At 48.6% G+C, this 71595-nt stretch overlaps 2 protein-coding genes across 3 annotated transcripts; both read right to left on the reverse strand.

Annotated features, from left to right (window-relative positions):
- Positions 1–3080: 3080 nt before the first annotated feature.
- UBE2G2 (ubiquitin conjugating enzyme E2 G2) lies at positions 3081–36520 on the reverse strand. 2 transcript variants are annotated; one of them, XM_009202124.4, is made up of 7 exons: positions 36208–36305; positions 35505–35668; positions 19796–19831; positions 19656–19701; positions 11290–11408; positions 7256–7396; positions 3081–5219 (listed from the first exon to the last, which is right to left on the reverse strand). In XM_009202124.4, the coding sequence occupies exons 4-7, from the start codon at positions 19694–19696 to the stop codon at positions 5107–5109; spliced, it is 414 nt and encodes a 137-aa protein (XP_009200388.1). In that variant the 5' UTR covers positions 19697–19701; positions 19796–19831; positions 35505–35668; positions 36208–36305; the 3' UTR covers positions 3081–5106. The 2 variants fall into 2 exon arrangements, with proteins under 2 accessions (XP_009200388.1, XP_003895431.1); XM_003895382.5 differs by lacking the exon at positions 35505–35668 and having other exon boundaries at positions 36208–36520.
- A 4056-nt stretch (positions 36521–40576) lies between these two features.
- On the reverse strand, positions 40577–52986 carry SUMO3 (small ubiquitin like modifier 3). Its single transcript, XM_031665881.1, is given in 7 exon segments — positions 40577–40698; positions 40792–40867; positions 41537–41560; positions 41563–41592; positions 43603–43674; positions 48442–48570; positions 52803–52986. Coding segments are annotated over 7 exon segments (474 nt in total). The 5' UTR covers positions 52824–52986.
- Between the last annotated feature and the right edge of the window lie 18609 nt (positions 52987–71595).

The following is a 71595-nucleotide window of genomic DNA, read 5'->3' on the forward strand; positions in this document are numbered from 1 at the left end:
AGGGTGCAAGAAGGGGCGTGAGGTGGCTGTGTTGCAAAGGCCAGCAGCTGAAGTGGGGGCAGGTGGAGCAGTGGAGGCTGCCCAGCAGGCCTCTGGGTCTAGGTGGACACTGCATAGGAGGGTGCAGTGGGCCTCATGCCAGCAAAGCAGACAGGGCTGCTGGCAGCCAGTGCAGAGCCCACCGCACCCCATGGAGGCAGAGGGGCCGCAGTCCTGGAGGGTGGGGGACTTTGCAGATGCAGTGCTGCATCAGGGCATGGCGAGGACCATTTCTTGGCTAGGGCTTTGGCAAGTGACCTCGCCTCTCCCACCTCAACTCCTCAGAACATGTCCTCGGACATCTCATGGCCGGGTTCACAGGGAAGCCTTCAGAGGGGAAGACGCCTGGACGTGTGAGGACTAGGCAACTTCTGGTGTCAGAGCTCGGGTCCTGGAGATCAGGTGTCAGGTTCCACCATAGCCAGCAGTGCTCACAGTCCAGGCATGGGAACAGGGGCACAGGAGGGGCACAAAGGTGGAGAGCCCCGTCTCTCTGATGCTCCTACAGAATCCCCAAACCAGTGCACCCACCCAGTGGAGGGCAGGGCCAGGACACTCACCAGGGTGAGGCCAAGGGCAGGGGTTATGGCTGTTCACCAGGGGATGACGAAGGGCATGGGCCAGCTGCCTCGGGGGCACCAGACAGTTGGCACTGCACAGTGGGTGGGTTCGTTGGGTGTTGAGGCCTGGAAGGTGTGTCCGGGATGGGGAGGGGGTGCAGGCTATGGCTGGCTGAGTGGAGCCAGGGTTTGGGGGAGGAAGCTAGTGTCTCCTGTCTCTGCAGGGGGGTTCACATTGCTTTGTCCCCTCAACAAAGTCAGGCTCTGGTGACAACGGGGCACAACCTGGACAGATCTGATGAGCTGAACACCTCCAGCTTCCACAGGGCTCAGCCAAGACCTGGGCGCAACAGCATTCCCTCCCAGATGGGGCCACCATCCCCCATCAGCACGACAAGACCTCCTCCCAGGATGCCCCCCACAGCCCAGGGGGCTGGCCTTGTCCACAGCCCTCTCCAACCCCTCCCCACACCCCAACCGGCCCCACGGTCCCCTTCAGGGCAGGGTTTCCAGAATCCACCTGTCTTTGGTGTGTTCACTGCCCCTTGGCAGCCCCAAATCTTTGGACCTGTTCCCTGTTCCCTCCTTGTGTCCAGGTGGCATCCCCAGGGCCCTCGCCTCCAGCACAAACTCCAACCTGCAGAAACCTTGTCAGCTCAGGAGACCACGGTGCAGGGCACGCCCAGGGGAGGGAAGCTAGGCTGCCCTGGGATGCCTTTCTGTGCAGCTGGAGCAGTTCCATATCCAGTGAAGAAACTGATACTGCACTCCTCTCTGAAAAATTAGCAACCTCATCTACACAGAGACCGGACTGGAGAAGCCCCAGCAGGTGCAGCAATCCCAGAAGTAAGTCAGAGCTATGGACGCCACCTTTGCTGTGGCCCAAGCAGTGAAATGGGGCCGCTAACCCCCAGGACGGGTGAGAAGCCCAACACCCAGAAAATGAGACCCTAGAGCTTCCCCGGCCACTGCAGCAGCCCCCCCTACCCCGGCAGCCCCCCACCCCAGCAGCCCCCCCACCCCAGCAGCCCCCCACCCACCCCAGCAGCCCCCCTACCCCGGCAGCCCCCCCACCCCGGCAGCCCCCCCGCCACAGCAGCCCCCCACCCACCCCAGCAGCCCTCCCCACCCCAGCAGCTCCCCCCATCCCAGGAGGCAGATGGGCGCACGGGAAAATCAAGGACAGCACTCAGCCAGACAGGCAAACCAGAGCCAGCAGACGAAACCCAGACACACAGAGCAAATGAAATGGTAAAAATCACCATCAACGCCCAAGGCTATCCGTGCAGAAAGGGTCCACAGAGTGGGCGGGGACAGCCGTCCTGAGGCCCGCTGGCCGGGCTGGCCCTTGGCTGGCGTGCGGGAACTGGGATTTCCGAGGGGCTCCCCCCGCCCCACCTCGCTGGGCCTGTGCTGTTTGTACAAGGTGGTTTAGGCAGAACACCCACATCCCCGCTGAGAGCCTGGAATTCTGGCACAGCCCAGGCAGAAGCTGCTCACGTGACCCGTCCCGGGTACATCACCAGGCAGGGCGTCCCAGCTGCTTGCAGAGGGGGTGAGGCGCATCCTGCGTGACCCCTGCCCCAGGAGAGGCCTCCAAAGCTGACTGAGCCTGGTGCCCCTGGGCTTGGCCCCAGGAACCTTTCCCTTGGCTGATTTTGCTCGTTGTCCTCTCTGTGGAAGATCACAGCCGTGAGTACCACGACCTGCGTGGCCTGTGTCCTCCTAGAGAATCACTGCCCTGGGTGGTCTTAGGGACCCCAACTCAGTATCACATTAGAGTTCTTAGTCATTAAAAAGTATGGTTAGTGAGAACACCAGACAGAGGGCAGAACAGACATGCCTGGGGGCCTGTGCTGAGGCACTCACCCAGTGCTCCCCACCAGGAGCAGCCTGGGAACCGGCCCTGGGAACCAGCCCAGGGAATGAGGCGCCAGCACCTGGGGGAGCCTGGGGACCCTGCCTCACAGGGTTACAAAGAAAAGCTGACTGCAAACTACCAGAACAGAAACAGCAAATCACTGACACAGGAATCTGCCTCTTTATTGACATGCTAAGTAACAAGATGCAGAGGCAGGTCTGATCGCGACCGACAGAGGACCACAGAGGAGTGATGACAGGGAGCTGTGCTTCGACGCAACTGCAGCAGGGAAGGGCGGTGGGAACAGCCTGCTGGCTTCTAGTGGTCAAATGTGCCACTAACATGATGGCATCTGCTGAAAAAGCTACAAAATGTCATTTACAGGTTAGTGAACACATCCGTCTCACAGACCCCAACTAACCTGAGAACTCCAGAGAAAGACCACAGAATGACGGAAGGGAGATCAGAAACAGAGAAGAAAACGTGCCAGAGCTAACCCAAATCTGCAGAAAAGGCCCCACCGTGAGGTATCCCAGCTGGGATGATCTGGTGTGCTCCCTGGGGGCAGTGGCCACAGGCTCCTCTGTGGCCAGGTGACAACACGACAAAGGGACACACACTGCAGGGCGGGGAAAACACAGAACTTTATTTCAACAGAGTGATTAGGTTCCACCACACAACAGGGACACCATGGGATTTTTTCATTTAATAAATACAAATGAATAAAAATACTTTGTCAAGAGACTGCCTCTCCTCCCTCTCCCCATTTCACAGAAGCCTCCAGGCCAATTGTGTGCCCCTCAGGGGCCCGCACCCACAGCCCCCGTCTACTTACACAAACAACTCTCCTTTACAGAGAGGGCTCCCTCTCATTTGCCTGCAAATACTACTTAGGTACAATACCGCTCCTTTCCCCCATCTCCTTGCAAATACAAGTTCTTGCCCTGCGTTCCAAATTTTAAATGAGTCCCTTAAGAAAAGGAAAGAATCTGCTGTCCACAAAAGCCCAACGTGAAGCTACTTCAACCAGAAACTCACCCATGACACTCTGTATGGGTTCAGTCACACAAACCACGATCCATTATGGAAGGGAGGGAGAAAGTGATCACATCAAATCCACTGTACGCCTCATAGACCATCCCTTATTTCAAAAATAGAAATTCCTATTTAAATGCCGCCTGTGTGCAACAGGCCTGATATTTGCTTCTGCATGTGGCAGATCTGTTATTGCTTACACTGTGGCCTCCTGGCCTGTGCTGCTCAGCGGGCCCTGTGAGAGAACATGGGAACCACATCAAAATCCTAAGTCACAAAACAAGGGCTCTGTCCCCAACCTGGACCCGGGGGCCCACATGCCCACCTCCACAGCCCAGTCAAGTGTGGGGATAAGGCACTCCTCTGTGCTCTGGGCTAAAATATGGTACAGTCCCTTCTGACTTTTGAGTTGCAAAGAATGATTTTGTGCTAATAAATTCCCAGTGCATCCAAAATGTACAAAAACCCTAGAATTTCCAGTTTATAGATGGGAAAAAAAAAAAATTTCTGTAGATCCAGAAAAAAACTTCCATTGAAACTTTAAAGACCTCACTTGCACCTGCTCTAGTAATGCACTAGTTACTAATACACAACTGTAAATCTTTGATGAGTATGATCGGGAAAAAACTGTCTGACCTTGTGATCAGCAATAAATTTCTTTTTTTTTTTTTTTTTTTTGAGACTGAGTCTCACTCTTTTGGCCAGACTGGAGTGCAGTGGCGTGACCTCGGCTCACTGCTACCTCTGCCTCCCGGGTTAAGCAATTCTCCTGCCTCAGCCTCCTGAGTAGCTGAGACTACAGCGCACGCCACTACGCCCAGCTAATTTTTTGTAATTTTAGTAGACATGGGGTTTCACCGTGTCAGCCAGGATGGTCTCAATCTCCTGACCTCATGATCCACCTGCCTTGGCCTCCCAAAGTGCTGGGATTACAGGCACGAACCACCGCGCCCAGCCAATCAACGATAAATTTCTTTTCTATCTACCCCATTTCTTATTAATTCACACTTAACGCATTTCCTAGAAGTATTTCTAAGTGTGATGGTTTGTAATACATAACAAATGAAAAAGATGTAATTAGATTATAAGAAAAGCATCTGCCTGTAGAATGTGAAGGAAGAAAGGAAGTAATGGACTCTTCATGGAGCCCACAGGGAACCAGAAGGGACCCAGAAAGGGTGCCAGGCCCTTCCCCTGTGCTGTAGCTCCAGGGCCCCATTTCTTCAGAAGGAGCGTTCTGGGTATTCCATCGTCCCCTGGAAGTCTGGCAGGTGCGACCCCCTCAACACTCCAGGGAGGGAGGGAATCCACAGGGAGCCATGAACTGCTGGTTTCAGCGGGGAGAGGTAGTGCTGACAGCTCTGATAATCTACCTGAAGCCCTTTGTGAGGAATACTGTAAAACTGCAGTAAGCTGTCAATATTCGACATTGAGTCATCACTTCAGAAGAGAAGCCTGTTTGAAGTTGGAAAAGTTTAAAAAAAAAAAAAAAAGATACTGTGGTTCTTGCAAGTCTGCTTGTTTGGTGCCAGCACAGAGTAGCACTGTTATTAAGTGCTCCGGAGAATGCTGAGCTGCTTGGCGGTGTGTGCGCCTGTGCGAGGCGAGGCCTCAGAGTCCCAGAGACTTCTGGACGATCTGCTTGGCAATCTTATAGAACTGCTCCCGGTCATCGCGCCACATTTTGGACGCATCCACGTTGGCTCCACTTTCGTCATTGGGCTCTGAAAGAAAAGGGAACGCCCTCCATGTAAAAGGGAGTCCTACATGTAAGCAGCCTGGCAAGGCCTCCCATTTACTTAAAACACTGGAGGCGGCTTTCAAGAGCTGTGTCTCAGAAACAAACAAGAACCCGAGAACTGCATGGGGTCGGCCCCACCTCTAGAGGGCTGGCCACGCGGGTCTCAAAGAGCCACTCATGACTCCTGTGTTCTGAGTGTCTGAAGACGCCAGGACAAGCTGCCATCTGTCTTGCTGTGAACACGTGACACCCACCTAAGTACAGGCCCACACGGCCTCCCACAGCAGCCTCCTGGGCCACTGCACTTCCGGCACCCGGGCAAGCTACATGGGACCCACCTGCTGCTTATTTCACCTTTCTCAAGACACCCTGCAGTGTGGTTTCTCTCTCACAGAGCACCCTCTCAGCAAAACTGCCCCTCACAGCTCCCACCAAGACAATCCCAAGCAAATGTGCAGCCTAAGGTAGACACCTGACCCCAGGACACTTGACCCACCCACTAGCCAGGGGCTCTGGCAGTCACTCCAGAACTGCAGTCAGGAGGCACGGAGGGCACAGCCAGGGCCTGCCGGAAGGCAGAAAGGAGAGAGACCACCAGAAACGGATGACATGTGCTGAAGCAGCAGCTGTGCAGTGTGGCGGCAGTACTGCTCAGAATGCACACGGGGACCGGTTCAGAGCAGAGCTGATGAGGATAAAACCCACAGCTGACATGTGAAGACAGCCTGAGCCACTGCCTCCTTCCCCACCTCCAATCTCCTGGCCTGGCTCCCTCCACTCAGCACATGAAGGGAGTTCCGCCTCAGCCCTCTCAGGATACACACTCGCATCACAGGCCCTGACCTCACATCCCTCTGGACCCCACTCCACGGCACCCAAGCGCTCTGCAGAGAACAGCTGAGTGGTCTCACTCTGGCATCCACCAACCCCCTGGCCCTCTGCTGGGTCTGCTCTTTCCTTTCGGATTCCCACCTTCCTTTCCCACACCCTTCCTCCTGCCTGCCCTGCTGTAACCCTCCGTCCTACTCCATCACCTACTGCCTCATCCAGAAATGACCCCACATCTTCACTCCCATGTCTGACCCCCTTTTGTGGATGGAGGCCCCTTGTCCTACACACCTCAAACAGTTCCCCAAATCCTGCTGTCTCCTGAACCCAGAGCAGCACCTCTGGCACACAAAGAACCAGGAGTCCCAGAGCTCGTACCTTTAAGGTCTCCCAAAACCACCCCTTCCTCTTAGCCCTGGGACCACTCAGCCCTTCTCTTTTCTCTCCAGGCTACTGCAACACCACGAAGTCTCTGTTTATCTTCCATCACACTATTAGTAACTGCTGCAAGGATGGTCCTTCGAACGCACAGCTCACAGGACGTCACACCCCCACTCCAAACCCCAGGGTCTGCTGGGGCTCCTCTCCCTGCAGCCTTGGCTCCAGCCAAAATGAGCTGGCAGTGCCCCCATCAAGTCAGCCGCCTCCTGCCTCTGGGCCTCAGCCCAGGCTGCTTCCTTTGCCCCAAATGTGGTTCCCTCCCTCCTACCTCATCAACACCTACACGTCCTAAACATACTCCAGACAGCCCCACCAGGAAGTGGCCCGAGAATCCCTGCATGTATCTGATCTCAGGGTGTATCCCGCTGGCCTCTAACTGCTAGTAGGCTTGGACAGTTCCCTAGAACCATGGGAACACAGAGGTGGGGTCTTTGTCACACAAAGCTTTATACCCCCAGTCCAGTGGGTGGCATGTAGTCAGTCCTCAATAAACACCTACTGAGGGAAAAAGAGGTTCAAGGACCAGAGACCAGTTAATTATGGCCGACAACACAATGTACAACACCAGGCTGCGCTAGAAGGCATGCTTACAACTGGACAAGTATATGGAGATAACATTAAACGGCAATAGCATGTGTAAACTAACTGCAAATGAGTAAAAGTTCATTATAAAGACAAGATGACCCAAGGCAGGAGAACACCTGCAGCCTGGGTCCCACAGCAGCTCCTGCCAGGCGGCTCGGGCCTTACCTGCCAGCATGCTCACCACCGACAGCAGGATCTTCTCCACGCTCTGCACCGGACTCCACCGCTCCGCACTGCTCTCGTAGCCCATGGGGTCGTCGCCTGGCGCGTGGAGGATGGAAATGCAGACTCTCCCATCAGGGTAGACTGCAAGGGTCAGAGGCAGTCAGGTGAGCCCAGGAATGGTGCCCAAGGCGTCACCGCGCTGGGGCAGGCTCCACAGATAATGAGAACAAGGATTACAGACACAGCAACCAAGCTGTTTGCACAGCTGGGGCATAGCCTGGGGCCCTGAGTGTCACGCTTCATGTCTGCAGGAATCCCGGTGGGGCCAGCTCACTCACTGACAGGCTCCAGGCTGACCCGGCCAGTTCTAATCAGCTGTAATAATCTAATCCACTTTCATATAAACTTTTTTCAAGCACTATACACAAAAAGAGTAAATGAAAGGTTATCTGGCAAATATTTTATCAAAATATCTAATGTGATTAGGATTATTTACAATACTTTTCAGAGCTAGTTTCTCGGGTATTTCTAATTCTACCATTAAATCCCTGACCTGGTCTGTGTAAAATATATGTTCACATGGCTACGATAAAGGCAACTGGAATTATTTAAATAGCTACAAAAAGAAAGACTCCAGGATTTCTCTTGGTAGCTTACTCTAATAATAAGGAAATTACCATCAGTACTACCTGGAATGGAGATCAATGTGTCTAAATCAAATCCCTTTCCACCAAATATCATCATTAAAAAGATACGCAAGGTCTGATGAAGACAAATACATTTTTAATTCACAGCATGTAATCAGTCTCTTTTACATATAATTGGGAGGAATTCTCACATGGCTCCGTATATACTCAGACATCCAGCAATCCATCTAGATAGACTCAACTGTAAAATTATAAAGCCATTAAAGTTATAGTAATAGAAATAGCAATTTTTAAATACTTTTATTTAACTCACCTAAATTCATGAGTTCTGAATTTCACGAAAATTTGCGAATGTTAATGGTGATCATTTACCTTCAAACGGTCTTGTCTTTCATACCTGGTCCTATGTGTTTCCTTCCACTCATCCATTGTTTCAGTGGTAAATCCTCTCTACTATCCAGGAACCGAACCACAACTTCTCATTCAAGGACAGTGGAAGAAACTAGATGCACACTTGCCCTGCACATCAGGCTGTCCACCTAAGATCCACATCCACAAAATTTGGAAGTTTCCCACTTCTGCGTCGCCTTCTCCAGGTGGGGGTCCCATAGGTGACACTGTGCACCCCCAGAAGCACCAAAAGCACCTGTGTCCCTGCCACAGCCCTTCCCCTTCACCAAGTCCCAGCAGTGCCACATCCTAAAACTCTCGTGGATGCACCCACATCTCTTCATCTTTAGTGCCCACATTTGGTTCCCAAGCTGCCGGTGTCTCTACCCTAGACCGCTACAGCTGAGGGCCTGCCTGGCTTCCTCCTATCTGTCCTTCGCACTGTACCCAGAGCGAGCCGTCAGATATCACTCTGGTCATGCTACTCCCTTGGAACCTTTCAATGGAGTTCTGCCACTCCCAGGAGAAAACATCAAAACCTTCAGTAATGACCAAAAGGCCTGAGGTAGTTCGGCCCCTTCCTTCCTCTTCCCTCACTTCCTGCTCTGGGCCTTTGCACATGTGAAGGACCCCTCCTCCCCGAATCACTCAGGTAACTCCTGCTTCACTCCCTACAGATGGTCCATCCAACCACCACCTCTGCAAGGTGCTGCCTGGACCTTCCTGATGTGACTTTGCATTTGTTTGTGATTCTCCCATCAATGTCCACCCCTGTCCTTGCACTATATGCTGCTGAAGGTCTGTTATTTGCTCACGACTGTATCCCAGCAACTTGTAGTAAATGTGTTGGATTTTTTTAAAGTACTTATTGACTGTCTAATTTTTATGATATTGATAGACCTACAGTTCTCAAAGATAATTTTTACAAAATCAAAATAATCCAATTACAGTAAGGCAAAAATTTAAAACTGTATTATCTGAGCATTAAAAATAATTACTAGAACACTAAAAATAATAATCAGACCACCTGCAGTACATAGTCACATAATGTAATCAGTTTATTGGTCATATTTGTCACTAATGCCACATCACAGGTATTGTTCTGAATAATATATTTATCCTCAATACAATTTTAGTATCTTAATTACCTACAGTCCTCTTCACAGTTGCATTTTACAGCTAACCAACTTGAAACTGACTACTTCAATTACTCTTACCTATCAATTTTATTTTTTAACTTTTTACTATGGAGAATTCCAAAAACACACTTGAGTAGACAGCGTATGATGAACCTCCATGTTACCATTTAACTCAGGCTCATGGCCAGTCTCCCTGAAAGAAAGGCAGGCTTCTGAGCATCTCCTGTGCACACAAGACTGAAGTAGCTCTGAGACAAGAAAAGAAGTACCAGATGGTCTTTCTCAGACGGCCACCCACTACCTATGCGTACCAATATCTGCAGTAAATGAGAAGTCCTTAATGAGGGTTAGGACAGCAAGTCTAACAGCAGAGGGCATTTCCACGAGGGAAGTGGCGGGGGCGTCGGGGGGCAGTCCTGAAAACCCCTATGGCAAAGAGGAGTTCGAGGGGGGCTCTGCCTAGACAGGTGTAGACAAGGGGAAAGTATACCAAATGGATTCCATTTTAACCCCAGAGAGAAGTCAGAGGCTCAGAAAATTCTATAAATTCTCTCATGCTCTTTGATATGTATACAATAAGAAATTCGTTTCAAATAAATATTTCATTTTTGCAAAATAGGATACTTTATTTGCTTTTCTTCTCTATAGCTATTAAGATCGTGATTATCAGCGGCAATAATAATCATTTATAAGAAACATTATTCTAAATAACATCATTGAAGATATAACATATTTCCTTATTAATTCTCTTATGTATAATCCCCAAATGTAAAAGGAAGAAATAAAAACTACAGTTGTTCAGGAATTCCAATTCCTACTACTGGACACATTTTTAAATAAGCTACAGTACAATTCACTTAAATGACCTTATTTTTTTCCTCCTTGTAAAAGTAATGTATATTAATTTTAGGGCAAAAAAAGATTTATAAAAAGGAAAAAATAATTTCAATCTGAAAAAAGAATCACTTAACATTTTTGTGCTTACTTTTCCAATTATATATACATTTACATGTAAATTTATTTTTCAAGAGGAAATTACAATCCCAGTCAATATAACACAAATATTATTTTGTTTCATTGATTCTTATTTTAGATCATTTTAAAAATCTACATCACATTCTAACATATACGATATGGTTTGGCTGTGTCCCCACCCAAATCTCATCTTGAATTGTAGCTCCCATAATTCCCACATGTCATGGGAGCGACCCAGAGGGAGGTACTAAATCATGGAGGCACACCTTTCCCATGCTGTTCTCGTGATAGTGCATAAGTCTCACGAGATCTGATGGTTTTATAAAAAGCAGTTTCCCTGCACACACTCTCTTGCCTGCCACCACTAAGATGTGCCTTTGCTTCTCCTTTGCCTTCTGCCATGATTGTGAGGTCTCCCCAGCCATGTGTAATTCTGAGTCCATTAAATCTCTTTCCTTTATAAATTACCCAGTCTTGAATATGTCTTTATTAACAGCGTGAGAACAGACTAATACAACATATAACTTAATTTATTCTTGTGTTAAAAACCCAGGTTAAGTCAAAATTTTCACCATTAAAAATAACACTATGACAAAGATTAGCATAACCCCTTCTGAGCACACACGTAAAACTTCCTCCCCAGTGAAGTAGGGTGGCTGGTCAAATGGCATCCAGTTTTCTTTTATCTACATTAAACTGACCTTCAAAATTGAAATCATGTGTTTAATACCACCATGCTTACCTGGCTGAATTTCAAAACCTAAGAAGTATTTTCTAAAGATCTACATCATAGACACATAGAATATACCACATTTCAAGTGGTTGATAAGATTATCTCTGCACCTATCCTGGTACCACAAAAACTACTTCCAAAAGCACTTACTGTTGGGATGAAACATCTCACAGGTAAATCTCATCTTTGGGGGACTTAACGGGTAATCAAGTGGGAAACTCAGGATGGCAGGAAAAACGCCAAACTCAAAGCAGGTGTCTTCTGGGCCCCTAGAAGATATCAAATATGTAGACTGAACTTCAAAGTACATTTTTCAACATCGACCACAACTGAGAAATGGGTTAAGAACATTTTTACCACTTTAAAAATGCACATGAGGCCGGGCGCGGTGGCTCACGCCTGTAATTCCAGCACTTTGGGAGGCTGAGGCGGGCAGATCATCTGAGGTCAGGAGTTCAAGACCAGCCTGGCCAACATGGTGAAACCCGTCTCTACTAAAAATACAAAAATTAGCTGGGTGTGGTGGCGAATGCCTGTAATCCCAGCTACTAGGGAGGCTGAGGCAGGAGAATCATCTGAGCCTGGGAGGTGGTGAGCCAAGACTGCACCACTGCACTGAAGCCTGGGTGACAGAGCGAGACTCTGTCTCAAAAAATAAACAAAAATAAAAATAAATAATAATAATAAAAATGCACATGAAAAGATTATCTAAATGACAATGAATTGGTACTTTTTTCCTCAACTGAAAGCAATGTCTCATTCTCCTATTTCAATCTGGTCTAAATCTTAAGTACAAGTACAAAGACTGAGTTACAGGCAATTTTCACATTTATAAAGGTTAAGAGTTGAGCAGCAAAACCGCTTGATAATTAGGGGATCAGAGAAAATAACTCATGTCAATGCTCTAAGATCTGGGAGCTTTTTCTGCAGATGTGGTACAATCACATTTTAGGATAAGGGTATGAATTACGGCAAAGGATATAGCAAAATTCCATTGTATTTCAACAGATGAGGGGCTAAGAGTTGTATTTTAAAGGTGATTTTTAATTTTTAAACGTGCCCAAGAAGGCATCTTTGCAACCTTCAAGAAGCAGATGAAGAGCACATGGGATCACTGCTGCATGCTAGGTGAAAGGCTAGGCACACAGGTACCACCACTCCAGGCCGCACCTGCAGGACCACGTGTCATGCTTCATCCCACTGATGCAACACTAGAACAACTCCCCGTCATAGGCACAGACACAGGCATGTGAGTCTCCCTGGACCTATACTTTCCTCACAAGTAAATGGAAGAAATAGATGAAACCATTTCAGAAATCCTGCTTAACCTTTAAAACCCAACAAGTATAAATTAACACTATCTTAACCAACAGTTCAAGGCATGATGGCCACAGGAGAGGAAAGTGATAGCCACCATGCCGGTACCTTTACGCCAGGGATGAACTCCTCCTCTCCGGCAAACCACATTAATAAAACACACATTCAAGGAGTTCTAAAAGATCCTGCACCATCTTTCTGTGATAAAAAAGCAGGACTGCTGAATGACAGTGACAGACACTGAAACAGTGGAAACTGCATTGTGTGTGACTCATCAGATCAATAAACAAGTCAGTAAATCCGTTTTACTTCTATGAACTGAAAGAACAAGTCCCTTCATAAACAGCTCTGCTCCTCTAACAATAACGGCTAAGGCAGAAAGAACAGCTGCGCGGGGGCCAAGGCCTGGATGAGCAGAGGACAGTCCACACAAGACCTACTGCCTTCAGAAACAATCCAGGATATGGCACAGGAAAAAAATAATTTTTAAAAAATACATTTTAAATCTTTAGTTAAAAAATAGATTTATTAAAAGTAAAAATTTGTTTTAAAAATCTTAAAATTATCTTGGTTCAGTGAAATTAATAACAACAGATTTGGAAATATTTATCTCTACAATTAAAAGAAAAAGACAAAAATCAAAAAGAAACTGAACAAAGAGCTTTAGCTTTCACCTGGAAGCGGCACTCAGGGCTGTCGGCAGCAACAGCAGATGCCGAACGGCTCATGGCCCTGACGGGGCTGATCGAACGGCTCATGGCCCTGACGGGGCTGATCTGCGGGCAACAGTCAGAAGAGAACAAGGCAGTGATTGCTTCGTGGAGACAAGATTTTTCAATCTAAAAGACAAATTTTGATTCTGAAAACTGTCTTTGCTACCTTTTGGGAAGAAAGTGAATATGGCCACTTTGTTTTGGGGAGCAGGTTACTGAGTGACAGTCCCCAGAGCCTCAGCATGACCAGCACAGGGAACACCACCGAGGGAGGCATGCGCACAAGGTCCTGCTACTGGTACAACAGCTACGCTGGAGAGGGCAGTGCCCGGATGAGCACCCCCGGCCCTGCTCTGGCCCCCAGCACCCAGTAGCTTGGGGATGCCTCAAGCCTGGGTTACTCTGCTCCCCCTGCAATGGCCTGAACAAACACATTCCTGAAGCCCCACCTTCTCAACACAGGGTGGGCACACACCATGTATCAGAGTGACGCGTGGCCACCCCGAGCCTCCTGTCCAGTACAAGAGCTCAGCGCAAACGATAACCGCCACCCATTCACTCTCCACATGCACTCTGATGAAAGAGCACCAAGGATTGTGGTTTTCATTTTACTGTCAAGCAAGGCTGGAAAATTCAAGGATGAAATGACTTAGTCAAGGTCCTAGATCAATTTAGTATTAGAGTTAAGAGAACACAGTTCAAACTGTGAAATCAGAAATCAGGTACATAAAGATACTATCTTTAAAAGTAACACTGTTCATATGTCAGGAACGCTTGCCAGCACTCAATATTTCTGGCACCTCTGAGTCTAGAATAAGAAAAAATGTCTGGGTAGTGTTTTTGGAATGAGCCAAATGGTATTTGCTCAATACTTTGATAACAGATCTTTGTTTCTCACAATAGGGCTTTCTTTCAAAAAAAAATTTTTTAATCTACCAGGTCGTTCCTAGCCTCAGAAGCATGACCAAACATTTCCTGAAGTGCGCCCACATCTTAAATATCAAAGTTATTTGCAAATGCTCCGGTTTACTGCTGGTTTGAAACTGGGGTTTCTTTCTCTTTTCTAGAATGCCTGGCGCCCAGACAGGAGGGCAGGTGGGCAGCGGTGTGCAGCAGCATGCCTGACCCTATGGAACATGCCTTCTAGGCAACTCCTGAGCCAGGAGTGGGAGACGCCACAGTGCTGTTTTTGGACAACTTTTATTGCCATACTCCCAGACAACCTCACTTCTCTTTCACCAAAGATGGCCTCACCTGGGAATCTTCAAAAGAAACAACAAGAACAAGGAGGATGCAAATATATTAATCAATGGGGAAAGAACTGTCTTTTCAAAAATGGTGCTGAGACAACTGGATAACCACATACAAAAGAATGAAACAGACTCCCACCTAACTCACATGAAACTAACTCAAAATAGATCAAAGGCCTAAATGTAAAAGTGATAAAACACAAAACTTCTACAAGAAAACATAAGAGAAAATCTTTGTAACCTTGGGTTATATACAACACCAAAAGCATGCTCCATGTAAGAAAAAAATGCAAAATCGCACTTCATCAAAATTAACAACTTTTTAGTTTCAAAAGACTCATATTAAGAAAACAAAATGGAGAGTTGCAGATTGGAAGAAAATATTTTAAAATCCTATGTCTAATGAAGGACTTGTATCAAAATATATTTTAAAAACTCTTATGTCCCACCAACAAGAAAACAACCCAATATAAAAATGGGGAAAAGTTCTGAAGTTCACCAAAGAAGATACATGAATGGCCAATAAGCCCATTAAGAGATGCTCAACATCATTAGTCGTCAAGGAAATCCAAGTCAAATCTGTATGGAGACCGCACTTTACACCCACCAGAACAGCTATTATCAGACAACAGTGTTGGTGTGGAAGTGGAGAAACTAGAACACTCATACACTGCTAGTGGGAATGCAAAATGGTGAGCTACTCTAGAAGATAGTCTGATAGCTTCTTAAAACATTAAATGCAAATTTACTCCATACCCCAGCAATTCCAGACCTCTATATCTAGTCTAGAGAAATGAACCCCATGTCCACACAGACAGTGTGACATGACAAGTATTTATAGCAGCATTTGCTCAAAAGAGCCAAGAAGTAGGAAGCCCAAATGTCCATCAACTGGGGAATGGAAAAGGAAGGAGCTGCTGATATGCAGTATAACGTGGATGAATCGCAAACATGTTCTGCCAAGTAAAAGAAGCCAGGCACAGATGATTAGACAGTGAATTCCACGTATGGGAAAAGTCAGAAAAGGCAAATCTATACTCAGAGGAAAGAGTAGGGATTGCCTGTGGGTTGGAATGGGAACTGACTGCAAATCGGCTTAAGGATCTTTTTGGAAATATTCTAAAACTGGATTGTGGTGATGACTGCAAAACTCTAGAAATTTACTAAAACCACTGACTTCTATACTTAATGCAGGTAAAACATAAAGTATGTAAATATCTCAATAAAGCTGTTCAGGCTGGGTGCCTTGGCTCCTGCCTGTAATCCCAGCACTTTGGGAGGCTAAGGCAGAAGGATCGCTTGAAGACAGGAGTTCGAGACCAGCCTGGAAAAGAGAGCAAGACCAAAGCATTTTAAAAACCAGTTGGGCGCAGTGGTGTGCGCCTGTGGTCCCAGCTACTTGGGAGGCTGAGGTGGGAGGATTGTTTGAGCCTGGGAATTGGAGGCTGCAGTGAGTTGTGATTAGGCCACTGCACTTCAGCGTGGGTGACAGAGCTAGACCATGTCTCCATAAGAAAGGGAGAGGTGGGGAGGGAAAAAGGAGGGGAGAAAGGAAGAGAGAAAGGAAGGGAGAGAGGAGACGAGAGGAAGGAAGGATGGACAGACGGTTCCAGACCTATTATTCTAGAATCTGCCTTTATCATCTATATTGTGTACATCTTTCCATGCCAGGATGAAAATTCCACCTGAACTGTTTTAGAGCTACATGGCATTACTCTCTATAGATGCTCCATAAATTATGTGGAAGAGTGATGTTTCCTTTTTTATCAATGCAATGAATGTGGCAATAACTTCTTCATATAGGGAACTTTGTAACACTTTTGTTGAAGAAACTGCTATGGTGAGATTACATACAATACAAATTATAAACACCTATTTTATTATTTCGGGTCTATTTTAGCAAGGCATAATACTGCCAAGAGATGCTCTGTGACAGTCTTCAGTCAACAAGAAATCTGGACATAAAGGGAGGCTGCTGTGCCCCCGACACTTGCCCCCAGTGTGAGAAGGGCTCCGGGTAGAAGTGGCAGCCTGGGAACCCTCAAGCTGGCTGCCGTGAACCAGTTGGAGAACCTGGGAGCATCCATCCACCAGCTGGGCCCCAAACACACCATTCAGTAAAGGAAGGTCCTTATTTCACCACAGCCTCTAGAACCACTGGTCTGGGGAGGTGACAGCAGTCAGGCACGAACCATCAGGAAGGTCACTATGCCAGCTGATCTGGGAATGCTGGGGCAGGACACAGCAGACAGCAACGGCCAAGGGACTCCACGGCTTGTCCGGCCACTGGGGTTGAACAGCTGTCTAGGGCTCCTTCCATCCTACAGAAGTGCATCAGTGAAAGAGGGCACCCACCCTCTCTGCAGCTGCACCCCCGTCACCATGGCTTAGTGGCAATGGGGTCACAGGCCACGGACCCTAGAGCTGGGCAAGACCTGTAACCATCTATCTAGAAGATGCTGATGAACCTCTCTGTTTTGATCCAAATAAGTGAAAGAGAGGCAAAGTGACTGGGCCAAGAGCAGCAGGCCATGCTAGCAACCACAGCCATGGTGGCCACATCCCCTTGGTGTGTCGCCGTCCCAGCCACACTTGATTTGACTGCAGGCTCAGACCCCACCATGAGCTCAGCAGGGTCAGCAGAGTTATTTCCAGTGTTTGAAGACGCAGCCTGAGGACTCTCATTATTTAGTCCTCTCATTCACTAATCTGTTCTATTCTCTATCCTAATCCCTCAACCCTGATCTTCCAAGGTAAAGATTTCAGTGCATCTTTGACATGTCTGTATCCTCAGACAAGGGCCCTAATATATAAAAGGCACTTGGTATTTGTTGCTTAGATACCTAAAATGACATTTTCTTCACTGGCCCTTAAGGCAAGCACAACAGCAAAAACCAACAGCCACGAGACTTCCGTGAGGCAACCCCGGGTTTTGGAAATACTAGGGTAGAAAGGCAGCCCTGGAAGCCATCAAAGAATAAAGAGAAAAAGAAGAAACCTATCACCAAGGAGTAAAGACTCCGCCAGATGTCTGCCAAAACAGCAGGGTGAGACAAACCGATGGGAGGACAGTTAATTCCCTAATAGGCGTTTTAAGTGCACTTGTAAACGGCCTCTTGTTTGTGAAGGGTCTGGAACAGGACCAAAACCCACAAGCTCACCAGGATCTTCAAGCAGGGGAATTCCACACTAATGCAAAAAGCCTTGTTCAAACACAAAAGTGCTCTACCTAAAAATAGTTCTAATTACTTTTTAAGACAGGTTTTCAAAATATTGGTTTAATTTTATACTGTTTATTTAAAATTGGTAATAGTTACCCTAATAGATTTTTAACAATGAACATTTTTTTAAAACCACACTGGAAGGCTCAACTGTTCCTTTAATGAGCTTCCAAATAGGCGTACTGAGGAGCCAACATCCCCCAAATACTGCAGACCCGACAGGCGTCTTCAGCCTCTACACAAAGACAGGCCTCCCTCTACTCTGTGCCCCTGCAGCAGGCACGCTGCCCCGCTGGCGTGAGTGCAGGTGCGCCTGCGTTAACACATGAAACAAGCAGGTTACACATCAGTTCACGTATATGACCTCCTGCTTCTACAGAAATAAAAAGAGCTGCCCCGATACAAGTACACAGCCCCACAGTTCACTAATGAGGACAGTGCAGACTGGGGGACTCGCCATTCACCTCATAACTGCCTTGGGGGCCACATTACATACAAACACAGATTCCAGAAACCTTCAGACACAGAAAAAACACATGCCCATAGGCCCAAGCAATTAGGATGTTACAAATGATCAGGAAATGGCAGGCCTGCCGTACCATCTGAATAATGTTTGATGATTTTTTAAAAACATTTTGTTTATCCAAAAAACTAATTTTCATATCAATTTAACCTCCACAGACAATACTTAGCTGTGATTTGTTTCTCAGACTAACCTATAGAGCATTAAGAATTAATGTGATCCAAGCAACTGGCAAATTCCAAAAGCATAAGGAAGTTTAAGGTCACATCAAGCCAGAGCTCACACTTGTTTCACAGCCCTCACTTTCTGGAGCACTTCTCAATGCAACAAAATCTAACCCGAGGCCTTTCTGCAAATTAAAAGACCTCACTAATGAAAAAACAAAGACTGGGCTTGGCGCTGTGGCTCAAACCTGTTATCCCAGCACTGTGGGAGGCCAAGGCAGGGGGATCACCTGAGGTCAGGAGTTCGAGACCAGCTTGGCCAACATGGGGAATCCCTGTCTCTACTAAAAATACAAAAATTAGCCAGCCATGGTGGTGGGTATCTGTAATCCCAGCTACTAGGGAGGCTGAGGCAGGATAATCGTTTTAACCCAGGGGGCAGAGGTTGCAGTGAGCTGAGGTCACGTCACTGCACTCCAGCCTGGGCACCAAGAGTGAAATTCCATCTCAAAAAAAAAAAAAAAAAAGAAAAAGAAAAGAAAGAAAACAGAGACTGATTACAAATTTCAGCTTCCTAAATTTTACTTAACCTCACTTTGCTGAAAATATACTAAGAATGGCCAAAAATTGCACATCTAAGGTAGAAAGAAGAAAAAGCAAAGTGAGTCAGGGCCATAGAACACTCTAAAATCAGGGGTTCATGTGTTTCTCTTTCCAAGCAACGTCACCCTAAGTTAAATGCCATGAATCCCAGAACCATGCTGCTCACTTACTTGGGTCAGACAGAATACAAAGCCAACAAACCCAGACGAGGCAACAGAAAAAAGGAAAAGCAGCACAGGAAGATACAAACTGGGAGGAAAGGAGAAGAAAAAGAAGTCCTGGCCCAAAGGCAGGGCAGGCAAGGCTGCACTAACATGCCTGTTGTGATCAGACACACCTTCGAGGGCCCTTTTCTCGTCAAAATTTTCAGACCTGTAGGGACCACTTCTGGAAGCCAAAGCCACCTACACCACTTGAGGTTAATTTAACCACGATCATACAACATTCCAAAATTACCACCTTAAAATTCTCAAATATATAATACATATATTACATGCTTATAACTAAACCTTTGATTGGCTCTAAGGAAACACTCATTTCTTTTGGATCAACGCTCAGGTTCTTCTCTGCTTTCAGACCAGCAGCCTAGAGAAGAGCTGGGCATTACTGGAGAACTCAGTCTTTTTTCCAGGTGACGCTTTTGGGCACAGTCACACTGCTGATGTGATTCTTACATCTGACTTCCAGCAAAGACCTAAAAACTAGTACACATAAGATTAACTTACATGATCAATGCCTCCCATTCAAAAAAATTCTCTTCATTCATGGGGCCTGTAGGGTGAGAAAAAATTTCACAACATTTTAACTTTGAAGGAACTTTGGCAATTAAAAGTAAATTATAAGGAAGTTAACTTTGGTACCTTACCTGCTACAATTCCTTCTGGAGGATTCAGTGTTAATTCTATAAAATTAATAAGTAAAACCATTACCAAACAGAATAAATGTTACATTGTCATTTTAACAAAACACCTTTACAAAATATATAAGCCTATAAACCACAGAATATGCATATTAACAAGTGAAAATTCTGTTTGCCCAAAGTGAATACCTAGTACAATAACGGTTCTGATAAAGACCAAACAGTTTTTTTTTTTGAGACAAAGTCTCACTTACTCTGTCGCCCAGGCTGAAGTGCAGTGGCGTGATCTCAGCTCACTGCAAGCTCCGCCTCCTGGGTTCACACCATTCTCCTGCCTCAGCCTCCTGAGTACCTGGGACTACAGGCACCCGCCACCACGCCCAGTTAATTTTTTGTATTTTTAGTAGAGACGGGATTTCACCATGTTAGCCAGGATGGTCTAGATCTCCTGACTCAGTCTCCCAAAGTGCTGGGATTACAGGCGTTAGCCAGCGCACCGGCCCAAACAGTTCTTTATACCAACAAAATACAGACTTTCATTTTTCTTTTTATTTTTACTAATGCAAAAGCAAACATAAGAGGTACAGTGTCTTTCCAAACTGTTTCCGCTGGTTACTTTGTTGTTTAGTTTTGAGACAGGGTCTCACTCTGGTTGCCCAGGCAGGAGTGCAGTGGGCAGAGTACCGGGGAAATTAATAAAACAGTAAGCAAACATACAGAAAAAAAAAAAAATCAATGAAACCAAAAAGTGGTTCTCTGAAGAGATAGAAAATTAATAAATCCTTGCCAAATAAATATTAGGTATAAGGACTGAAAAAGAAATAAAACTCATTATTCACAGATGCTATGTCCATATACACAGGAAAGCCCCAAAAAGTCTAAAGACAATTAGTAAAAGTGAGTTTGGCACAGTTGCTGAATATGAGGTATATACGTGTGTGTGTGTGTGTATATGTATGTCTAAAAGCTATATAAAAATGCAAACAAGAATAGCCAAGACACTATCTTTAAAAAGAAGAAACAGAAAGCTTCGTCTATGAGTTACCAAGCCTTCCTTACAGAGCTATGGAAATTCAGGCAATGTAGCACTGGCTCGAAGTTAAATTGAACCATGGGGCAGAAGAGAGAGCCCAGAAGCATACCTGTGCCAACACAGACCCTGACTCGAGGGAACACAGAGCTACGGCCCAGAGGCAAAGGGCCGTCTTTTCCATGAATGATGTTCATCTCTAAGACAAAAAAAATCAAACTTTCTCCATCTCACACCACATATAAAAATCAAAATAGGTAAGAAGAAAAAAGGAGGCAGAGTTGAACACAGCCACTGCCAGAGTCAACATGGATAGTGCTATGGTCCAAACGCTTTTGTCCCCCCAAAATTCCTATGCTGAATCCTAATGTATGTGGTATTGGGAGGTGGGGCCTTTGGGAGGAGATTAGGTCAGGAGGGCAGAACTCTCATGAATGGAGTTAGTGCCTTTATAAGAAGAAATAAGAGAGATTTGCCTCTTGGCCATGTAAGGGCACAAGGATAAGACAGTCATCTGCAAACCAGGAAGACAGCCCTTACCAGACTTGCCAGCCTCCAGAATTGGGAGCAATAAATGTTTGTCATTTAAGCTCCCTGGTCTTTGGTATTTTTTTACAGCAGCCTGAACTGACTAAAACAGATGACAAATAAGCATATGAGAAAATGCTCAACATTGTGAATCATAAGAGTAATGCAAATTAAAACCACAATAAGATACAGCTCAATAGCTTCAGCATTATCCATACCTTTATCCACAACAGAATGACCAAAATTAAAGACTTTAACTGCTGGCAAGTTTAGCAAGTAGATCTCTCGTGCATCACTGATGGGAATGCAAAATGGTCTGGTTACCCTTTGGGAAAGAAGTTTGACCATTTCTACTAAAATTAACTATATATTGACCCTAAGACCCAGCAATTCTACTGGGTCTTATATTGCCATAGACTTGTGTGTGAATGTTCGTAATAGCCCCAAACTGGAAACAACCCAAAAGTCCATTGATATGGTTTGGCTTTGTGTCCCCACCCAAATCTCATCTTGAATTGTAATCTCAAGGTGCTGAGGGAGGAACCTGGTGGCAGTTGACTGGATCATGGGGGCAATTTCCTCCATGCTGTTCTCATGATATCTAGTGGTTTTATAAGTGTTCGAAAGTACCTCCTTCACTCTTCTCTCTCTCTTGCCACCTTGTGAAGAAGGTGCTTGCTTCTCCTTCAGCCTCTGTCATGACTCTAAGTTTCCTGAGGACTCCTTAGCCATGTGGAACTGTGAGTCAATTAAACCTCTTTCCTTTATAAATGACCCAGTCTCAGGGAAGTTCTTACAGCAGTGTGAAAACAGACGAATACAGTAAACTGGTACCAGGGTGCTGCTATAAAGACAACCTGAAAATGTGGAAGCAACTTCGGAACTGGGTAGCAGGCAGAGGCTGGAACAGTTTGGAGGGCTTAGAAGAAGGAAGATGTGGGAAAGTCTGGAACTTCCTAGAGACTTGCTGAATGCTTTTGACCAAAATGCTAATAGTGATATGGACAACAAAGCCCAGGCTGAGGTGGTCTGAAAAAGAGATGAGGAACTTCTTGGGAACTGGAGCAAAAGTCACTCTTCCTATGTTTTAACAAAGAGAATGGTGAGATTTTGCCCCTACCCTAGAGATCTGTGGAACTCTGAACTTGAGATGATCTGAAATTGGAACTTGTGTTTAAAGGGGAAAGCAGGGTCGGGTGTGGTGGCTCAAGCTCAAATCCCGGGCATAGAGGCGGAGGGTGGATCATGAGGTCAGGAGATCGAGACATCCTGGCTAACACAGGAAACCCCGCCTCTACTAAACAGAAAACTGGAAATAGGCGCAGGCCGGCAGTCCTTGCCTGGGAGGTTGAGGTGGAGAACAAGGAACCTGGAGGCGGAGCTTGCAGTGAGCTTAGATCCGCCACTGCACTCCAGCTCGGCGACAGGCAAGACCTCGGCTCCTCAAAAAAATAAATAAGAAAACAAAACAAAAGGAAAGCAGGAGGTGCCGAAACTCGCATGACCACAACAAAAGAAACACCCAAATTTCGGAGAGAAACGGCAGCCACAGAAATGCATAGTGAGCCAAATGGCCGTGGGCGTGATGTGGTTCAAGCCTGTAATCCCAGCATCTTTGAGGCCGACCGGCTGACCGGCGGGTCAGGAGATCGAGACTATCCTGGCACGCGAAACCCCGTCTCTACTAAAAATACAAAACTGAATGGCTGGGTGGCGGGCTTTGTAGTCCCAGCTACTTGGGAGGTTTATATGACATACCATGACCGGAGGCTGGTTTCAGTGAGCTGAGATCCGCCACTGCATCTCCAGCCTGGCGACAGAGCGATCTGGCCTGAAAAAAAAAAAAAGGCCGGGCTGTGGCTCGGGCGCCTGTGGTCCCAGCACTTGGGAGGCCGAGATCCATGGATCACGGTCAGGAGATCGAGACCATCCTAAGCACGCGAAACCCCGCCCCACTAAAATACAAAAATAGCCATGTAGGAAATGCCTGTAGTCCCAGCTACTCTGTGGAGGCTGGGAGGCAGGAGGAATGAGCGAACCCAGGAGGGAGCCTGCAGGAGCTGCGATGGTGCCACCGCAACGTGCCTGGGCTACGGCCAGGACCTGCCCTAAAAAAAGAAGGAGCTGGGCTGATAATCGCTAAGACAATTGGGAAAATGTCTCCCCAGAGCTACGCCTGAGACCTGGCAGGTCCCTAACGCTGGCAGGGAGCCCAGAGTGGTGCTGGCCTTGGCCAGCCCAGCCCCACCTGGGCTTACTCAGTAGCCTCGTGACTTTGTGCCTCTGTGTCCAGCCTTGAGGTTCCGGCATGGCAACAAGAAAGCCCAGGCTGGAAGTGGTGGCAAACCCCAAGCCTTGGCAGCTTCCACGTGGTGTTGGGCCTGTGGGTGCAAAGAATTAAATAACTGACATTTGAGAACCTTCACCTACATTTCAGAGGATGTATGGAAACGCCTGGATGTCCAGAACAGAAATCTGCTGCAGGGGCAGGGCCCTCATGGAGAACCTCTGCTAGGGCATTGAGGAAGGGAAATGTGGGGTTGGAACTCCCAGAGTCCCCACTGGGGCACTGTCTAGTGAAGCTGTGAGAAGAGGACAAAAATCCTCCAGACCCCAGAACAGCAGATCCACCAAGAGCTTTGCACTGTGCACCTGGAAAAGCCGAAGACACTCAATGCCCACCATGAAAGTAGCCGAAGGGGGTGGGTGCGGGAGGGCTGTCCCCTACAAAGCCACAGGGGCGGAGCTGCCCAAGGTCACGAAAGCCACTCCTTGCATCAGTGTGCCCTGGATGTGAGACATGGGGTCACAAAGGAGATCATTTTGAGCTTTAAGATTTAATGACTGCCCAACTGGATTTCAGACTTGCATGGGGGTCTGCGGTCCTTTGTTTTGGCCAATTTCTTCCATTGGAAATGGGAGTATTTATCCAATGCCTGTATTTCCATTGTATCTTGAAAGTAACTAACTTGCTTTTGATTTTACAGGCTGCTAGATGGAAAGGACTTACCTTGCTGCAGATGAGACTTTGGACTTGGACTTTTGAGTTAATGATGAAATGAGTTAAGACTTGGGGGCCTTGCTGGGAAGGCAAGATTTGTTTTGAAATGGAATGGAATGGTTTTGAAACGAACATGAGATTTGGGAGGGATCGGGGGAGAAATGATATGGTTTAGCTTTGTGTCCCTACCCAAATCTCACCTTGAATTATAATCCCCAAAGTGTTGAGGGAGGAACCTAGTAGGAGGTGACTGGACCATGGGGGCAGTTTCCCTCATGCTGTTCTCATGACAGCGAGTTCTCAGGAGAATTGATGGTTCTGTAAGTGTGTGGCATGTTCTTCCTTGGTTTGCTCTTCTCTTCTCCTGCTCTTCTCTCTCCTATCCCCTTGAGAAGAGGTCTGTTTCCCCTTCTGCCATAATTATAAATTTCCTGAGGCCCCCCAGTTATGCAGAACTGTGAGTCAACTAAACCTCTTTCCTTTATAATTACCCAGTCTCAGGCAGTATCTTTATAGCAGTGTAAGAATGGGCTAATATATCCATCAACCGTTTAATGAACCCACATCCTGCCATGAACAGGGCCTACATAAGGAAAAATTATTTCACTCAAAATGCCACTAAAATCTGCTGAGAAGCCCTGATTCAGGGAACAGAGGTCCTGAAGAGACCCAAGCGCTGTCACAAGGGTATGCCGACACCCAGCAGTGAGAGGAGACAGAGTGGTAAGGAGGGGCCAGCAAGGCAGGTCAAAGGCAAGTGCTGGCCCCAAGGGCCAAGTGCATTAAACATTTTAGGGGCGGGTGGGAATTGAATGTGAATGAGGTGAAGTACCAAGCAGACTAAGACCTTGGATTTCACAAGACACACCCTGATGGTCTCCCTTTGTGCCTCTTTGTGTGGAATAGATCAGGAGAAATAACCACAGAACCCAATTTGCCAGGCTTCCTACACCAAGTCATCTAAAATCTAGTCCCATTCTTGTGTCTCAAGCCAAACCGCCTAATTATAAGAAAAAAAATAACAGATTAAGGCAGATAGACTGTAAACTGCTAAGCAGGTGGGGTGCGGGAGAAACACAATGTCAGTGGGCAACTAAGTAGAGGCCTGGCAGCAGAATACACAAAAGTTTTACAAATCACTTTCGTGGAACTATGAAGAAGAGCTCGTACCAAAGAGAGTTGGCTTTATTCTTCATCTGGAGTTCCCCTTTGGCACTCCCCTGTGTGACACCCTCCCTTAGGGAGGGGAAAGGGTGGTCTAAAAACTGCAGCTCCAGACCTGCTCCTGGCGATGCAGGCTCTGCACAGAGACCTGCCCAGGTGTGCGCTGACCTTCCCGCCAGCTTTGTTATTCAACAGTGGCCTCTACTGGTCAATAAAGAATTGCAGCAATAAAGAATTGCAGAGTTCAGAGGCTGGAGGGAATGGTTCTGGACACTTGATTTTTTCCGTTTTGTTTTTTTGCTTCCAAAGTATATACACGCATACACAAAATAATATACAGCTTTGTGTTTACTGATAAGAAACAAGTTCAAAAAAAGATATGAATCTTAGTATCAGGGCAATTTTCAGAGGCCATTCCTTGCCACTTAAAATAGTGGCTTAACAAATAGCCACCACACAGTGAAATATAAATTTAACCTTTGACCTAGCAATTTCATTTCTAGGAATCCATCCCACAGATAACATTGGTGAAGATAAAAGATGTATACACAGGCCATTCATTTCAGGACTATTTGTAAAAACAAAAAGAAATTAAAAAGGACTCGAGTGTCTATCAACAGAGGACCAGTCAAATTATGATACATATACCAGTGGAATACTTTGCAGGTATAAATACCTCTACATGCTAATACAGAACAAACTCCAGGACATATTACATAAAAAAAAACAAGGTGGAGAAAAGTGTGTGACTAGGGCCTTTAATGAGGTAATTAAAATTAATGTGGTCATTAGGGTGGACCTTAATCCAATCTGACTAATGTCCTTATAAGAAGAGATGAGGACACAGGCATAGAGGACAGGGCCTCAGAAGAAACCAGGCCTGCCCTATTCCTTATCTTGGACTTCCAGCCTCCAGGACTATAAGGAAATACATTTCTGTTGTTTAAGCCATGCCCACTTTGTGGTAGAGCAGCCCTAGCAAACATAGTGCTGAAACAACTGCACTGCCATTTACAAATAATTTACAAATAAACTTTGGCCTTTATCTCACACCATATGGAAAACTTTATTATATGGATCCCAGACCTAAATATAAGAGCTGAAACTATAAAACATCTAGAAAAAATCATAGGAGAAAATCCTACTGCCACCTGATGTTTAGCAGCTATTTCTTAAATATAACACAACAGCAAGAAATATTTTAAAAGTCAACAACTGAATTTCATTGAAATAATAAAAACCCTCCTTTTTTTTTTGAGACAGAGTCTCGCTCTGTCACCCAGGCTGGAGTGCAGTGGCGTGATCTCGGTTCACTGCAAGCTCCATCTCCTGGGTTCACGCCTTTCTCCTGCCTCAGCCTCCTGAGTAGCTGCGACTACAGGTGCCTCCCACCACGCTAGGCTAATTTTTTGTATTTTTAGTAGAGACGGGGGTTTCACTGTGTCAGCCACGATGGTCTTGAACTCCTGACCTCGTGATCCGCCCACCTCAGCCTCCCAAAGTGCTGGGATTACAGGCGTGAGCTACTGTGCCCAGCCAAAGAACTCATAAAACTTAAGAAAATCAATACAATTTTAAAAGGAGCAAAGACTCAGGTCGCTTCATCAAAAAAGACACATGGATGACAAATAAACACATGAAATGATGCTCAACATCATGAGTCTTATGGAAATGCAAATCAAAACCTCAGTAAGGGCTAGGGGCAGTGGTTCACGCCCGTAACCCCAGCACTGGGAGGCCAAGGCGAACTCCTGAGGTCAGGAGTTACAGATCAGCCTAGCCAACACAGTGAAACTCTGTTTCTACTAAAAACACAAAAATTAGCCAGGTGTGGTGGCACGCGCCTGTAGCCCCAGCTACTTGGGAGGCTGAGGCAGGAGAATTACTTGAAGCCAGGAGGCAGATGTTGTAGTGAGCCGAGATCATGCCACTGCACTCCAGCCTGGATGACAGAGCGAGACGGTCTCAAAAAAAAAAAAAAAAAAAACAATAAAACCCCAGTAAGACTGCTATACACCCAATAGAATGGCTAAAATTTTTAAAACTGGACGAGCACAGTGGTTCACAGTTGTAATCCCAACACTTTGGGAGGTCAAGACGGGCAGATTGCTTGGGCCCACAAGTTCAAGACAAGCCTGGGCAACATGGTGAAACCCTATCTCTACCAAAAATACAAAAATTAGCTAAGCGAGGTGGCATGTGACTGTAATCCCAGCTTCTTAGGAGGCTGAGGTGGCAGGATTGCTTGAGCCTGGGAGGCAGAGGCTGCAGTGAGCCATGACTGCACCACTGCACTCTAGCCTGAGTGACAGAGAACCTGTCTCAAAAACAAAACAAAAAAAAAACACAACACATCTGGTCACGCCAAGTGTCAGCGAGGAGGTGGGGCAACGGGATCGCTTAATACAGATGCTAGTGAAATGTGAACCGGAGGAAAACAGTTTGGCCATTTCTTTAAAAATTAAACATACACTTATCATTATAACTCTGGTTATTTACACAGGTGAAATAAAAGCATATATCCACAGAAAGACATGTACACAAATGTTCATAGCAGGTTTATTTCTAATAGCCTAGACCTGGAAACAATCCAAATGTCCATCAACAGGTAAATATATAAACAAACTGTAGTCTATCCATGCAATGGACTACTACTCTGCAATAAAAAAAGAACAAAATACTGACACAGGCAACAACACAGATGAATCTCAATATAATAATGCTGAATGAAATAAGTCTGATAAAAAGAAAGTACAAAACAACCTACATGGTAAGTGAAAGTAGATGGGTCACCACCTGAGAACTGGGGCAGAAGGGAGGAAGGGAGAGATGAATTAAAAAGGGGGCAGGAGGAAACTTTTGGGGATAATAGACACATTCATCACCTTGACTATGGTGATGGTTTCATGGGAATACACACATATCACAACTCACCAAATTGTATGCTTCAATATGTCAGTTTACTATACGTCAATAGTACCTCAAAGCTTTTTTTTTTAAGGTGGATGGGGAAAAAATGACAGCATAAAGGCTAAAAAGATGAAGCACAAACAGGGATAAAATAATTATAGCATATATAACCAACACAAGATTAGGGGTACAAAAAGGGATGGGACTATATAAACAACTTCTACAAGTCAATAAGAAAAAGACAATTCATCTAAAATTGGTTTAAAAAACAATGAACAGACATTTCACAAAGGAAAAAACATGAATGGCCTATCTACACGAAAGGATGCTCAACTTCATTCAGAATCACAGATGTACAAATTAAAACCTCAAGATACCACATCATACTCATCAGATCGCTAAAAACGAAATACAGTACACCATCAAGGTGTTAGCAACCATGATCAGCGCTGGGAATGATCAGCTGCTGCTGAAAGCAATACATACTGGACAACCACACTGAAAAACAGTTTGGCATTACCAAGGAAAGCTGATTATGAGTGTTCTGTGACCCTGTGTTACGACCCAAATGTGTTCACCAACACACATATTCAAAAACATTCACAGCAGCATTATTTGTAAAAATAAAAAATTGGAAATAACTCAAATGTCCAATGACTGAATGTATGAATTGTGGCTTATTCACAAAATGAAATACTACTCAACAGTGAACATAAACTAAGGCCACAGTTATGCATGACTTAATGCCGTTTCAGTAGAGGATAGGCTGCATATACGAAGAGGGTCCCCTAAGATTCTAATGGAGCTGAGAGATTCTGATCACTAATGATGTGTGTTACATTTTGCCTGCAGTATTCAGTACAGTCACAGGCTGCACAGGTTTGTAGCCTAGGAGCAACAGGCTCTACCATATAGCCTAGGTGTGTAGTAAGCAGTACCATCTGGGTTTGTGTAAGTACACTCTAGGATGTTTATACAATGATGAAATCATCTAACAACACGTTTCTCACTACCCGGGCATTAAGTGACACGATCGTAAATGCTTCAACATACATGAATTTCAAAAACAAGGCTGAGCAAAAGATTTGATTCACAGAACATATATTGCATAATTCCATTTCTACTAAGTCCAAAAACAGGTAAAAGTAAACAATATGTTAAGTGGTATATATAAAGAAAAGAAAGACTTATACAAAATTCAGAAAGGCAGTTAAGTTTTGGTGGTGGTAGGAAGGAGCACAAAGACTTCCAAGTTGCTGCCACTGTTCCATTGCAACTGGTGCCATGGACACAGACATTCATTTTGTCATTTAATCTGAACATACACCTTTTCTATACTTCTACATATACAATATTCTTCACAACAAAAGTTTTAAAACTGGGCAAGACCCTGTCTCTACAAAAATAAAGTTTTTAAAAACTAAAAAGGGGACATCATGTGGAAACACGACAGCAATAGGAAGGGACAGACTGGGTCTGGTGGTTCAGGGAGGGCTCCTCCCTGTAGCAGGGAGGGCACAAGTGATGAAACCAGCCAAGGAAGGAAAGTGTCACTGCACCTAGCCCAGGAGAGGAGCATATCAAGCCCGGAGAGTTAGGGGACAGCAATTAGGCCAGGAGGGCTGGAGGAGAGGGAGCCAGGGGAGAGCACAGGGCACTGTGAGGACTCTGGTTCTACTGTGACAAGGGTCCTGAGCACGGCAGCGTGATCACTCTCTGCCACACTGAGGGCAGAAGAAAATGTGTCAAGAGCAGGAGGTAGAGGACCCAGCTGGATTCTAGGAAAGAATCTAGGCTAGAGGTGAGAGGCGCTTGGACCAGCAGGGAGCAGTGAGCGAAGGTTGGGATGAAGTCTGAAGGAAGGATACCAGATTACACATGGCTATAAAAGAAAGTGAGGTGTTAAGGAAATTCTAAGGATTTTAGCCCAACAACTGGAAGAACAAGGTTGCTGTAAGTGCAGAGGGGGAAGGCTGTATGAACAATGACAGTGGAAAACGCAGGAACTCAGTTTTAGAGCTCAGTTTCATACACGTAAGTTTTGGGTTCTAATCCTATCTAATAGGAATTAAATCTTATCTAACAGGAATTAGATACTGTACTGGGTTAGTGTCCCCTGAAAATTCAGGTACACCCAGGCTCTGTGACAGTAACCTTATTTGGACCAGATTGGGTCTTTAAAGATGTAATTGAGTTAAAATGAGGTCATATCAATTAGGTGGGCCCTAAACCAAATTACCTGTGTTCTTGTAAGAGAGAATACGGGCACCAGTGCACACAGGGAGAAGATGGCCATGTGAAGATGGAGGCAGAGGATGGAATTACACTACCTCAAGCAAGAGAACACCAACAAACGCCAAGGAAGACCACCAACCACCATTAGCTGGAAGAGGCAAGTAAGGGTTCTCCCCTCGAGCCCTCAAGAGGAGGAATGACCCCATCAACACCTTTATTTCAGATGTCTGGCCTCCAGAACTATGAAAGAATAAATTTCTGTTGTGCTAAGCCCTCTATGGGTAGCACTTTGTATGGCAGCCCACTTCTACCTAGGTCTATCTCTGACACTCCTAGGAAAGGCTGGATGATGAATAAAAACAGGACATCAAGACAAGACAGCAGTTTAGAACAATTGAGTTCTTTCCTGGCTCTCCTTTTCCCCTGTTTGTGAACCTAGGCAAAATCATCTTGTCTGTTGCTCAATTCCACAAAATCTGTAAAATTAGGGGGCCTGAACAGAATCATAGGCAAGGTCCCACCACCTCTAAATTTCTGCAGTTCTATGACTATTCCCAAATACAATAAAGTGGGCCTGAACATCTATCCAAATCTATCTAAACCCCTTCTATGTAGAGATTGATTCTGTCAAGTCCACCTTTATACTGGAATGTGCTACCTTAAAATACGTTATGAGGACAAACTAGATGTTAAGATACACAAAAAATAAACACTAAATGATACACAAAAAATAAACATTAAATTTTATCACATTATTAAGATACAGCAAAAACAAAGTCCCCTCAATAACATACTGTATTCATCTTCTGTCACTGCTGTAACACAAACTACCACAAATTTAGTGATTTAAAACAATACTCATTGATGATCTCAGAGTTTCCAAGTGTCAGAAGTCAGGACACAGCATGGGCCAGCTAGTTTCTGCTCAGAGTCTCACCAGGGCTGCCACTCCAAGTTCATTGAGGTTGCTGACAGAATTCAGTTCCACAGGGCTGTTGTCCTGGGGTCATTCTCAGCTTCTTGAGGCCGCCCACCTTCCTCAGCTCATGGCTCCTTTCATCTTCACAGCCAGCCACAAAAGGTAGAGATCCTGTCATATGTCGAATCTCTCTGACCGCCCCCATCCTGCCTTCATTGCCTGCTTTTGAGCCTTATGTTATTGGATCCTCCAGGGTAATCCAGAATAAACTCCCTCTCTTTAAATCAGCTGATTAGTAACCTTACTTACATCTCCAAAGGCCCTCCACCACAGTACTAGAAAGTGCTTGAATAACTAGGGCATGTGAATCTTAGGGAGGTATGTTTAGAGTTCTACCTTCCACACATAGTCCAAACTTTCATGTTAACATGTAAAAACACACAATACACTTCTGTGACAAACCTTTGGAAATTAACCATTATTTAGGTTTTATTACTGCAAACTAATTGACAATTGAAATAACAGATGAAGCTTTTGTCAGGACAGTAAAAGGGAGAACATATCTTTGCTAATGCAAATATCCTTAGAAAATACAAGTTCAACAATGCAAAGACTGGCCTGAAGCAGCAGCCTGAACTTAATTTCCTATGCAGGGGTTTAATGATTTTCTTCTCAATAAAAATGAGAAAATGGCTGCTCACAGTCTAGCCTCACCCTAGAAACAGGACTAAAATAAAACTAAAACAGAGACACAAACACAAACCAGGACACCAAGAAATGGTAGGTGTTTACGCATTTGACCCACCAGCCAGGTTTCCCATGAGGACACAGAAGTAACAGTTCCCCATATCCAATCCTCTGTTCTAGTATGAACGTTGTCAGAATCAAAATGGAGTCACTTTCGTCAAACCCTGACAACATGGAGGTCAAGATGAAGACAGAAAAATCAGCCAGGTGTAGTGGCACGTGCCTGTAGTCTCAGCTACTCAGGAGGATTAAGTGAGAGGATAGCTTGAGCCTAGGATGTCAAGGCTTGCAATGAGCTGTGGTTGTGCCACTGCACTCCAGCCTGGGTGACAGAGCAAGACCCTGTCTCAAAAAAAAAAAAAAATTATTTGCCAAAATATGCTTAATTTTTATTGCTAAAAAATGCTAACAATCATTTGAGCCTTCAGCAGGTCATAATCTTTTTGCCGGTGCAGTCTTGCCGGGATATTGATGGCTGCTGACTGATCAGGGTGGTAGTTGCTGAAGGCAGGAGTGGCTGTGGTAGTTTCTGAAAATAAGACAATTAAGTTTGGCACAGGGACTGACTCTTTCACCAAAGATTGCTCTGTAGTCTGTGATGTTGTCTGACAGCATTTTACCCAGAGTGGAACTTCACTCAATATTGGAGTCAATACCCTCAAACCCTGCCGCTGCTTTATCAACTAAGTTTATGGAATAGTCTCAATCTTTTGTTGTCATTTCAACAATGTTCACAGCATTTTCACCAGGAGTAGATCCCATCTCAAGAATCACTTCTTTGCTCATCTATAAGACTCAACTCCCCATCTGTTCAAGTTTGATCATGAGATTGTAGCAACTGAGTGACATCTTCATGCTCCACCTCTAACTGCAGTTCCCTTGCTTTTTCCACCATATCTGCAGTTGCTTCCTCCCCTTAAAGTCATCCATGAGCATTGAAATCAACTTTTTCAAACGCCTGTTGTTGATACGGTGACCTCCCATGAATCACAGATGTTCTTAATGCCATCTAGGATAATAAATCCTTTCCAGAAGGCTTTTGATTTTCTTTGCCCAGATCCATCAAAGAAATCACCTTTCATGGCAGCTATGGCCTTATGAAATGTATCTCTTAAATAAAAGTGAAAATTGTTCCTGGATCCATGGGCTGCAGAATGGGTGTTGTGTTAGCAGGCATAAAAACATTTATCTCCTTATACATCTCCATCAGAGCTCTTGAGTGACCAGGTGCACTGTCAGCATTAATATTTTGAAAATAATCTTTTTTTTCCTGAGCAGTAGGTCTCAACAGTGGGCTTATATTCAGTAAACCATGTTGTACTTAGATGTGCTGTCATCCAGGCTGTTGTACCATCTCTAGAGCTCAGAGTATATTCAGCATAATTTTTAAGGGCCCTAAGATTTTCTGAATGATAAATGAGCACTGGCTTCAACTCAAAGTCAACTTAAAGTGACCGACATTAGCCCCTAACAAGAGTCAGCCTGTCCTTTGAAGCCAGTCACTGACTTCTCTCTAGCTGTTTAAGTTGTATATGGCATCTCCTCCTCCCAATACTGCATAAGGCTATTTTACGTACCTTGTAAATCTATTGCTTAATTTAGGAGTCACTTTCATCTTGATCTTAGCTAGATCTTCTGGAGAACTTGCTGCTTCACCTTGTGCTTTTATGTTATGGAGACAGGTTATTTACTTCAATCTCATGAACCAACCTCTACTAGCTTCCAATTTTTCTTCTGCAGATTCCTCACTGCTCTCAGCCTTCATAAAACTGAAGAGTTAGGGCCTTGCTCTGGATTAGACTTTGGCTTAAGGGAATGTTATGAGTGGTTTGATCTTCTATCCAAACCACTAAAACTTTCTTCATATAAGCAGTAAGGCTTTTTCACTTTATTATTCATTGTGTTCAACAGAGCAACACTTTTAACTTCCTTCAAGAACTTTTCCTTTGCATTCACAACTTGGCTAACTGGTGCAAGAGACCCAGCTTTCAGCCTGTCTTGACTTTCAACATTCTTTTCTCACTAAACTTAATCATTTCTAGTTTTTGATTTGAAGTGGGTGGAGTGCAACTCTTCACTTGAACACTTCAGCCCACTGTACGGTTATTACTGGCCTATTCAATATTGTTTTGTCTCAGGGAAGAGAGAGGCCGGGAGAGAGATGGGGAAACAGCCAGTCAGTGAAGCACACACAACATTTATTAGGACGACCACCTTTTATGGGCATGGTTCGTGATGCCCCAAAATAATTACAACAGTAACATCAAAGATTACTGATCATAGATCACCGTAATAGATTAAAATGTGACACAGAGACACGAAGTGAGCAAAAATGGTGCCAACAGACTTGCTCCCATGCAGGGTTGCTTGTAAAAAACTTGTAAACTTGTAAAACATGCAATATCTGCGAAGTGAAACTCAATAAAGCAAAGCGCACGGGAAAGTAAGTGTGCCTCTACGTTCTGCTTTAGCAGACACTAGGTGGCGAGCGTTATTTGAACTTTTACAGCAGGCCGCGTATCTGCTCCTGCACATTCATGGATTCGACCAACTAGGAATACAAAATACTTGAAAAAAATAACGATTTAAAAATAAAAGTAAAAAAAATCAGTATAACTATTTGCGCAGCACTTACACTGCATTAGGTACTATAAGTAAACCTTGAGATGATTTAAAAGTTATGAGAGGCTATGCATACATTAAATGCAAATACCACACCACTTTATAGTAGAGACTTGAGCATCCGTATCTGCAGGTGGGCCTGGAACCAATCCCCTCCAGATACCAAGGGATGAATGACCATACCTGAGTGAACCTGTATTTGCAATGTTTTGGTCTGCTTAAGCCAAACATCAACTCTCACTGTGCAGTGTCACCAATATAGCTATACGAAATCAAGCTACATGTATATTCACCACTTATTTCTGTTTTATCACATTCATTAGTTCAGCCTATTTTTCACTTTCTTCCAAAATTACCCTCAATCTAATTACAAAAGCAGCGGCTAACTTTATTAAGAGTTTACACATCAGGTATTTTGCTAAGCACTTCACCGGCAGTATCAACTTTAACCTTTTAAGATAAAGAAACTGCAGAGACTGCGAGAGAGGAACAAGGTCAAAGAGCTAAGGAGCTGAGAGGCCGGGTCTGAACTCGGGCCCTGCTCTTAGCCGGCTACTACCTTGTCTCCGCCGGCGAGTCAGGTTTCTGGCGCTTTCAACACAATGGCATTCCAAGACTTCTCGCAGCAGTTCTTCCCAGCGGGAATTCGGTGTAAAACGATGGAATGCCGAGTGCTCCTAGGTTCTCATTTCTCCCTTCGCTCTCCTCAGACATTAGAAATATCTAATGTACCGGGAAGGAAAGCACTCATGAGGTTTTCTCAACACTACCTAGGAGGAGTGACAGGTGGCACTGTTCAAAAGCCCTTTTCCTTCACTGGAGGGAAAGCCAAAATCTGACCTTTCACCAAAGCTCCACCAACGAGTCTTTCCCCTTTTAACGCATACACTTTTCCCCCCAGTTCCTCAGCAGCAATTCAGGCCTTCTTCCTCAAGCTCTCACTGCACGTTCTCAAGGCTGCCAAGAAAAGAATTACTAGAAAAGAGAAAAAAAAAGCCCGCAAAGACTCAACTGTGTGTGCTCTCAACTAACACGGCGCCGGCGCTGCCTTTACCGACGCTGGGAAGGCTTCTCCTCACTTCACGCGTGAGGGCGGGCAGCGGGCGCAGAGAGCGGCGCTCCGCGGGACCCACAGCGGGGTTCACGATGGAGGCCCCGCGCCCGGCTCCCCCGCCAGGCTCCCTGCCCCAGCCCCACCGGACGACGCGGGCCCGGGAGCAGGAACGCGGGACGCTGCTGACCGCCCAGATCCCCGAACTCACGTTTGTACTCGGCCATCAGTCTCTTCAGCGCCGTCCCCGCCATGGCCCCGCAACAGCTGCGCTGAGCGACCTCACCTCAGCCGCGCGCGTCCCTCCTGCCCCGACACCGGGGGCTGCTTCCGGGTCACCGTCACGGGCCCAGGAACTCTTCCGGGGCGTGGTGCGTAGCGCGCGTGCGCAATCGCCGCGGCGCGCTGTCCGGGTGGTGGGAGTTAACTGGCGGGAGCGGGTTCTCTCGGCTCTTGCCCGGTCGTTAGTCGCTCTGCGTGGTTGGTTCCGGTCCCGGCACTTACAGGGGCCTCAGGGTCCTGGTCTTGTAGAGACTTCCTGAACGGTGGCGCCTGTTCTAGTGTGTGCGCTGCCTGTTCCGTGCCAGCCGCGCGCTGCCGAAGGGCGGGAGGACGGGGTTTGTAGCCGGGAGGATGGAGGTTGGGGAGGGAGGGCGGAGACGAGATGGGAGGTCGCGGGACGGTCGGGGGCTGGGAACAAGGCGCCTGAGGTGCGGGTCCGCACTGAACGTTCCAACCGCCCCCGGCCGGCCGGGTTTCAGGTTTGAAAAGGTGGGAAGGTTGGCTGTCCTGGCGCTTTTTCTCCACGTGTTGTGCGGCTCCACTGGAGTTCGGGTCCAGCACCTTCTACTCCGAGGGAGAGAGCCGCCAGCTCCGCTGGGCAGCCTCGACCCCAGGGCACCCCCGGGAGGAAGGGCGCGGCTCGGGTCCCTGCCCGAGCCCCTGGGGTGCTGAGAGAATCCCCAGCGCCCCGCGTGGGCTCCCGGCCTCTCCACAGTTGAGGATCCTGTAAGGAGCTAGCCCTTTTCCCGTAATGGCTGTACTGAGTGGGAGTGCTTTCCCGATTGATCCGCAGTGAATAGGTGAGCGATTTGAACCCACATCCTTACTTCACAGTGAGTGCTTCGTGGCTGTCCAGTGCAAGGATGTATATACACACACACCTTTGCAAAAAACGTTTGCATCTCTTGCCTGGCTGTTCGTTGCAATAACCTCTTCATTTGTCTTTTCCCTTCCAGCATTGCAGATGATCCCTGTAAAAGAAGTCTGATCACATTCACACGCTGCTCCGCCCATTTCACTCAGTAAAGCACTGCCTTGGGCCACCCCGCCGTCCTCCCAGACCCTCCCGACATCCCTCTCACTCCACTCCAGCTGCCCTGGCTTCGTTCAGAATCCCTGACTTTTCCCACCCCGGAAACACTTTCTTCTGGCGGCTCTGGTCCACGACTCTTCCCACTCTCTTTCAGTCTTTGCTCAAATGTTGCCTCTTCAGTGTGGCCTAGACCATCACCACCCTCCCTTCACCGCATACCTTTTTCTCTGCAACTCCTACCCAACACACCGTACTATAGAACTTACTAGCATGCTATAAATTTATTACCCTTATCTGTTGCTTCTAACCAAAACCGTGTTCCATGAGAGCCAAGGTTCTCTGCCTACTTCTGTCTTGTTTCTGGGGCAGCCTCTGTACCTGGACACCATATACTCTTAATACGGATTTGTCAAATCAAATGAAATTTAACAATGCAAACTTCACAAGTATGCATATTGTAGGAAAATTCCCTAAAATTCAGAATTTCAGTCTACCTCTATCTTTTCAAATGACCACAGTGCTTTATAAAAATGACATTGTTCTTTGAGACTGTTTCAGAGAGTAATTTGTGCAAATGCAATGTGCAAAAAGTCACAATGGAGGTGTTTCCTCCCCCATTCAAGAGCTGCTCTCTCTGTAATCAGACAGCACCCCACACCCCAAGGCGTTTCTGTCCAGTGCTACTAAAGGAAAGCAGCTCCCCTTTTCCAGTTATGGGAAATATGGGCAATAAAGCATTACTGTCAATGCCGTGATGCTCACTATAACATCATATGCTGGATATTTTCATAATTTTATCAATCTTTTCCAGACATCTTACTGTAGAACACTGTATGTTCTCCAATTACTATTTTTCAGAAATGTGGTTTACGGCTTCTATCAGGATTAGCTTCGGCTTCAAGTGACAAAAGTCCAAAATATGAGTTGCTGAAATAAGATGGCAGTCTCTCCCCTCAACGGGGCTGTTACACCACCTTATCTTCAGAGAACCAGGCTCTCTGCAACATTTCTTTTCATGGTCATCATTCAGTTCCTTGTGTGAAATTCAAGTTTAGCTGGGCATCCTGTATTTTAATCGGCTAACTCGTGCAACTCTCAACTCACTTGATGTAAGTGGCACTGGAGTCCCAGGGGTTCTGAGCAGCTAGTGTGTAATACTGCATGGCAGCACACCCTGGAGAGGCCAACTGTACAGAATAAAATTAATGCCTTCTATCTTTAGCAACTGAAGTTCTGAAATATAAAAAGCTTAACCCATGTCACACGGTGGGGCTTTCCCGTGAACATCACGCATTTCCAGCTGGGCACTCCTGCAGCATGGCTAAGATGACAAGTTTCCTGGGAGTGGGGGTTCCTTTCCGTGCAAAAACTGGAGAAGTTCCAGTTGGAACCCCAGGCATAGACACCAGGATAAATATGGCCTCTGTCCTGCAGGAGCATCAATTTAACCCAAAGATTCAGTTTCTCATAATTAATGTTCTTGAAAATAGTAATCCCAACAAATCTATTTTTCCAAATGCACAATTCGCATAAATCTCAGAGAAAAGACAACCTCAAGAACATGCCTTTGCTGGGCGCCGTGGCTCACACCTGTAATCCCAACTACTTGAGAGGCTGAGGCAGGAGGATCACTTGAGGCCAGGAGTCTGAGATCAGCTTGGGCAACTGATTTATAGTTTGGATTTGTGTCCATGCCCAAACCTTACGGTTGAATTGTAATCCCCAGTGTTGGAGGAGGGGCCTGGCAGGAGGTGATTGGGTCATGGGGGCAGATTTTCCCCTTGCTGTTGTCACGGTGAGTTCTCACAAGATCTGCTTGTTTAAAAGTGTGTGGCATCTCCCCCTGCTCTCCCTCCTGCTCCAACCATGTAAGACGTGCCTCCTTCCTCTTCTGCCATGAGTTTCCTGAGGCCTCCCTAGCCACGCTTCCTGTACAGCCTACAGAACTATGAGTCAATTAAACCTCTTTTTATAAATTACCGCAGTCTCAGGCAGTTCTTCATAGTAATGTGACGATGCACTAATACAGCAATATAGTGAGACCCCCATCTCTAAAAATTTTTTAAAACATCCTGCTGGTTCTTCTGCTGTGAGGTGTTGTGGATGGAAGTTCAAGCAGCACTGTCCTAATACATCCACATATGCTCTTGGCCATTATTCTCATCTAACCTATGTTGCCTGAGACACATCCCTTTCCTCGTGGATTTTGGCAGCCCCTTCGCCTCAGGCTGCCTAGGGAATCTGGCGGATGTCCCCGTCTCTGTATTGTGCCTTAATCCGTGCACTCTTCCTGGTGCAAATGAATCACGTATTCCATCTCCACAGATGCCCATCTTCCTTCACCTTGGGTTCACTCAACTGATGGGCTAAAACAGCTCATTTTCAACCTGGGTTTTGTTACACCATTGCATACTGGGAAATTCTTAAAGCCAAATCAATGTCAGTTCCATTTCAAAGCAGATAGGTAAGTTGTCCATGGCAGAAGGAAAGCCGACTTACATGCAAACACCAGAAAACGAGAGATGTCCTAGACTAACACCCAAGCTCATCTGCCTCTAAAATCCACCCTTTCTTTACATACGAAACCCAGGAGAGGAAGGGTAATCTGTCACAGTGATGCTGGCTCAGACAGCTGTCAGCCAGGAGGTCTCTGAGGAGAGGATACATCCCTCAGCAGGAAAAAGGCTGGACTAGCATTGTTGATGTGCCAGGGGAGGGGAAATGAGCCGCTAGGTGAATGCTAACCTTCCAGCCGCTAGCTTTTCAATCAAAGTTTCTCCGTGCAGTGGCCACGCGGAATCATCAATTCAAACACTGAACTGTACCGGTACCCCAACCTTCAAATGCAGTGTTTAGTAGAAGCCAAGAGACAGAATACCAAACTATATTTACTGTTTACAGTAGGTGATGATACCAAAATAACGTGCCAAATTGGTGAATAAAACACAACAGAGCCGAATAAACATCCCAATCTTGTTCATAGCAAACAGGAAATGAGAAACATTTCCAGCAAGATTTCGCCAAAGTAAGATGATGGTGGTGGTCTGTGTGATTATAAAAGGCAGAGAATGGGCCACCAAGCAGCAATGGAGCCCCCAGGAACGACAGTAGGCAAGTAGGAACTATGAAAATGTTTAATTGGTATAGATCCCAAAATATTTCCTACAGAACTGAAATCACCAGACTAACAATGCATAAATTCAATACATTTGAAAGCAGCACGCACAAACCTACAAGAAGAACATGAAGCCACCATTCCATGGGTCTATTTTAGGGACTTCTTACACTTTGAAGTAGCCTTTACACCTACAACGAGAATCTCGCAAATCCAGCAATACTTAATCTTACTTTCATAGCCATCAGCTGAAATACTGGAAGAAATCTGAGCTACAACACCATTACCAAAATGAGAAATGTGGGACCCTTCACATTAAGAGGAAGAGAAAAGCTACCTTTGCCAGCCAGTCCTTGCCTGTGTACCGGCCACCTCAGAACACTGAGCAGGAGTGTGGAGGGATGGCAGGGGTGGGTCCTGGGCCTCAGACCCCAGGACATGCTTGGAGGGCCAGAGAGCACGTGGGTCAAACTCACTAAAGGACCCAGCTATTTTTAAACTTAAAGCAAAGCATTCAGCATTTTCCTTCAACTCTTTCCATATACTGACAAAGCATACATTTGCACATTTAGTACTTAACCAATGTTTATACAGCAAGTGATAGTCTATCCTCCCTACTCCACCTTAGTTCTCTATTACTCTGTCCAGAGCCGTGACTCTACTCATGGAAATACCCAATTCTCTGTAAAAGGACTGGAGGAGCGGGGAGAGGCAGCAACTCAGGAGCCAGGGTCCCCTGGCCAGGATTGGGGTGCTGCAACATTCAGGCTTATATAATTCTAAAAAATGTTTTTAGGTGGGAAAACACAAAATGAATACACAAAACCCAAACACTTTGCAACTCATTTTACCTGGAATGATAACAATTTGATTGGCCTCCAATTTAAGTTTTCATAGATTCATCCCCTGCAGATATAGTTTCGAGCTGCACTCTTGAAGTACATCAGAGAGGGAAAATCATTGTGGTGAATGTCCCCGAAGCTCCAGAGACGCCTTTGTGGTCGCATGGTCACGTGGCTCACCATTCAACAGCAATGCAAGGACGGGATTTGCCCGGCTGGGGACGGGCTCTAGAAACCATGCCCTGCCAGGCTGCCTTTTTCTCCTGACTCCTCCTGTCTGCTGCTGAACATCGGGCCGATGGTGTCCTCGTCCTCCATCTCCAGCTGTCAGGGTTGTCACAGCAGGCACACCGAGAGAGAGGGGAGCTTGTTAGTTTTCATCAGAGAGCGGGAAGATCCTCCCTGGCATGAGTGTTCCCTGACACTAGCGACATCACCTGATCCCACCTTGGCTCCTGTCCGTCCCCTCACTGCAGCTCAGCACGCATGGAAGAGGCATTGCTATGTGCTCACCACAGCCCTTACGGTTCAGCAAGCTTCCCCTAACAAAACTCACAAAAGCAGATTCACAGCTAAAATGTTAACTGAGAGAAAAACTGAGTCTAGAAGATAAACTGAAATGTATAAAATTCTTAGTGAAAAATTACACAAAATCAGAGTCTACTTAAGAACATCTGATTAGCAGCACTGAGTCCTAGGACCCGCAGGAGCCATGCGCTTTATACCAAGTGCAAGGGACCATGCCATGAAAGCCAAAGGCCCCAGCTCACAGAAGGGCCCATCAAGTGAGGGTCCACGGCTGGCTTCTCCCGCCCCTCCCCGTTCAAAGCCCAGGCAAGGTGGTGAAACACCCCCGCTCACTTCTCTCCTCCCGACACAGTGGGCGCAAAACACCCACCCTGATCATCTTCCATCCTCTGAGCAAGGGGAAGCTTCTGCCAGTTCCTACAGAGACTCAGCGAGGCTGGAAGCAGTCATGTTCCCAAATGGAAAGAAGTCCCATCAGGGCTGTCGGCCACCCTCACCCTGCCACCGACACTACGGGCCGGAGGGAGAGCCCCCAGGCAGGGCTCCCTCTGCCTCTTGGTCCACCTGTCCACAGCCTGCCCCCAGACTCCCAGTCAAGTCCTGGAGACTCCACAAGGCCCTCCCCGCTCAGCTGCTCTCAGCAGCCTCTCCCTGGTGAACACTCCCAGAGCTGCCACTTTTTAGCGGTGTGTAGATTTCGTAAAGTAGCTAGAAATGGATACTTATTGCAAAGATGTTTTCAATATTTAATAAATACTGAATATTAAATGTTTAAAATACTAAATGTTTTGCAAAAGTATTTCCACATAAAACATTCCAGTGGATTCTCACAACTTTGAAAGGGAGAAAAAGCTCCATTTACAGACAGACAAAACTGAGCCTCCACAGGATGAAGTGACTCTTGGTCACAGGGCCATCAGCTGACAAATGATAAGAGCTGCAATTTGAACCAAGTTTTTTTTAAAAAGTCTGTTTTGGGCAGGTGCAGTGGCTCACGCCTGTAATCCGAGCACTTTGGGAGGCTGAGGTGGGCGAGATCAGGAGATCAAGACCATCCTGGCTAACATGGTAAAACCCCGTCTCTATTAAAAGTACAAAAAAATTAGCCGGGCGCGGTGGCAGGCGCCTGTAGTCCCAGCTACTCCGGAGGCTGAGGCAGGAGAATGGCGGGAACCCGGGAGGCGGAGCCTGCAGTGAGCTGAGTTCGCGCCACTGTACTCCAGCCTGGGCGACAGAGCGAGACTCCATCTCAAAAAAAAAAAAAAAAATCTGTTTCCAAGTCCAAAGCTCTTTCCACGACAATATGATGCCCTGCGACGTGATATATGAAATCTCATTCATTTCGGCATGTGACAGGTACGTGAGAGAAACAACCTGTGCAGACGGATGATCAGGTGTGATGGCACATTCTGCCCCCACGTCACTTGTGCAAGTTACTTAAAAGGCACAAGAATCCAGTCGGCCCCTGAGCTGCACACGGGCTACAACTGCAAGTGTCCAGAGGATGGGCAGGAAGGGGCCACTGAGTGGTCCTCACACCCCCGCTTCCCTTACAGTGAGGACGGGCCCAGCACTCACTCCATCTCCAAACAGCAAGAATGATGTCTGCAAAGCAGTTTTCTCATTTGAAAATTTAAATCTAAAATTTGAAAAATAAATAATCTAATAATCAATATCATTAAGGAAAAAAAGAAAGGCTTTCTGTATGAGCTCCCATCTACGATTCTCAAATAAGCATATCCCAAATGGCAGTTACCCAACGCAAATCGGAAGTCGCCCTGGAACCACGCAAAGCCAGCTCCATACCTGTGCTGGAGTGTCGGTTTCATTAATTGGCTGCCCGTCAAACCTGAATCTAATCTGTCTCATTGACAAACCCTGAAAAGGAAAAGCAGTCGCCATTAAACATGTCCAGATACAGCTTAATTCAAAAATCAAATATTTTAATCCAAGTATCAGCATTCTGATATGCAGATTTATGATCCAGTTCAGTATTAAAAACTCACCAGTGGGCCTACAATCTCTTTCAAGCAGTGCCTGACACCACTGCTTTCAGAACCCACTTTTCTACCATCTTCTCTCTGATGGGCTAAAACAGCTCATTTTCAACCCGAGTTTTGTTACACCACTATATACTGGGAACTTCTTAAAGCCAACTCAGTGTCAGTTCAGTTTCAAAGCAGATAGCTAAGTTGTCCATGGCAGAAGGAAAGCAGACACAACATTCAAACACGAGAAAACAAGAGATGTCCTAGACTAACATCCAAACTCATCTGCCTCTAAAATCCACTTTCTTTACATACGAAACCCAGGTGAGGAAGGGTAACCTGTCACAGTGATGCTGGCTCAGAGAGCTGTCAGCCAGGAGGTCTCTGAAGAGAGGATGCATCCCTCAGCAGGAAAAAAGCTGGACTAGCATTGGTGACGTGCCAGGGGAGGGCAAGTGAGCCACCGGGTGAATACTAATCTTCCAGCGGCTAGCTTTTCAATCAAAGTTTCTCAGTGCAGTGGCTATGTGGAATGGTCAATTCAAACACTGAATCTTCTCTGTCCTGGTGCCCTGACCTGTCCTGGGTCATCCCTCCCATTTCCTTCCAGAAGCCGAGTAGAAATTCTACAATGCTGGCCGGGCGCGGTGGCTCAAGCCTGTAATCCCAGCACTTTGGGAGGCCGAGATGGGCGGATCACGAGGTCAGGAGATCGAGACCATCCTGGCTAACACGGTGAAACCCCGTCTCTACTAAAAATACAAAAAACTAGCCGGGCGAGGTGGCAGGCGCCTGTAGTCCCAGCTACTCGGGAGGCTGAGGCAGGAGAATGGAGTGAACCCGGGAGGCGGAGCTTGCAGTGAGCTGAGATCCGGCCACTGTACTCCAGCCTGGGCGGCAGAGCAAGACTCCGTCTCAAAAAAAAAAAACAAAAAAAACAAAAAAAACAGAAATTCTACAATGCTGGCACCACCACCTTCCCCCTTTACAAAGTTCTCAGCAAGGAACAGGTTGTGTGCCAATGAGGGACAGATAAGAAGGCTGCGTGAGGCCAGGGAGCAGTCACCACCATGACTTTGGCCTTGTGGAGGGCAGCCGGAAAGAGAGCACGCAGCCTTTCTGTGTCCTGAGGGAATGGAGAAACGTGGTCGGGGCAGAAACATTTCCTCAACAAGCAGTTCTGATTCAACTGAAACAGGACAGACGGCGTTAAAACGTGCATCTCTGCTCCCTCCTGAAACCCCACTGAAATGATGTACATGAGAAAGGCACAAACAGCAAGGACAAAAAATGGCGGCAGGGATGGGCAGAGATGTCAATGCTGGGCTGCGCCAGAGGCTACTGAGGCGTGGACACTGGTGGTCTGATGGACACTGGATTAGGATCCTGGGAAGGAGGGACTGGGCACACCCCAGCCTGTGTGGCAGGCAGCCTATTCTGAACAGCTGCCTGGAAGTTCACATGCAGACTTCAGCAGGACCCCCACAACCCTGTGCCTCCCATGGCAGCACACAGGAGGTCTGCTTTCTGAAGAGGTGGGTGCAGGGCTCCAGGCGTAGGACGAAAACAGGCCCATGGAAGCGCGTGCCCCCAGCGCTGCGCACCAAGTCCCCTCTCCCCTCCAGATGTGCCCCCAGGAGGCTGGCCGGAGACTGGAGGACTCAACTCTCCAACTTAGCATCTGGGTGCCTCCAGAACCTGCAATCCAGACAGGTCACCCCAGAGATACACAGCCCTGGCAGCACAGCCATCCATGTACATGGCTTCTCACCAGCTTCTCAGCGCTCCATGCTTGCAGAGAAGTCAGCCTGCATGACAGCAGTCAGGGTAAGGCTCACTGTGCAGCAGCCCGGAGAGGAGAGGAGGGGAGGAGCACAGAGGAGAACGGACAGGAAGGAGGCAGGAGAACGCTCCCAACACAGGCCCACACATGCACACACCCCCACACATACACACACATGCACAAAGATATGGACATACACACCACACACACCTACACTCACAATTCAAGTTCTATGGGAAGTAAAAAATAATACTACCTTCAGAAAACAATCAATTGCTACTGAGGATGGGTATGGTGGCTCACACCTGTAATCCCACACTTTGGGAGACACAAGCAGGAGGATTGCTTGAGCCCAGGAATTCGAGACCAACCTGGACCACACAGGGAGACCCCATCAACACAAAATAAAAAAATTAGCCAGGTGTGGTGGCGTGTACCTGTAGTCCCACCTACTCGGGAGGCTGAGGTGGGTGGATCACTTGAGCCCCAGGGGTCAAGGCTGCAGTGAACCATGATCACACCACTGTGCTGCAGCTTGGGGGACAGAGTGAGACCCTGTCTCAAAAAAAATAAACAAACTGCTACTGAGAAAAAAAGAACACTCAACAGAAATAGAAAAGAACTTTTGGAAATTAAAAATCATGACAGAGATGAGAATGTCCACAGAAAGTGGAAAGATAAAGTTGAAATGACCTCCAAGAAAGGAGACCAACAGCAACAATAAAGCCCAAAGCAAAATGGGAGAAAAATTATCAAATGTAAACTAGGACAATTAGCAGCAGGAGGAACAGGAACTCCAAAAAGAGGGACCAGAGTGTGGAGAAGGACACAAATTATCAAAGAACTAACATACGGCATATTTCTTGAATAAAAATAAATGTCCAGATCCATAAAGTACCCAGCAGCATGAGTGATAAAATCACCCAACTCTGAGGCACATAAGGGAACACTGGAATGCAAGAATATGGTCCCAGATACTTCCAGAGAAAAACCAAGTTACAAACAAAGCACAGAGAATCAGAATCCACTGAACTTCTCACTTTTTTTTTTTTCCTTTGAGACAGGGTCTTGCTCTGTCACCCAGGCTGCAGCAGTGATATGACCTCAGCTCCCTGCAGCCTCCACCTCCTGGGCTCAAACAATCCTCCCACCTCAGCCTCCTGAGTAGCTGGGACTACAGGCTTGCACCACCACACCTGGCTAATTTTTTCAATGTTTCGTAGAGACAGGGTCTCCCTGTGTTGCCCAGGCTGGTCTTGAACTCCTGACCTCAGATGATCCTCCCACATCAGCCTCCCAAAGTGCTGGGATTACAGGCATAAACTACCATGCCTGGTAAACTTTTCAGATCTCTGAAAGAAAAAAAAAAAAGAGTTTCAACCAAGAATACTGCGTGCAGCCACATACTGAAGTGTGAAGGTTTATAAAAGCAAAAGTCACATTCGGCCATGCAGTGTCTCAAAGACACTACCTTTCTGTGCCTGTTCTGAGAAGACCCTGGAGGATGTGCTCCACCACAAAACACAAAAGGGAGGAGGACTAATCCAGGAAACACCAAGAGAGAACCTCTAGGATTTGAACAGGAGGCCCTGGACCACGGCTGAGCAGCCAGCCTCACAAGCAACAGTGCAGGTGGGGCAGGAGGGGAGCCCCAGAAGAGCAGGGGGAAGGGCAGAGCCCCCACCACATGTACACGGCCCCACACGCCTGCCATCCCGCAGTGCAGAGGAGAATGTGGCCACCAGCCCAGGCAGCACAAACTCCGACAAGGGCCGGGGTCCAGCACCAGGCAGAGGCTGGATCATGGGGCCTGCATGGCGCCAGGCCACTCACTCTGCTGGGAAGACCGGAGCCTGCGTGTCTGGAAGCTCAGTCTCACCTTTCGCAGGTGAAAATAAGATCTGCCATCAGCAAACACGAAGAAAGGAAGTCAGAGGGTCTGCTTGTCAATAAAGAGTGCAAGGTGGTCACCAGTGACTGCCCCTATGAGCAGGGTATCCAAAGTGGGAGGGAAAGAGGAGGAAATCTAACTGAAAATCCACAGGCAAAAGAGTAAAAGGGCAACGAGTTGCTGTATTTTCAGAGCAGCTGAAGAAAAGCAGCCTCTAGGTCCCACTCAGGCAAGCAGGGCTCCCTGGGGAAGGGCACCTGGCTGCAGGGCCGGGCCCCCGACACGCCAGACAGCAGCTGGCGGGCAAAGCCCATAGCAGTGGCCTAGAGAGGGACCCCCTGGCCCAGGGTGAGTCCTCCACAGCATTACCAAGAACAACAGACACACACACACACATCAAGTCACACACAGCAGCCGGAAGGCATCCACCCAGCTGGGCACTGCCAGTGAGGCAGCTCACTATCCTGAAACTGAGGAAGCAGGGGAATGAATCACGAGCTTTCTTGCCCTTCCTAACAAAATGGAAAACCACACTGCAGATGAGGGCAGTGTTTCTGCAGGGCCACGCCAGCTCATACGTGAGGACGGGGTGACAGCAGCATGGGGCACACGCCACCTGCAGCCCCAAAATGGCCAGATCTGAGCAGGGCCCCCCGGAGCCTTCAGCGTCACAGACTTCACAGATGTTAGTACCCCATGGAGAACACAGCACCCTGGGCAGCCGCCTTATCAGGAAGAAAAACCCACCACATTTCTCTGAGCCTCTAGGTCCCTCCACCTCATAAAAGGCCATGGGGGACACAGTAAGCAAGCCCAGCCTAGGTCAGGTTTACAGCACAAGCCCCCGCCTGCCCATCCATGAAGAGGGCACCTCGAGTGGCTACATCTGGGTCCAGCCCTGACACTCGTGCTCTGGGGATGCCTGGCGCACACAGGACCAGCGCGCACACGGGGAAGCCCCGTGGGGGAGCGAGGCGCCGCACCTGCCTCTCGCAGTAGGCCTTCATCAGCTTGCTCAGTGGCGTGTGCCTCTTGATCTTGAATTGCACCACGGAGCCGTCCTGCCCGGCCACCTTCAGGTTGATGTGGTCGTTCTCTGTCTTCACGCCCTCCTGCAGAAGACACCGGAGACTGGCCTCAAAACTGTATCTCAAAATTACCACGACTTGAAAGGGCAAGTCTTTAGGTAATTGTTGGCTTTCTAAAGTCATTAAAATCAACCTAATTCTTAAAATTCTCCAGCAATTCAGAGTCACTCGTGATGGTTTTATTTTTACACAGAATTTATTTTTAACTTCCACTTGTTAAGCATCCATGTGTAAAACAATGCAAGTCTACGGTCCTCTGACATTGTTAATTCAAAGAAAAAACCCTGTTTAGTAAGTCTAGGGAAAACTCAGAGAAAATCCATCTTTATTTTAAAGTTATTCTTGTAGGCTGGGCACGGTGGCTCACACCTGTTATCCCAGCACTTTGGGAAGCTGACATGGAAGGATGGCTTGAGCCCAGGAGTTTGAGATCAGCCTGGGCAACATAGAAAGACCCCATCTCTTTTTTAAAAAAATTCTTATGAAATCAGTAAAAACACATATCCAAAACTCACACAGCTATATAGCATTAGTGAAAGAAACCAAAATCAGAAGAAAACATTTGTGACTCAGAGAAACCCTGTGGGACATTCAAGTGGTGACTTCTGGAATCCAACTGAGGACGGCCACTTCCCACAGCAGGCAGCCAGCCTCCTTCTCGCTGCCCTGACATCAGCAAATGTGAGGGAAGCCACTTCCGAGTACTTTCTAGTTTCAAACTGTCCCATCTGAGCGGCAGTAGGTGGGACTTCTTATTTTTTAATTCATGCCATGCCTGAAGCTACTCAACAATGGCACAACTGGGGTGTCTTATTGCCTGAAAATGCATTTGGAGTTGTGGCCGGCCTGCACTGCTGGGATAAAGTCATTTGTGAGTGAAGCAATGAGGCAGGGCCCTCCGGCTCACTCTGAAAGTCAAGTCTGGAGCATCCTGGTACCCTTTCCCCCCATGCTGAGCTGCTGCCTGCAGGGAGCACTGTATGTTACATGCCTTTTCTCTCCACTTCTCCTTACCTTCCCTGGCTGGGAGAGGGACAACTGTCCCAGCGATGCCTAAATACAGGGAGTGGGATGTAGAAGGCTCGCCTGAGGGTGAACCCGGGGACTGCCCCCATGCTTGGTTCCTAGAGACCCTGGGGAGGTATGGTGCTCTGTCAAGGGAGCTAGAGTGGCCGGCAAGGGGCCCTGGCAGTGAGGGGCTCCAGCTGCGAACCTGAAGGTGCGTGTCCTGGGCCGGCACTCACTCCCCAACTCCAGTCTTGGGTCAGACACCCTTGCCCACTCCCGGGACGCCGGTGGCTTGGCAGCAGCCTGAGTGGTGAGCTGGCACACCCCCATCCCCCCATCCCAAATGTGGCCTCCAGCGCAGGGAAAACTGGCCTAGGAAGGAAGAGCATGCAAACAGTTCCAGGCGGGATGGAAGTGGGGACCCCTGCATGAGCCCCCTTCACTTCCCCAAGCATGAGGATGCACTGGCTTCTTTAGGGAAGGAAGATATGAGTGTGTTCAAAGGCACAGATGCAGGGCCCACACGTGTCCCCACAGGGTAATGGCTGCAGCCCCGGGAGAGGCTGGGGCAGGGCAGGGCCGGCCACAGTGCCTCTGCTCCAAACAGACAGACACCAGCAATGTCGGTCTGTCCCAGACCCCTGGTAAATTCCTAATAAGCAAGTGAACTCGTGAGTTAAAAAATGAAGCCCTGGCCGGGCGTGGTGGCTCAAGCCTGTAATCCCAGCACTTTGGGAGGCCGAGACGGGCGGATCACGAGGTCAGGAGTTCGAGACCATCCTGGCTAACACAGTGAAACCCCGTCTCTACTAAAAAATACAAAAAACTAGCCAGGCGAGGTGGTGGGCGCCTGTAGTCCCAGCTACTCGGGAGGCTGAGGCAGGAGAATGGCGTAAAAACCCGGGAGGCGGAGCTTGCAATGAGCTGAGATCCGGCCACTGCACTCCAGCCTGGGCGACACAGCGAGACTCCGTCTCAAAAAAAAAAAAAAAAATGAAGCCCTAAAAACATGGGCCTCAGTTTGCTAGTCAATCCTCTGCCTCAGCTATCCAGGGAAGTCAGAACATTCTCCTGCCTGACCCAAAAGCTCTTCTTTCCAGCACCACTGGGCCCCAGAGTCCACTTCTTCCCCTTCCTCAGAGCCCCAGAGGGTAGAGCTGCTCCCACATGGGCTCAGAGGGGACCCACCAGGAGCAGGGCCTGTGAGGTGGCAGCCACTCAATCATTCTGGAATTCAACAAGTGTTTTCAACGGAATTGGAGCCTGAGGTTGACCACATGGCAGAGCTAAGTGTAAACACTGCTGAGAAAATGAGTATCATACATATTTTATTACATGTACTCTTCATTAAGAAGAAGCCACCTACGAAAACATAAAGAAAGGACATTTATATTTGGCCTAGTTTTAACAAGTATTTAAATATTCAAACAACCCCTGAGTGGGAGAACTTTGACTTCACTGGAGTCAAAATGTAAAAAGCAAAGGTCACTCCAAATGCCATCTGGATAGGGGAGGTTTCCTTGGAGTCTGACCACAGCAAGCAGAGTGCAGACTTCCAGAGGCCGCAACCATGGTTCCGGACGGTTCCATCCCAGTTTCCGCCAGTGTCTGGCACTGAGCCTCCACCCTCATCTGTAAAGGGAGGGTGGTCACCTCCAGGACCAGGCCAGTATCAGAGACAGCATCCTTACAGAGCCTTCAGCTCTAGTCATCTTCCACTAGGATGTAACACAGAGGCCAAGAGTGCACACCAAGGGCTTCCGAAAGGTTCTCTTTTTATGAACACTGGAGACCGCGACTAAGAACCCTCCCAAGAAGGAGTGGCCAGTGCACCTGAATGAAGGGTGCATACCCCAGGACTGAGACTGGAAGGATGCACACCCCAGTGTGGCAATGGGGGAAACTAAAGCACATCCAAGGCTGGATAAGGAGGGGTGGGTGCGCATGGCAACGGAGGCGCAATGGGGAGAGGTGGGCACACACCATAAGGGGCGTGATGGGGAGAGGTGGGCACACACCATAGGGGGTGTGATGGGGAGGGGTGGGCGCACACCGGGGGACGCGACGGGGAGGGGTGGGCACACACTGGGGGTGTGATGGGGAGGGCGACGCAATAGGGAGGGGTGGGCGCACACCAAGGACGCGATGGGGAGGAGTGGGCGCACACCGGGGGGCATGATGGGAAGGGGTGGATGCACACCGGGAGACTTATGGGGAGGCGAGGGCGCACACCTTGGGGCATGATGGGGATGAGTGGGCACACACCATGGGCGGTGTGATGGGGGGGTGGGCGCACAACGGGGTACGCGATGGGGAGGGGTAGGCACATACCGGGAGACGCGATGGGGAGGGGTAGGCGCACACCGGGGGACGCGATGGAGAGGCGGTGGGTGCACACTGGGGGCACGACCGGGGAGACAGGAAGGAGAGGGGTGGGCGCACACTGGGGGACGCGACGGCCAGGACGCGGTGTGGAGAAGTGGGTGAACACCGGGGGCGCGATGGGCGCCCTGGAAGGACGGCAGCGCTGCTCACAGGGGCTAGGCCCCTCAGAGCGCGCCCCTCGGGGGTAACCCCAGACGCTTATTCCTGAGCCGACTCCGTGCACTTGACACAGGACCCCGCACCCAGGGCGATGCCGGGGGAGAAGGCGACCCCGCCCAGCAATGACTCAGGAGAGGATCACGCAAAGACGCCTCGGGGACACTGCCGGGGCGGGATCCGAGGGCGCTGCGCTCGGCAGGAGCAGCGCAGGGCCCGTCACCCGGCGGTCTGGGAGGCGCTAGGCGCGCGCCTTCCCAGCTAGGGAGGAGATGGGCGTGGAGCTGGGGCGTGGCCAGGCCCGGCGGGGACGGAGCTCGCGGCACAGCGCGCTTCGGGGAGGGGCCCATCTTGGGCGGACCCACTTAGGGGCAGGGCGCTACAGGGGGCGGGGGGGCGGGGCGCTATAGGGGGCAAAGAGAGGCGGAGTAGGGGCACGGGGCGGAGTCGGACTGGGGGTGGAGTCGGACTGGGGGCGGAGCCGGGCTGGAGGCGGGGCGCGCCGCCGAGAGCCGCCGGGCGGGGGAGGGGAGCGGCGCGGCCGGACGGGAGCGGGGGAGGGGCGGGAGCGCGGGCGGCGCCGCAGGCCTGGGCGCGGGTCCCAGTGGAAGCCACGGTCTTCTATGGCCGCGAGAGTGGCGCGCGGCGGCGGAGGCGCCCGGGACGCCCGCGATGGCCGCGCGTGCGGGCGGGGGCGCCGCGCTTACCTTGGGCTTCTCCTCGGACATGGCTGCGCGGGCGGCGCGGGCAGGCGGCGCGGGGGAAACAGCGCGGAGCAGGCGAGTCACGCTCTCGGCCCCGCCGCTCTCCCGCCGCAACTGTGCGCGGGGCCGCGCTTTATCCCCCAAATCCCGGCGCACCCGTTGGCCGGCACGGGGTCACGTGGCTGCGCGCGTGCACGAGGCGCGCTCCCCGGGGCGTCGGGCGCGCGCTGGCCGGGCCGCGGCTCCGGGCGGTTGGAGATGCGTCACGGGGCGGGTCCCGCGCGACCCTGGCGGGTGCGGACGCCCTGGGGCGCTGTGGTGGGCGGGCTAGGAGCGCGTACGGGGACTCCGGGCCCTGGGGACCCCTGCCGCCTCCCCGCCCGGGCCCGGGCCAGGGCCCCGAGTCCTTTCCTGGGGGCCGCGTTCCTGGGGCGCCAGGAAGTGAGGCCGGGGGCGCGGGGACCTGGGGCGGAGGAGGGAAGCCTCTGGGGGTGATGTTCCCTCTCGGGAGCCGCGGACAGAGCGGAGGAGGTGGCCCGCGGGGTCCCGTCCGCGGAGGTCGCGCGAATCGGGCCAGCACCTAGACGGTTGGGGGCGCCACGCGCTTCCCTGCAGCCGAGGGTTCCTGTCAGCCGCAGGCCGGGCTCCTTCGGCCAGCGCTCCTACGGGGCTGCCCCGGGCCCTCCACACCCGTCCTCAAGAAGACCCGTTTTTCCTGTGAAGAAACTGAGGCACTGGGAGGTGACACCACCCCCAGGTCAGCGCTGGTGAGCGGCGTCGAGCTGGGCCAGGCAGCCCGTCGCCGAGCGTGGGCAAACCCAGGCTGGACGCCGCCAGTGCCGGCGGAACGGGGACCGCGTGGACGCGGGAAACGCGCTGGAGCGCTGGGCCGGCCGGACGGCCTCCTGAGATTTGCGGGCGCCATTCCTGGGATGCCCGGCCAGCCTCGGCCTCCCTGTCTGTGATCCCAGGGCCTCGGATGGAACAGACATGAGGGCGGACACCCCTGCGTCCCTCAGGAGTGCCAGGGTGGTGCCAGCCGGGGCGTGGCGGGGGTCTCACCTGAAGGTGAGCCCGGCAGAAGGTGGGGGAGGCCGCACCTAACAGGCTCAGCTGGGAAATGGCAGGGCTTGGATTTGAACCTAAGGGTCTGAGCCGTTTCTCTCCTGCCTGGGTAAGGCCCAGCCAACTGAGCAACGTCGCAAAGCCATGGAGACAAGTCTTCATGGACCATAACTTCACAAACCGTCTTCGACTCAAAAATTCACTTTCTTGGCTAGAGCCCCCCACTTAGGAGCGGGAAGGCTGCTGAAGTCTCTCAGGGAGAGGGTCAGAGAGTCAGCCTGGGTTCCAGGCAGGTCATATGGTGTGGTCCCTTCCTTCGGGAACCTGGGGCCTCAGCAGAAGATGTGGAGGTGGGTGGCCAGCTCAGACTGTCCTGGGAGGGGGCTCCACAACCAGCCCCTTCCCCGGGGACGCGGGGCCTCAGAGCCCTCAGAGCCCTCAGATTGCTGGCGGGGAAGTGCCCTAGGGCAGGCAGGGTTCAGAGAGTTATCAACTCCAAGACACCGTTAATCATAAAACAGCAGGACCGTTGGTTGCACAGGCACACTAACTGCAGGCTGTGGATGAGGGCAGCCCGCTTCAGTGTTGTAGAAGTGAGAAACACGCAGCTTAGAAATCATGAGACACAGAACCCAAATGTGTTACCACTAGAAATTAAGCCAGGTGCTGTATCACGAAGTGATGCATGACTACAGTCATGGGTAACGGAAAAAGATGCTCAGATGACATTAGGTTTTACAAAGCCAGGCTATAAGACAATGGTGGTCTCAATTCAATTCATGCTGTATCTGTCTCCCACACTCTGACCTGCCCCGAATCCTTCATGTGACAGCAAAGATGCAAAAAGGCTCCGTTGCAGCTGTGGGGACACAAAGGACACCGCTGGTGGACCGAGTGCCAAGAGGTTTCTGAAGGACACAGCCAAAGAGGATCCAATGGATGGAGGAACCAGAGCTCAAGAAAAACCAGGGCCTACCAGAGGAACCAGAGCCCCTTTGGAGGGTCACCACACCTGGCAATGGTCCCAACAAGAAGACTCATGAGAAGGCAGGGAACTGGCAAATGAGTAACAGCATTGCTGACATGAAAACTTGACCCACATGCTGACTAGGAGAGGGGTCCTGGCTGAGGACGCAAAGAACTGCGAGACAAAGTCACAGGACTCTCCCATGACGGAGAAGTTAAGAGAGGAAAGGTCGGGGCTGGGCTCGGTGGCTCAGGCCTGTAATCCCAGGACTTTGGGAGGCTGAGGCTGGCAGATCACAAGGTCAGGAGTTCGAGACCATCCTGGTCAACATGGTGAAAACCCTCTCTACTAAAAATACAAAAATTAGCCGGTGTGGTTGTGCGTGCCTATAATTCCAGCTCCTTGGGAGGCTGAGGCTGGAGAATCAGCTTGAACTCAGGAGGCAGAAGCTGCAGTGAGCCAAGGTAGTACCACTGCACTCCAGCCTGGGTGACAGGGCAAGACCCTATCTCAAAGAAAAAATAAAAATAAGAAATTTATCTGAACTAAAGAAATATTTGACTCCATAAATGGAAAGGGCCCCTGAGTATCAAATGACTGAGTGAAATAAGACAGAAACAGATGCGTGGTATGTGAGGAGAAATCCCTGAGGCGTTCAGAGACATTTCTGCTTACAGTTAGGGAGGACTGGTTGCCTCAGACAAACCCAACAAAAATAGCCCAAAAATCAGTATGAAATATTTTTTAAATCTGTTTAAGGCTATCAGCTACCAAAACAAGCCTTTCTGTGAGGGGCAAAGACCTTCCCCCACCTCAAAAAAAAGGGAAGTGTTTTTTTCCTTTGAGGCACTTAGTGATTAGTATCCTGTATTAGCCTAGACTTCCATTAAAAAAATACAGACTTGGGGCCAGATGCGGTGGCTCAGTCCTGTAATCCCAGCACTTTGAGAGGCTGAGTCAGGCAGATCACCTGAGGTTGGGAGTTCGAGACCAGCCTGAACAACGTGGGGAAACCCCATCTCTACTAAAATTACAAAATCAGCCGGGCGTGGTGGCGCATGCCTGTAATCCCAGCTACTTGGGAGGCTGAGGCAGGAGAATCACTTGAACTTGGGAGGTGGAGGTTGTGGTGAACTGAGATCACACCATTGCACTCCAGCCTGGGCAACAAGAGTGAAACTCCATCTCAAAAAAAAAAAAAAAAAATACAGACTGGGCAGCTTAAATCATGGATAGTTATTTCCCAGCCTCCAGACAGTTTTAGAGACTGGAAGCCCAAAATCAGTGAGCCATCAGGGTTGGTGTCGTGAAGCCTCTCCTCCCAGCTTGTATGCCGCCAACTTGGCATGTTCTCACAATGGCCTTTCCACTATGTGTGCAGAGAGGGAGAGATCTCTGGTGTATCTTCCTCCTTTTACAAGGACACCAGTCCTCTGGGATTAGGGCCCCACCCTTATCACCTCAGTTAACCTTAATCACCTCTTTAAAGGTCCTGTCTCCAAATGAAATCACATTGGAGGTCAGGGCTTCAACATGTGAATGCTGGGGGGACACAATTCAGTCTCACATATGCAGTGGAAAGAAGTTGACACATTGAGCATAGCTTTTGCATTTTCTAGGGTTGGGGAGACAATAACTGGTGACAGCCCACAAGATAGGGAGACTCTGATGAGTGACCCAGACCTTCAGCTGAGAGCACTGAGGGCTGCAATAGGGGAGGAAGGCCGAGGGGTGAGTAGATCCTTCCTCTCAAAGTCTGAAACCAAGCTTCCAAAGGGCTCAATCCCAGACTAAGCTGATCTGCCCTCTTTCCCACAGCCAGCCTGAGCAAAAGGAAATATGCAGAGGAAAATAGCATCATCCAGGGTCTCAAATTAACTAAAATATTTCCATATACAATATCCAGATTTAAAGTTTACAAAGAAAAGCAGGAGACAAATAATCCAGAACCAAAAAATATATATATAAACATAGTAGGAATAATCCCATGGGATTATTATGTTAACAGGATATTGACATTATCATACATAGACTTTAAGGTAATGTGATTAACATGTTCAAGAAAATAGATTATGAGATGGAAATGTTCAGCAGAGAAGTGGGGTGTATAAAAAAGCATTTAATGGAAATTTTTAAAAATACAATAACTGAAGTTATAAATTCAATGGATGGGTTTGAAACAGATTAGACACAGTGAAAGAGATGATTAATGAACTGAAAGACAAGTCAGAAGAAAATATTCAGGCTGGATGCAGTGTAATCCCAGCATTTTGGGAGGCCAAGGTGGGTGGATCACCTGAGGTCAGGAGTTCAAGACCAGCCTGGCCAACATGGTGAAACCCCATCTCTACTAAAAATACAAAAAATTAGCCAGGCGTGGTGGCAGGCACCTGTAATTGCTTGAACCCAGGAGACGGAAGTTGCAGTGAGCTGAGATCACGCCATTGCACTTTAGCATGGGCAACAGAGCAAGACTCTGTCTCAAAAAAAAAAAAAGATCAAAGGTACAAAACACAGATTACAAATATACTATCAGCCTCAATCAGAATAGATTAAAAAAAAACAAGTGGTTACATACTAAACCTGCTGAAAACCAGAGACAAAGAGAATAGAAACTCGACATATAAAGGAGAAACTAAAGGACTTACACCTGACTTTGCAACAGAAACATGGAAGCCCAGTGACAATGGAATTAACATCTTCAAAGTGCTGAAAGAAAACAGCTATCTACATAGAATTTTATACCGAATGAAAACATGATATAAAGGCAGAAGTGAAATAAAGATATTTCAGAAAAAGCAAATCATAGAGAAATGTGAAAGGCAAATAAAAACTTGGGACCCCAATTCACTCTGCCAAAAGGAAAAAAACAAGCTGAAAACTGAGTCATGCAAGAAGCTGCCTTTCCTTTGGTTCCTAAGCAGATAGCTAGAGATAAAAGGTTAAACATCTCCACAAGTAGCTGCTCTAAGTTCACCTTATCTTATGGAAAGTGCCAATTTGCTGGGGGTAAGATGAATACATAATTGACTCCTCCCCACTGACTCCTTTTCTCTTGCACCAAGTACATTCAGTCATGTGACTACATCCTTCCTCTTTCCCCTCTAGCCCACTTTTCCTCTTTAAATACTGAAGCCCTCAGAGTCATCTTTGGAGAAAGGCACAGACCACAGACTGTTTCTGTGATTCCATGCTTTTTTCTCCCAGGAATTGTTCTTAACCTTGGCAAAATAAACTTCTAAATTGATTGAGACCTGTCTCAGACACTTTTTGGTTTGCAGAATTAACTGCCAGAAAGCATACACTAAAATAAATGCTAAAAGGATTTATTCAGCAGAGGGAAAGTGGTCCCAGATGGAAGTATGAAGTACAGGAAAGAATGAAGAACAATTTAAAAAGTCTGCACATCTGGATAAATCTAAATGGACACTGACTGCATAGAACAACAATAATAATGTCTTCTGGAGCTCTAAATAGATGTGGAATTAGAATAAGTGATAATGATAGCACAAGGCGGGAGGAATTAAAGTGTTCTAGGGTTCTTGCTGTGTCTAAAAAGTGGTAAAGGGGAGGACAGACAAGTTTAAGATATTTTCAGAAATGCAAATACTTACTGGGTTTTCCATCCACGGATCCTCATTGAAAGAATCATCATGGATTCACTGCAGCAAAATGCAAATGGAACTGATGATAGAGACATTCAAGCAGGATCAGTGTGTGCTGTTGAGTGGACTGTGCACTGCACAACTCCAGAAACATCTGGAACCTAACTCCAGGAACATCACTGTCTTTAAACTACAGTGTGATTGATGAGTTCTCTCAGAGTTTCCTGGCTGGAAAAAAAAAAAGTGAGCAAAGAAACCAGCAAAAGTCATTTTTAATACTAAATACTTTGTGCTGCATACTGTAAAAAAAAAAAATACAGTATCTGGGACTAAAATTCCAGCAGATTGTAACACAACAGATGGAAGGGGTAGATGGAGGAGAGGGAGACAGGAAGAAGGGAAGTACAAGCATACTACAGTTCTTGTCTGGTTCAAGGTAAAAACATAGATAAAGATATTAATATTTGTTGATAGAATAATGGGAGTTTAAACACATATAAAAATGCTCAAGTTATGTATGCACTTTTCTGTATGTATGTTTCATTTCAATGAAAAAGTGGTTTATAAAGAAAAAATTTACCACCTGGCCAACGTGGTAAAACCTTGTCTCTACTAAAAATACAAAAATTAGCCAGGCATAGTGGCGGGCGTCTGTAATCCCAGCTACTCAGGAGGGTGAGGCAGGAGAATCGCTTGAACCCAGGAGGTGGAGGTATCAGTGAGCCTAGATTGTGCCACTGCACTCCAGCCTGGGCCACCAGAGCAAGACTTTGTCTCAACAACAACAACAACAACAAAATTAGGATAATCTGAAGAAAATTAGAAGTAGCTTTCAAACCACTGGGAGAAAAGCAATACAGCAAAAATCAACCAATGTAACAAATTCATTAAAAGAGATATAAACAATAAAAATAATAATGGAAGATAATACATAGCACTTATGTGAAATGCATTCCCCTATACCTTTATATGTATTAATGATAGGAGGTAGCTACTATTATTGTGCCATTTTACAGATGTGGGAGCTGAGGCAAAGTCATACAAGGGTAAGGTTCTGCCTAGAATGTAGAAATCTGAGAAGAGCATTGCCCCTACCCTAAAAACAGAAATACCGAATGACCTACAAAATCATCACTGTTCTTAAATCTATCAGGGAGCTGAAATTGCAGAGTAATCAACCAACCTGAAATCCAAGGATAGACAGGGTGATTGGCTCACCCTTTACAAGGAACAGGAGGAAGATGGAGCTGCTGTAAAAGTGGACGAGAAGAATTCAGACAACCTTATTAGAAAATTGCTGAAGACCGGGCCGGGCGCGGTGGCTCAAGCCTGTAATCCCAGCACTTTGGGAGGCTGAGACGGGCGAATCACGAGGTCAGGAGATCGAGACCATCCTGGCTAACACGGTGAAACCCTGTCTCTACTAAAAAATACAAAAAACTAGCCGGGCAAGGTGGTGGGCGCCTGTAGTCCCAGCTACTTGGGAGCCTGAGGCAGGAGAATGGCGTAAACCCAGGAGGTGGAGCTTGCAGTGAGCTGAGATCTGGCCACTGCACTCCAGCCTGGGCAACAGAGTGAGACTCCGTCTCAAAAAAAAAAAGAAAATTGCTGAAGACCAAGTGTGGGCTTCTGTGCAAATATAGAACCCCAAGAACTGGAGACACAAGGGAGGCTCACCCCCTGCTTAGAGGCTCTTCCACACATCACACTCTGGGCACTCACAGGAAAGGCTGGAGCAAGTGGGAGGCCAGAGGAAGCAATATGTGATGGCAGAGGCCCTGGGAGGGGAGGAGCCACCACTGTGGGTGGGGGGAAGGGGAAAAACCCCACCAGACAGTTCTTCCCTATGGAACAGATGCCTTAAGATGCCAGGGAGAGAGGAGCAGAAAATCCTGTCACCTAGGGACCTGTTGTGGCTGGGGAAAACAACAAGACAATAATTCCACCTCTAAGGGAGGGGTTGAAACATGTGTAGGCTCAGCCCTTCGGAAGTCTTCCATCTCCAGTGAAGGAACAGGATTACGGAAAAAAAATCCCACTCTGAAACTCAAGGATGTGAGTCCTGCCTGAGACTGAGCTGGACCAGGGCAGAGAGAAACAAGCAAGAGCAGCCCTCCCAAGTGAGGGGCAGCAATAGGCCCTGTCTCAAGGGCAGACATGCAAAGAAGACCTAAGGTAAAGGTGCAGAGCAGGCTCATTGAGAAAAGTCCTGCAGCAAACCATCCTCAACCCTAAGTTCAAGGTCATGCTACCCTCAAGGTGACCACAGCAACAGCAAAACTCAAATCCAGCTCAACTCCTAGCTTGACTGACTCAAACCCCCATGATGACAACTTAATGGGGAATGTCCATTTCCAGATAGAAATACTGTTGTCTCATACAATGTCTGACTTTCAGTAAACAATTATGAGGCACACACACAAAAAAAAAAGAAAAAAGAAAAGAAAAACCACAACCAGGAGACAAAAATCAGTAGAGCCAGATTCAGATATGACTCAGATGCAGGGATTGTCAGATAGCAATTTATGTTAAAGGTCCTAGTGGAAAAGGTAAACAACATGAATGGAAAGGTGACGAGCTTAAGCACAGAGATTGAAATGCTAAAAAAGAGTTCAGTGAAAATGCTAGAGAGGAAGGCTACCTCCAACAGGCTCATGAGTAGACTCAATACAGCCAAGAAAAGAAGCAGTGAACTTCCGGATAAGTCCACAGAAATTATCCAAGCTAAAAAACATAAGGAAAACATGGAAAACAAACAAATGAAAACATCAGAAGTAAAAGAGCCAGCAAAAGCCCTGGAGTAATTTCAAATGGTCTAACATATGTGTAATTGGAGTAACAGAAGAAGAAGAGAGAATGAGGGAGAATAAATAAAAAATAATGGCAAAATTTTTTTCAGGAACAATGAAAGACACCACATCACACATCCAAGTTCAGAAAACCATAGCCAGAATTAAAAATCTTTTTTAGAAATAAAACACCATATCCAGCTGCTTAAAACCAAAGATAAAGAAAACATCTTGAAGGCAAATAGAAAAAAAAAAAAAAAAAAGACACATTATACCTAGAGGAACAAGGATAAGAAGTACAACACACTTGTTAGTAGAAACTATGCAAGCCAGAAGACAATGAAGTGACATCTTTCAAGACTATAAACCCAGATTTCCACACCCAGTAAAACACCTTTCGAAAATGAAGAAGAGACTTCCAATGCTGGACAATATGGAGCAAGTCCTCTCCAGCCTACATTCTTACTGAAGACAATGGAAAGCTCTGGACAACACAAAAAAAACTATCTGAGGACTGGGAAAAGTTAACAGTAGGAAGTAAATTAGGGAATGAGACTGAAATACAAAGAAAAAGCTGGTGAGTGATTTTCCATTTTTCATCTTTCATTGCCCAGCTTAGACTGCAGGCTGACCTCTGTGTGGAACTGCACAATATGTGTGGACAGAAAAAAATCCAAAAGAAATTCTGTTCTTTTTTTCTGGCCAGAGGAAAAGAGACCCTGCAAGTCAAAGCATGTGGATTGAATTCAGATTTTTTGTTTGGTTTGGTTTTTCACTTTTAAAATCTGTCCCAGCCCTCTCCCAAGAGCGTCCCATCGTAGCACTGCACCAGGGTGGCAGAACGGACCCCAAACCTGAAGAGAAATACACATCTTCTGGCCACAGACACTAGAAGAAAGGAGCCTTATGACCAAAGAGCATTGGGGAAGTTCCTGTTGTTTCCTCTTGCTGCTTAGTCTATGGGCAACCCCCCTGAAACTGTGGTGGAGTGTGGGCGCTTAAAGTTCCCAGAGAAATCCCTTCCTTGTAACCAGAGGACTGGTAAAGGGGGCTCTTGGGAGTTGGTGAACGTGGTAGAAATCTCAGCAAGAAGAGAATTGGAGACAGGGGTCCCCTGACTCTGTGAATGAATCAACCCTGAGCTGGGCATGGTGGGGTGATTCAAAGCAACATAGCCAACAGCTTTGAGAAAGAACCGAGAGTGAAATCTTGGCCCCTGGGAGGTGGGACAGAGCTTGCATTCTGAAACTCACAGGACAGGATGCTTGACAAAACAAAAAGAAAAAACAATCGTCATCCTCCAAAGGATTTTAACAGGACCCAGAGTGTCACAGCATATCAAAGTGGCCAGTGTAAGATTTACTTACTTGGTATATAAAGAACAAGGAAAATGTGATTAATTCTCAAGGGAAATGACACCAACATATGTCAACCCACAATGACGTGGGTATTAAGATTACCAGACAAAAACTTTTGCTGGTTGCTTTTTGTTGCTGTTTAATTTTTTTAGAGATGGTGTTACCAGTGGAGGGTGTCCAGGTTCTTGGCGTTTTGAACAATGAATTGGATGAAGCACACAAAGCAAGGAAAGAATGGAGCAACAAAAGCAGAGATTGATTGCAAATGAAAGGGTGGGAGTCGCCAGAGCACAGGGGCTCAAGACCCCTTACAGAATTCTCAGGGGTTTTGATACCCTCTAGAGATTTCCCCTTGGTTACTTGGTGTTCCACCCTATGTAAATGAAGTAGTGACCTGCAAACAGTCTGATTGGTTGTAGAAAGCAACCAATCAGAGGCTGAAGTGAAGTTACAAAGGTTACATCCTATGCAAGTGTATGATTGGTTGTGGAAAGCAACTAGTCAGAGGCTAAAGTGAAATTACAAAGTTACACTTCTATGCTCACAAAGACTTGGCCTGCGATCAGTCTGATTGGTTGCCAGTCAGAGGCTGAAGTGAAGTTACAAAGTTACACTTCTATGCAAACGTCTGATTGGTTGCAGGAAGCAACCAAGCAGAGATACCTTCAGTTTTCCATCTGCCACACAGAAAAGGGGTGGTGGTGGGGGTGGGGTAGGGTGGGGGTGGGGTGGGGGTGGGGATGGAAGTGGGGGTAGGGATGGGGATGGGGATGAGGGTGGGGGTGGGGGTGGGCTGGGCTGGGGTGTGGTGATGGGGGTGGGGGTGGGGTGGGGTGGGGTGGGGGGGGTGGGGGGTGGGGGGTGGGAGATTTTTAAAGGGGAGCCTCCAGTTCTTTTTTGTTATAGGTGTGGAAAGTTGGGGTTTTCCTTTTGATTAAGTTCTAGGAGAGTCAGCATGGAATCCTTGGAGTTCCCCTGCTTCCAGATCCTATTCTCCTGCCTCAATGAGGTCTTGCTCCGTGGCCCTGACTGGAGTGCAGTGGCAAAATCATAGCTCACTGCAGCCTCGAACTCCTGGCCTCAAAGTGATTCTCCTGCCTCAGCCTTCCAAGTCACTGGGACTACAGGCGTGTGCCACCACGCCCAGCTCTGCTGATTGCTTATTTAAGTAAAAGTTAAACTCTCTTGAAATCATTAGAAAGATCAAGGTTCTCAGCAGAGAATTAGAAAATATATTTTTTAAAGAAACTTAGAATTTAAAAATAATAGTATCAGGAACTTTTTAGTCCCCTGACTGGCCTCAAAAGCAGAATGGAGTTGTCAGAGGAACCTGAAGGGGAGTCAGTAGAAATGATCCAGCGTGAAGAACAGAAAATATTAAAACTAAACTGAACTGAGCCCCAGACACCTGTGGGGGAAAAACAAAAGATCTAATTTTCATGTCATTTTGGAGTCCCAGAAACATTGGTAAAGAAAAAATGTTTGAAGAAATAAGACTCAAAAAATAAAAAACCACAAATTTAATGAAAAGAGAAAAATTTACAGATTCAAGTTCAGCAAACCCCAAAGAAGATAAACTCTAAACCACAATCTGGAACATGACAATCGAAGATAAAGAAAAAAGTCTTGCAGTCGGCCAGAGGAGAACAGTACCTCACCTTCAGGGGAAGCAGTTCGAGCCACCACACGCTCCTCATCAGAAACCACGCAGGCCAGGAGGCAGAAATGACCTTGTGAAAGCACCGAAGGCAATTCAGTTCAGAATTTAATATCTAGTGAAAATGCTCTTCAGGAAAAGCAGTGAAAAAGACATTCTCAGATGAAAGAAAAAAAAGAGAATGTAGAGCCAGCAGACTATGTTTTAAGAAATGATAAGAAAGTTCTTGAGGCAGAAGGGTATATGATAACCAGACAAGGAAACGAAGAACCCCAGAATGGTTAAAATTAACTAAATATAAAAAACATTTGTTCCAGATTTTTAATCATGTAAAAGATAATTAACTGTTTGAAACAGGAACCAACAAACTTCTTCTGCAAAAGAACAGATAGTAAATATGTTATGCTTTCCTAGCCAAAGGCTGGGAGAGTCCTCAACTCTTTAAACAACTGTCATCACAAAAATGGCCCAGCACGGGGACTCATGCCTGTAATCCCAGCACTTTGGGAGGCCGAGACAGGAGGACCACTTGAGGCCAGGAGTTCAAGACCAACCTGGGCAATATAGTGAGACCCCACATCTCTACAAAGAATTAATATTATTTATTTTATTTTATTTTATTTTATTTTGGGGGATGGAGTATTGCTCTGTTGCCCAGGCTGAAGTGCAGTGGCGCAATCTCAGCTCACTGTAACCTCTGCCTCCTGGATTCAAGCGATTCTCCTGCCTCAGCCTCCTGAGTAGCTGGGACTACAGGCGTGCGCCAGCATGCCTGGCTAATTTTTGTATTTTTAGTAGAGATGGGGTTTCACCATGTTAGCCAGGCTGGTCTTGAACTCCTGACCTCATAATCCGCCCGCCTCGGCCTCCCAAAGTGCTGGGATTACAGGCATGAGCCACCGCGCCCAGCCCCTTTTGACATTTTACATTTAAAATGCTTTAAATGTAAAAACCATACTTAGCTCATGGTAGACTGCACTTCATCCATGGGCCATAGTTTGCCAACCCTTGGTCTAAAACAGACAGTTGCCACATAGTGGGTTTACAGCATTTGTAAAAGTCAGTCATAACTCAGCATTGTTATGGTGATGACATCGTCATTGGTTATGACATCATCTATAGATTCAACATAACCCCAACCAAAATCTCAGCAGGACTGTTTGTAGAAATCAACACTCTGATTCTAAAAGTTCTCGGGAAAGGCAAAGGAACTAGAATAGTTCAGGGAAATTAAAGGAACTAGAATAGCCAAACAGTTTTGCAAAGAACAGAAACAGAGAACTCACCACACCTGACTTGAAGTCTTACTATAAAGCCACAGTTGCCGGGCGCGGTGGCTCAAGCCTGTAATCCCAGCACTTTGGGAGGCTGAGACGGGCGGATCACAAGGTCAAGAGATCGAGACCATCCTGGCTAACACGGTGAAACCCCGTCTCTACTAAAAAATACAAAAAACTAGCCGGGCGAGGTGGCGGGCGCCTGTGGTCCCAGCTACTCCGGAGGCTGAGGCAGGAGAATGGCGTGAACCCGGGAGGCGGAGCTTGCAGTGAGCTGAGATCCGGCCACTGCACTCCAGCCTGGGCGACAGAGCCAGACTCAGTCTCAAAAAAAAAAAAAAAAAAAAAGCCACAGTCATCAAATGAAAAGTGACAGGCACACAGATCACTGTCGCTGAACACACCGATAGATCAGAGGTGGACGTATACACAAATGGCCTGTTGATTTTTGACACAGGTGCAGCGACAATGCACTGGAGAGAAGACGCCTTTCCGTGCACAGAGAGAGAGACCTCTACGGCGACATCAGGGAAGAGAAGACGCCTCTCCGTGCACAGAGAGACCTCCACGCCGACATCAGTGGGGAGAAGACGCCTTTCGGTGCAGACAGAGAGACCTCCACGCTGACATCAGGGAAGAGAAGACGCCTCTCCGTGCACGGAGAGACCTCCACGCCGACATCAGTGGGGAGAAGATGCCTTTTGGTGCATAGAGAGACCTCCACGCTGACATCAGCATGAGTCCCTGATGGGCTGGTCCCTGATGACGCAGGGCCCATTTTCCTCATGATGCGCCCCCACCTCCCACTGCTTCCTGACCCCAAACAAGGTCAGATCCCAACACGGAATGCTGCAGGATTGCAAGCCCTCACCAACGTGTTCAGGCCAGGGTTGGAGAAATCTATCGAGATTCCAAGCCTGGTAAGTGAAGTAAGGCTGGATCAGGCCGGAGGCACTGGCCTGGGACGCAGGGATTTTACTATGTTACATCAGGCACTTGGAAATGGGTGCCTCGTCTGGCTGATAGACTCTTGGGCTGCACTGTGGCCAATGAGCTTGACACGACGGCTTTCCTGGCATCCTCGTGCGTGGCCGCTGTACCAGCATCACCTACATCACTCGGGGACCGGTTCCAAATGTGGATTCTTGGACCCCTTCCCAGGCTTGCCAAATCAGAGCCTCAGGGACCTGTTTCCTGGCGAGCCCTCCAAAGGGTTCCCATGCTGTGAGTGTAAGATGCGAATTATGTGTGAATTCTTTAGGAATCCTGCTGCCACACAGCTTCTGACCCAGCAGGTCCTGGGTGGGGATGGACACTATGTGCTCCAGGTGCTGCCAGCCCTGCTGCTGGAGGGGGTGCCTTCAAGGAGCCTCTGGAGCAGGGTCGTCAGTCCTGGCTAGACATTGGAGTCACCTGGAGAGTAACAAGAAACACTTGTGCCAGGCCCACCAAGGCCCCAGGCCCATGAAATCAGTGCGTTGGTGCAGGGTCTGGCAGTGCAGGTATAAACACTCCTCGGTGATTCCAGCGTGCAGCCAAGGTGGAGTCGCTGCCGCAGAGGGTGAGGCGGAAGGCTCACGGAGATACGCGCTGGGGCGGTTTGTGTGCAGCCTGCCTGCTCTCTCCCTGCCTCATCCGGACACTCCCTGCACCAGGTCATTAAGGCGTGGGAAGGCACACAGCCCCCCAGTGGGACTTCTGAGGCCCAAGACGTTGCAAGGGAGACGGTCTCCCAGATCTCAGGGGGTACGACTGGAACCCAGCATGCTGGATGCCAGGTGTCAGCACTGAACATGAGAGACAGTGGGAGTGGGCATCGCTGCCAGCCATGGAGGGAGAGGAACTCAGAGCTGCCTGAGCCACAGCGATGGTGGTGGTGGTGGCAAATGCATCACAAGGAGACAGAGGCACAGCTACCAAGCTATTGCCTGACATCTACAGGCAGGAAAACTCTAGGTCTGCTGGGCAAAAACCTAATGGAATCACCACAGTGGGGCCTCCTAAGCCTCTTCCCGAGGTGCGTGGGACTGTGAGGGGGAGCCTCCCATGGGTGTGGGCCCCAGATCAGCCCCTGCTCCTTCCAAGGCCCCATGGCCATTTTCAAGGGTCATGGAGTTCCAGGAAAGGGCAGCACCCTCCAGGGTTATTAGGTGCTGGCTCTGCAGGGCCTGGCCAGCCAGCAAGGTCCCTAGTTGGAGTGGGGCCTCCCCTGAGTCGACCGTACAGTGGGCCCAGCAGGAACACACACATTTAGCAACTGGCAGAGTCTCCACTCTTTCCCTGGCCTCAGATGGAAGCTGCTGTTGCAAGAAGGACCAAGTGAGACCCGGTGCAGCTGTAGCCCCCACCCCACCCCTGACCCCACCCCAACCCTTAAGCCCCTACCCCACCCCTGACCCCACCTCAACCCTGCAGCCCCCACCCCACCCCTGACCCCACCCCACCCCAACCCCACCCAACCCCTGTAGCCCCCACCCCAACCCTGGCCCCACCCCAACCCTGCAGCCCCCACCCCACCCCTGCAGCCCCCACCTTACCCCTACAGCCCCACCCCACCCCCTGTCCCCACCCAACCCCCGACCCCACCCCACCCCTGCAGCACCCACCCTACCCCTACAGCCCCCACCCCAACCCTGGCCCCACCCCAACCCCAGCAGCCCCCACCCCACCCCTGCAGCCCCACCTTACCCCCAGCCCCTAACTCCCACCCCTGTCCCTACCCAACCCTTGACTCCCACTCCCACCCTGCAGCACTCCACTCCCACTCCCTTAGCGCCCCTCACCCCACGCCTGTCCCCACCCCACCCCGACCCCACCCCACCCCCTGCAGCCCCCACCCCACCCCTGACCCCACCCCACCCCCTAACCCCACTCCCACCCCCTGCAGCCCCACCTCCCACCCCTGTCCCCACTCCCAACTCCCCTGACCCTCACTCCCACCCTGCAGCACCCACCGGCCCCTACAGCCCCCACCCTACCGCCTGTCCCCACTCCCACTCCCTGACCCCACTCCCCACTCTTGTGCCCCACTCTACTCCCTTTGATCTCACTCCTAACCTTTGTAGCTCTTTCACCCCACCCCTGACCCCACCCCAACCCTGCAGCCCCCACCCTACCCCCAACCCCACCCTACCCCCACAGCCCCCACCCCAGCCCTCCTTGTCCCCACCCCACCCCCGACCCTTACCCCACCCCCACCCCTGTCCCCTGACTCCCCACCCCCCTGACCCCACCCCAACCCTGCAGCCCCCACCCCACCCTTAAGCCCCTCACCCCACCCCTTCCAGCTCTCACCCCAACCCAAACCCCACTCCCACCCCCCTGTCCCCACTCCCATCCCAGAAAGAGGGAACCAGAGAGACTACCACATCCCCAGAGCTGTGGGAGGTCAAGGCCAGTCAAGGCTTGTACGACACGCAGTGCCCGAGTTCTGAGCAGAATCAAGGCCTCCCTGAATTCCAGTGTTGAGATCTGAAGTTCTAGGGACTCCTTGAAGGACTGTGTTTGGAGACAGGCTCTACAGAGGGATTGGTTAGCAGGTCACTGTTGGTCCCTGGTCTCATCTGACTTGATGGCCCCTAAGAGCAGGGATGAGACAGACCACGTGGGAGGGACTGGGGGAGGAGATGCTGTCTGGGCACCGAGTAAAGAGAGGGCCTCAGGAGGAACCGTGGCCCTCTGCTGCTCCAGGAGGACCCCGTGACTTGCTGGGCTGTTTCTAGGCCGAGAGGTCGCCAGCGTCTGTGTGAGCCATGACCTTAGACTTGCATTTTTCAGGGCTGAGAGGTCGCCAGCGTCTGTGTGAGCTAGGACTTAGATCTTCATGGCCTAGGAGGCTCAAAGTCTGGAAGTCTGCAGCCACACCCCATGTCCCACCAACCCCCCCATGCCCAGTGGCTCTGGAGAAAGCATCGGTTGCCCACACCAGTCAGCATGCCCAGCCCCCAGTGCAGAGCCTCTCTGGCACCTGTGCATGCAGTTCCTGCCCTGCCTGTCAGCCAGCCCAGTCCTAGCAGCAAAGATCGCAGGGCCTCTGTCCTCATGGGGTGCGGAGCGGAGCACGGGCACCATCCCCTCAGGGCTGGGCCCTCGTTCGTGCCCTACGACTGCAGAGACAATCGCGTGACTTGCAGCACATGAATGAGCCTGGTAGACAGGAGGCTGGAGAAGCCCGGATGCCTGGCCTGGGTGCCCGTGTGTCCCGGGGGGCAGACAGACCCTGCTCTCCAAAAATGTTGGGATGTCTGAGGGTGGCGGAAGAGAGAGAGGAGAGGGAGAAAGGGAGAGAGGGGCGGAGAAGGGAAGAAAGAAAGGTAGAGAAGGAGAGGGTGGGGTGTAGAGAGAGGGGGGGACAGGGCTTCTGTAGGTCCCTGTGGCCACCGCACAGGGTGGCTGTGGGCTGGAGGGCCTCTCTGAGGTTGGGGCCTGCCTATTCCTCGTGTGGGTGTGGCTCTGATCCAGTGGCAGGGCCGTGCCTTCGCCTGTTGCAGCCGGGCTTGGAGCAGGAGCAGGTGGGGTATAGGGCCAGGCTGCGGCACCAGTGGCCCTGGGGCCTGGGAACCTGCCTGTGGTGCAGGTGTCTGCCCTTCCTAGAGGAGGTGCCGGGTGAGACCCTCCAGGGTGTTTGGGGCCAAGCTGTGTGCACCTTTGATGCCAGCTGTTCTCAGTTTGGAAAGTACTCACCGTGCATGTGGCTCTGGGGGCTGAGCTGTAGGTTCCAGGCCCCCACACATGTCGTGGCCCACAGGCATGAGCCTTGCAGTGCCACCATAAAGGGGAATGGTAAATAGGGACCAGGTCCCAGAAGGTGCACAGGGCACCTGCGCCAGCACACGCCCCGCCTAACCCTCCCAGACTCACCCCTGGGGCTGCTGGCCCCGCCCAACCCTCCCAGACTCACCCCTGGGGCTGCTGGTCCCCCTGAGCTGGGCAGCTACTGCCTCAAAGCCTGGCCAGGCAGCTGGAGCAGGGCAGGGGATCCCAGAGGCAGAACTTCAGGTTGAACATGGGCTTCCCCCTCACGCAGAAGGAAGACAGCCGAGGCGTGGGTCTGAACAGGCTCTTGGGCAGTGGCTATCAGGAGCCCATGGCCAGGGGCATGCGCAGAGTAGGGCTGCAGAGTCGCTGAGCAGGGGCCTGGAGAGGCTGCGTGGCTGGGCCTCTCAGAGCCATCAGTGTGACAAGCTTCCTGCCCCACCAGAGGCCACTGGGGGCACCCACTGCAGAGAAGGCCCCTGCTCAAGTGGAAGATGGCCTGTCCCCTAGATGTCCCCAGGCCCTCCATCCGCCCTTGTCAATGGATCCACCTACAAGGTGGCCATGGTAACTCAAGGGGGCTCTGCACTGACATTCCCTTCCCCAGCCTGCTCTGGCTTCTCTCCCCAAGCCTGGCACGGCACTGTCCTCAGCCCTCCTGCCTGGTCACTGTGAGCTGGCCGCTCCTTTCGACTGGTGGGGTAGTGGCGGCTGCCAGCGACCACCCCCTCTCCGTGCCCCTTCAGGCCCTGTGGTGGTGAAGGCTCCCATTGTGCCATTAGAGGCTGCTGTCTATCATGCTCAACCGTGCCCATACGTCTGCAAGGAGCTCTGCAATTAGATTTGCCCGTGCTTTTTGTGGACTGAGACAGGTGGTTCCTTTGCTGGCTTTGCCTGGGCTCACCCACATGGCCACGGTCAGCTGCTGGCCCGAGATCTGGACAGTCTGAGATGACCTCGGCCACATATCTGGTGTGTAGTGCCGGCCGCGGCTGGGCCCCCATCTCCAGCAGGAGAGCCTGGGCTTCACCCAGCAGCATTACCAGAGGGGAGAGCAGAGACACAAGGCCTCTTGGAGCCCAGGAAAGTCACTTCCACCACATTCTGTTGGTCAAAGTGAGCCACACAGCCAGCCAACCAGCATGGGAGGGGACCAGAAGACGAGATTCCCTGACAGCCATCACACAGTCACCTACCACAGAAATAAAACAGAAAAAAGAGACTCCGTCAGTAGATCCGACTCTGCTCCTGTGAAAAGTGAATAAAATAGAGTTTCCAAGTCTGAAAAAGAAAAAATGGAAAAAGCAGTAGGAATTGTAAAAG

The sequence above is a fragment of the Papio anubis genome, chromosome 4 (assembly GCF_008728515.1).
Source record: "Papio anubis isolate 15944 chromosome 4, Panubis1.0, whole genome shotgun sequence".
Classification (NCBI taxonomy): Eukaryota; Metazoa; Chordata; class Mammalia; order Primates; family Cercopithecidae; genus Papio; species Papio anubis.

Excerpts from the sequence above, each read along its gene's own strand:
- UBE2G2 (XM_003895382.5), bottom strand. The coding sequence starts at position 36,250 with ATGGCGGGGACGGCGCTGAAGAGACTGATGGCCGAGTACAAAC. Across the intron at positions 19,702-19,795 it reads TCCAGAAGGAATTGTAGCAG|GCCCCATGAATGAAGAGAAT; the intron begins GTAAGGTACCAA and ends CTCACCCTACAG. Across the intron at positions 5,220-7,255 it reads GGTGGTGAGCATGCTGGCAG|AGCCCAATGACGAAAGTGGA; the intron begins GTAAGGCCCGAG and ends CTTTTCTTTCAG.